General features: G+C 33.0%; 4 protein-coding genes across 6 annotated transcripts; all 4 read left to right on the top strand.

Annotated features, from left to right (window-relative positions):
* The first annotated feature begins 6,264 nt into the window (after window positions 1-6,264).
* LOC127799713 (vacuolar iron transporter homolog 4-like) lies at window positions 6,265-6,924 on the top strand. Its single transcript, XM_052333935.1, has one exon. The coding sequence runs from the start codon at window positions 6,265-6,267 to the stop codon at window positions 6,922-6,924; it is 660 nt and encodes a 219-aa protein (XP_052189895.1).
* A 6,141-nt stretch (window positions 6,925-13,065) lies between these two features.
* Window positions 13,066-14,554, top strand: LOC127798995 (histone H3.2). The gene has a single exon (XM_052332664.1). It carries the CDS (start codon window positions 13,099-13,101, stop codon window positions 13,507-13,509), a length of 411 nt encoding a protein of 136 aa, XP_052188624.1. The 5' UTR covers window positions 13,066-13,098; the 3' UTR covers window positions 13,510-14,554.
* Window positions 14,555-46,896: 32,342 nt separating this feature from the next.
* LOC127798993 (actin-97-like) lies at window positions 46,897-53,002 on the top strand. 3 transcript variants are annotated; one of them, XM_052332661.1, is made up of 7 exons: window positions 46,897-46,981; window positions 48,339-48,420; window positions 50,926-51,098; window positions 51,198-51,591; window positions 51,681-52,294; window positions 52,384-52,481; window positions 52,736-53,002. In XM_052332661.1, exons 2-6 carry the CDS (start codon window positions 48,381-48,383, stop codon window positions 52,447-52,449), a joined length of 1,287 nt encoding a protein of 428 aa, XP_052188621.1. In that variant the 5' UTR covers window positions 46,897-46,981; window positions 48,339-48,380; the 3' UTR covers window positions 52,450-52,481; window positions 52,736-53,002. The 3 variants fall into 3 exon arrangements, with proteins under 3 accessions (XP_052188621.1, XP_052188620.1, XP_052188622.1); XM_052332660.1 differs by lacking the exon at window positions 46,897-46,981 and having other exon boundaries at window positions 48,221-48,420; XM_052332662.1 differs by lacking the exon at window positions 46,897-46,981 and having other exon boundaries at window positions 48,221-48,433.
* Window positions 53,003-58,030: 5,028 nt separating this feature from the next.
* On the top strand, window positions 58,031-58,767 carry LOC127798994 (histone H3.2). Its single transcript, XM_052332663.1, has one exon. It carries the CDS (start codon window positions 58,111-58,113, stop codon window positions 58,519-58,521), a length of 411 nt encoding a protein of 136 aa, XP_052188623.1. The 5' UTR covers window positions 58,031-58,110; the 3' UTR covers window positions 58,522-58,767.
* The last annotated feature ends 13,322 nt before the right edge of the window (window positions 58,768-72,089 follow it).

The raw sequence follows: 72,089 nt of genomic DNA, 5'->3' as shown, positions 1-72,089 counted from the left end.
CACACTTTCAAGTATTTGTAGACATGCATTCTACCTTTCCACATTTCATAAGGTGTTGATCCAGTCTTCTTGTGTGAAACTCTACTTAAAATAATGTTAGTTGTAAGCACAGCTTCCCCCCTCCCCCCCCCCCACAAGTTTGCACACTTGAACTAGCCATAATTTTGATATATAATAAATAGCAAGTACACAATATAAAACTAATGTAATAATCTAAACTATTGACTCCTAGTCATCCATAGTCGACTCTCAGTGTGCCAGGGTCGACTATAGCAAAGTTATAATTGACCTAATCGAGAGCCTATTATGCAGAGTCGATTTAACTGAGAGTCTCTCTTAAACAATCGACTCCCACTTGATGATAGTCAACTCCAACTTCTTAAAAGTCAACTTTAGTGACTAGAGCGCACAACAACGTAATTTTCAATGCGGAATTATTTTATCACATTAAATGGCAGTTTACAATTTGGAGAGTCTTTCAATTTATACGTTTAAGACCCATTAATTTTAACACCAAAAAAAAAAAAAAAAGTTGTGTCCTTGCTTGTCATTGAGATTTGGAGGATCCAAAGGGGCACCCAAAATGGAAAAAAGGAGAATGTGTCCGGCAAGCACCAGCTGCCGATGGAGCTTCACCATAAAAGCATAGGGAGGTAGATAGGTGACTACAACTGTACACCGACCTAGGCCCATGCAAGCCAGCACCACTACCACTATATATGTCTATATTATTATACAAACAAATAAGTTATTTTAAAATTTTATTAATAAGGTGAGTTTTTAAAATATTTTTTATATAATTTATTTAAAAATAAAAATAAAATTTATTAATAAAATTTGAATTCATCATTTTCAAATATTATTATATTCAAATTTAACACCACACTAAATGTAATCTTCTTTTAAATTTTATCTAAAAAATTAAATTACAACTATCAATTATCATTTAATAAAATTTTATTTAATTAAAATCTCTTATTTTTTAGTTCATGGGTACATTAATGTACCACACTTCAAGTACCAATTAATCAGCCAAACTTCACCATAACAGAGGTGACTACTTCTGTGAGGGCTTCCACTATGTACAGATTTACATGTATTAATATATCTTCCAAACTACCACTTTAAATTGTTTGTAGATCGCGTTGTCTCTTTGGCCTCTGCTATGTGCTTCCATTATTTAATTTATTTCTTTCTTTTTTTATTTAATTTTAAGAAAATATCGCAATATTGTTGTCCAGCACAATACCCTCAAATTTATCCTTTTAAAGGTTACCAAATAGTTCATTTCGACCATCAAATTCTAGTTTAGTTCACTTTGTCTTAAAAATGTTAGTATTTTTTGCTCAAATTTATTCTTAAAGTAAATTATTTAAAAAGTTTAAGAACAAATTTAAGTAAAAAAAATTAATAAATTAAATTGACCAAAATAAAAAAAAATACATTACCCAAATTTGTCCTTTTTTCATAAAAAGATATCCCTTTTACAATAAATGAAAGGTGTGCATGGTGGTGGGAACCCTCAACTCGCAATATAATCTACCACGAACTTGAGAAGGGAAAGAAGATAATAAAACAAGCAACAAATCCCACACTTAGTATTTGGAATTAATAATTAATTAATATAAGAGCTAGTAAGCAAAGATGGTGGCATTCGTGTGGAATCCACACACTCCCCTGCCCTTCTCTTAATTTTCCTACTAGTGCTTTCCCCCTCAGCGATACATTCTTTTTCAGGAAAATGGGCCTACTTTTAGAAAAATTGTACAGAATTAGATTGCATAAATGGTTTAGAAAAAGTGTTTATTTCACATTTCCATGGAAGGAAGTGGGAAGCAGGCTGTAAATGAATTGCTACGTTTTATGAACATTTCGTAAATAAGTTGGGTTTGAGATTGAGATTGAGATTGTTTATATTTATTTATTAAATAAATAAATAAATTTGAACAAAAAATTTTAACTCAGTTGAATAATTGAGTTGAGCTTGAATAAAGATTTGCTCAACTTCTTTATATTTATAAATAAAGTCATTTATAATTTGTTTGAAAGATCATTTATTATTGGTTTAAAGTATTATATATTTATATTTTGTATATAATACATATAATATATACATAATTATATAACCAACCTTTTCTTGTCATGAATAATTTATTTTTCCTTTTTATTTTGTCAATGAGGATATTTATCTTTTGAATATATTAGTTTATTATTATTAAAAATGACAAAATTATTCATCCAGTTTATTTATTTTTCATGAATAACCTTGAATTGAGTTTCATTTAAATTAAATAGATCAAACACAAAAATGAGAATATATAAATGAACTGAACTCAGACATTTTAAACAAAATTTGATTTATAAAAGAATTGAAGTTGAATACATTCATAAAATAAATGAGTCGGGCCCAAACGGAATCTAACTGGACTTTACTCGACACATTTGCACCACTAGGTGGTAAGGCTGCCTTAATGGTAGGCATATCTACTTAAGATTTTATTATTTAGATATGAAATTATTAAATTTAATTTCAATGAGTTCTAACCTTAAATAGGATTATTTATTGTGTACGAAAAAAAAATTATTATGTTATTCACATTAAACAATATAAAATTTATCTGAAACGAACAAACGAACAAAATTACAAGGAGTCGCCTAACAGATCACTAATAATGTAAGTAAATAAAAAACACATTACGCTGAGTAATACACAATAAATTATCGCGCCCAAAATTATTGTCGAGTATCGCATACAATCATAGTCCCACTCGTTGAAGATTAGTGAATTTAGGGAATTAGACTCAATCCTTTCCAACAGAATCATTGAGTTTAGGAATAGAAGTTTTCTCACGCCGACACTCAACCCCATTAGTTTTGAAAAAAAATAATTTTTTATTTTAATTTTATAATTAAAAATGTCTTAAACATTTTATATTCTAAAAAGCCATAGCATTCTTCTTAAAAAATATTTTCTAATTCATAATATAAAAATAAAAAACTGAGTATTCTATTTTATAATAAAAGAGTGAATTATTAAATAAAAATTAAAATTAAAATTAAAAAAATATTTGTTTACAGCTCAAACATGTCCTGATTAATTTTCACAGTCAGCATGGTCATAAATATATATATAGCCAGCAAAAGTTTGATAAGTTTCCTTGTTTTCTTCATTCTTTTCATGCTTTAGTTTAGCCATGATGGTTCTTGTGAAATTCGATATGTAACAACCTTGTCCTTAGTTTATCGAAAGATCCACGGCGATTGGTCGACCTTTTTGCATATTGAAACGTTTTATGGCCTTTTTTTCTTCCAGCCCTTTTTCCAAATTTGTTCGTCGTTTTCCTAAGCTTTTCCCTCACTCCATACTTGCTAGATTGAAAAATCAACGTAAAGTTTTACTGCAAAACTTATCTTAGGATTTTGGATAAAAAATAAACCAAAATCAAATCATTAGATATATAAATAAACACATAAATTTAACATAGAAAACTCAAATTTAAAAAAATCATGGACAAAAAAAATATATCATTATAATGATATTTCTACAATAATAATAATATAAGTGCAATAGTTTTAAGGTATTGCATACCTATTTATAGATTAATTGCTCATCTATAGATATATATAAAAAATAATTTAAACAAATTCATATTTTAACCAAAAAATGACCCACAAAAAAGATAAATCTTGATATGTCTCGAAGAAGATATATCTTCATTTATAGATGTATCTTAAAAATAGTCAAATTTAAAGTTCAAATCACAATCAAATTTAAATTATCGGTGACAATTATAACAAGTACTCTACCTTGACAAAAATTCAAATATGAAATTATTCATGATTTTCTTTCTAGCAAAATCACGAAGAATTAATCTTCGTGATAAATACTAACCAAATTCACATAACACTCACTGTAGTCAATATCTTTAGCCACACTCAAAAGTATAAACAACAAAATTAGACTCTAACATATTTTTATTGACTTTAATAACTCTATCTTCACTGATGTATTTATACCCATTTAAATCAAGAATATGCGCATCATTTAAACCCATCTATGCCAAAATTGCTCGCATCTTCACTCGAAAAACTAATATTTCAAAGTTGTCATTGCCAAGATTAAATAACCCCAAATAGTATTAAAAGATTGATAAAGAAAGGACCTAATAGAAAAATAAACTAGAAAACAAATCTGGACCACAAGTCTCGACAAGACAAATTTGGATATGTCGAATTTAGGCTAAGCAAACTGAGAGATCGAATCTAGTCTGAATGGATCAAATATGGATTGATCTAGGTTAGGATCTATGGGATTTAGGCAAATCTAGGTAGGCAAAGTTCAAAGACCAACAACTATGAAGGACTCATCAGCGACAATAGTACGTGATTGGTAAACAAGATGAAGGCAAACGGACGAAATTGTCAGCAATCAAAAAAGAAAGATGGTGACCAAAAAGATAAACAGACAACGACAATGATGGATGGCACATGAGTTATCTTCAACAGTGGCAGAAGGCAAAGAGGTAATCGACAGCGGCAACAACAAATGGCATAAGGGGCCAACAATCGACAATAACAACGAATGACAATCAATGGCAATGGTAGAAGCTAGTCAAAGGACGAAAGTTAGCGATGATGGCAGAAGGCGAAAGAAAAGGCTGACGGTTGGTTGCAATCAATGGCCGGTGAAAATGAACACGTGGCTGGAGAAGACAAAGGCGAATCGACGATTGATTGCAATGACTAAATCAATGGCGATGGCAGGAAACGATGAGGCAATCGACGATGATAGTGAACCGATGGCTGGCGGTCAACGACGACAAAGCACAGACAATTGGCGACAATGGCAAGAAACCTTAGGTGACGAAAAAGATAAAGGGTTTCAAATCTAATAGCTAAAATCTACCAAAATGCTGATGATTTGATCTGACGACTCTAATACTAGTTTGTTAAGATTTTGAATAAAAAAAAACAAACGGCAATCAAATCATCAAGGACACAAACGAATACAAAAATTTAACATGAAAAAATTATGAGAAAAAAATAAAATATTACTATGATAATATTATTCCAATAATACTGATATAATTGCAATAATTATAAGATAATGGATACTTATTTATAGATCTACAACTCATTTATATATATATATAATGATTTAAACAAATTTATATTTTAATTAGAATATAAATTACAAAAAAAATAAATCTTAATAAGCATTGAAAAAGATATATCTTCAATTACAAGTATATCTATCTCAATCAAAAGCAAATTTAAAGTCTTAATCACAGTTAAATTTAAAATTTCAATCACAATTAAATTTAAATTTCGGATCATAATTATAACAACTTATTTTAGGAGGAATATTATTGTCTTTTAACTCAACTTAAGTTGTGCACATGTAGATTAGGTTTCTTTTGGGGCCATTTAAGCCACATAGTATGAGGTATATCTTATATCATTCACGAATATATAGTACTGATATATATATATATATACACACAGGTAGCTGGACGCTGATACCCAGAAAAGGCTAGCCAATTTAGGAGACCATATACAACTCAGTTGCATTCTTCACGCTACTTAATTTCACATTGTTTATAGCAAAGGAGCCAACCAGTCACCAAAGTGTCCCCTTCATTTCTTCACGCAAAGCACTTCCCATTTCATTATTGCCAAAACCAAATTTACCGCAATGCTAATCAGGGTCACATGACCTGTCTTATTTTCAGATAATTAATATGCATTACATTATTTTGTAAATTTAAAATAATTTCATATATTATTAGTTTTTAAAATATTATTATATATTTATTACAAACAAATAAAAATATTTAAAAATCAGAAATAAAATATAATAAATGGACTACACCAAGTGCTTATCCAACAAAATGTTTAACCTTTTCTTTTTGGCTTAATGGGCAAACCCTACCTGTGCTATATATATATATATTCCTTACTGTAACAAAAATACTATTTAGATATGAATTATAATATTTTTTGTGATACTTTAATTGTTGCCCAATAAAAAATTAATCTCTATAAAAAAATACCAAATGTAACCGCTAGTTATCCAAATAACAAAAATATCCTTCACTTGTGTCTTTCAGTGGAACAGTGGTTATGTATGTAGAAGTCATTTACCATATCTATGAATACCGTTCGCGTTCGAGGTGTGTGTCCAACACACGCTCGTCTTTATCTCTCTTTCTGTTAATTTTCGTGCTTATAAAATGTTTCCGTTTCCCTCTTCATTTCCCATCCATGGCTTTCAATCAAACCCTCGGCGTTGATGCCAAATTCGCCGTCTCCGTTCACAATGCCGAGAAGCAAACGAGCGTAGAAGAGACGGATTTCGACTACTCCAAGCGTTCCCAGTGGCTACGAGCCGCAGTTCTAGGAGCCAACGACGGCTTGCTGTCGACGGCTTCGCTCATGATGGGGGTCGGAGCCGTGAAGCAAGACGTCAGGGCCATGATCCTCACCGGCTTCGCTGGCTTGGTGGCCGGCGCTTGCAGCATGGCCATCGGCGAGTTTGTGTCCGTTTACTCGCAGCTGGACATAGATGTGGCTCAAATGAAGCGAGACAAGAGACGGGTAGGCGACGAAAGTCACGAGAAATTAGATGAGGAGAAGAAGGAGAGTTTGTCTAGCCCGGTGAGGGCGGCGGCGGCCTCAGGCCTGGCTTTTTCCTGCGGAGCAATAGTGCCGCTGCTGGCGGCGGCGTTCATAAAGGAGTATAAAGTGAGACTGGGGGTGGTGGTGGCGGTGGTGACCTTGGCACTGGTCGCGTTTGGGTGGTTGGGGGCGGCTCTAGGGAGGGCGCCGGCGGCTAGGTCGGCGGTTAGGGTTTTAGTTGGAGGGTGGCTGGCCATGGCCATAACCTTTGGGTTGATCAAGCTTATTGGTTCAAGTGGGCTCTAAAGGTTTATTTGTTCGTCTCGTCTGTTTTATTAACTGGGATTTCAGATATATTCAGTGTATACAGACAATCTTGTCTGGGATTTCAGATATTTTCAGCGGTTCTGCATCTTCATTTCTTCGAATAAACTGCTAATCTATTATATATTTTTTTATCTTTTTCTTCCTCATTGATTAATTTGCTGTGAAAATTTTCAAAATTCGCTACACAGCGATCGTGCGTTTTACTTTCTCTGTCTAAGCTACTATTCTATTTTATTTTTTAATTTTTCACCTTTTGCAAGTTCTCCATCAAACAAGTACAAAGATTGTTACTCCTAGAGGTTATCCCGAGTGGCAACCTACTCCTATGGACGCCTCCGTCACATTTGAGGCAGTGTCCTCGGATCAAAATCGAGGAGAAGCTCGGGCTCTAGCTGGGGGGGTTGTGTAAACCTAAGTATAAAGGTTGTCCAAAAATATTAGTTTTAGATATTGATTGTAGATATCGATTCAAAGATATTACACTATTAGAAAAATAATTTTTAGCAATGGAATTTTTGTCGCTAATATTTTTTAATATTTTTTTAATTTAGCAACGGAATTAGTGACGAAAATTTCGTCGCTAAAAAATTAAAAAAAATTAAATAAAAAATTAAATTTTAGCATCAGGTTAAACCCATTGATAAATTTTTTAAAAAAAATTAAATAAAAATTATAAAATTTAGCGACAGGGTCACATCCGTCGCTAAAAAATTAAATCTTAGCGACGAGATGACACCCATTTCTAAAATTTAAAAAAAGATTAAATAAAAAATATAAAATTTAGCGACGGGATGACTCCTATAGCTAAAAAATTAAAAAAAAATAAATAAAATATTAAATTTTAGCAATGGGGTGACACTCATTGCTAAAATTTTTAAAAAATTAAATATAAAATTTAGCGACGAAGTCACACTCGTTGCTAAAAAATTAAAAAAAATTAAATTTTAGCTACGAGGTGACACCTGTCGCTAAAATTTAAAAAATAAATAAATAAAAATATAAAATTTAGCGACGGGGTCACACCCATCTTTAAAAAATAATAAATAAATAAATAATTAATTAAATTTTAGTGACGGGGTGACACCAGTCGCTAAAATTAAAAAAAAAAATAAAAATATATAATTTAGCGACGAGATCACACCTGTTTCTCAAAATTAAAAAATAAATAAAATGAAATTCAAAATGAGTGATGGAATATTTTAAAAATAAGTTTGGAAAATTTTAAGGGTGAAAAAGTAATTCTGAAAAGTTTAAACAAATATAGTATAAAAATATTTTATGCAACTAATAAACTAAGAAGTGTTCTAGATCAGCTGGTAGTGCACGCAGGGGGGAGCTCGGAGGTCCAGGGTTCAATCCCTAGGAAAGGCAAGCAAAATCCTCATGCTAGAAAATAATTTCAGCGCCGCCACGTGGTTGTTGGTGGGTAGAGGCGATGACTGTTCAGCGACGAACAAAATTTCGTCGATAATTCTATCACTAAATTGCTCCGTCATTAATCTTTGTCGCTAATTTTAGCGAAGAATTTATGTCTGTCACTAAATGCTTGATTTTTTGTAGTGTTGGTTGTTGATAGATATCGATGCAAAGATATCTATTGGTTGTCCAAAGATATTTGTTGTAGATATCGATTATAATATATATCAATAATAACAAAAATTACACAAAAACATGAAATGGTTTCTATATATTACAAAGTGGATGAAACATACAAACTAGCATTATTTTTCTGTAACTTGTTCTTCAATTTTATGGGATACTCCACTTTAAGTGTTATGTATAAATCAAATATATTAACAACAATAAACATTTTCACTTGCGTAAAAGTTTGCGATTTGGACTAAAAATCTAGTAGCGGTGGAAGCTGTTTGGGTCCCGTAGTCTTTCGTGTCTCTAGGAGAAACTGAGTCCGATGACATCTTCTATCATATGTGGTGATGAATGTTGGTGGTACGAAAGGAATGAGGATTACAATGGAAGAAAATGATGAATTAATGAAGAAGAAAGAGACAAGGGAATTTTTGTCCTTTGTCTATTCCAAAAGTCCCTTTCCAAAAAAATTTGAAGTGTCATATTTTTTATTATTTTCTTGACGAACGCTCTATTTTTTCAAATTTCCCTAAATTGAAACCACATTTAATCATGTACACCTGAAACAAGATCATATAAAAGGAAAAAATCTATTCAGTTGCCAAATTAGAGAATGCTAAATGCAACTGTTTTGAAAGTGACTCATTAAAATTAGGGATGCCCAAGAAAAAGTTGAACCATTCAATTACTAAATTGCTAAATCCTAATTTTATAGAATCAGTAGTGATGGATTATGATTTGATAATTTTTAAAGTTATTTAAAGTGATTTAGTTAATAACTAATTAAGTTCTTATGATTTATTTTTTTATTTGATAACAAAACTATAAATTTTTATTGATTGTCAATTAAAGTTACAAATTTATAATAAGATAAATTAACCATATATTCTGTGAGCGTTAGATATTTAGTCCCTCTAAACCTTAAAATTAATCTAATTAGTCTTCAATTTTTTTAAAATTAGCCATAATACTCCCTTTGTTACTAACAATATTAAGGAAATTGACTATACAACCTATAAAATTTGGGTTTTTGGCCCGGATACTCACTGAACTTTGAATCTTTAGTTTAAATACCTCTTAAACTTCTTTTTTTTTTTTACCAAATCAATGGGTGTTTGGCCATAAGACCCAAATTTTATAAGGTGTATAATCAATTTAATTAGCGTCATAAATAAAGAAAGAGGGTGTTGTGGCTATTTTTTGAAAAATTTAGTGACTAATTGGGTCAGTGTTTGAATCAAATGACCAAAGTTTAGGAGGTGAATAGTCAATTCACTGTTTATAATACAAGATTGGGTAATGTTAAGGACACTTATTATAAGGTGTAATAAATGTACCTATTTTTTATATAATGTGCATTTATTACACTTTATTTTTGTTAGAATGAAATAGAAGATGGCACAATCCACTCGGGGTGAATACGGTGATTAAAAAATTTTATATTTTGAAAAGATTTTCGAAAGGGAACTAGATTTGAATGATGATATAATAAAAGTTTGCAAGTGAAAATACAATGCAATGCTTGGAAAAGAATAAATGCACAAGAGATACAAGAAATTTATAGTGGTTTGGCTCTTGCCAACCTACATCCACTACTCTAGTACCCAACTAAAGATTTTTAATTCTCGAAACAAATATTCAATTGCAAACCACAATCCAATACAACTACTTAGTTATCTAATTAGCCTATTAGCACCTCCAACTAGAAAACTCTTGAAACTTACAATGAAAGATGAAATTAAGATACAACTCTCAACACATAAGAATCTCAAAATGATATCTTATTACAACAAGGCTAAAAAGATTTTACAAAATAAGAACAAGCTTTTGACAGAATATTGGAAGATGAACAACGAAGCTCAATACAATAGTGAAATCTGGAAATGTGTAAGCCAATCTTTTTCTCTTTAATCTTCTTCTTCTTTGAACTTCAAAGAGTCTTTTATTTATAGCCTTTGACATCCCTTCAAATATTTCTACATGTTGGAGATAAAAAATAGTAAAAATCAATCTGTAGAAAAACAGCCGTTAATCTTTCCCAAAGAGAAACTATTGATAGTTTCCATAGACAGTTGATAAATTATATTAAAATTTGAAAATGCAGTTAAAAGTTTTAAGTAATTGATTGATAATTTTGCTAAAACTTACAACTGTAAACGATCTTCGTTAGTTATTCTTGAAGGCTAGATACAAAGTGTAGCACCCTCATTCTCGTCTAGCAAAGAACATTATAACACATATGGGGTGTTAGAGGAATCTCGAGATAGAGAATGCTATGATCAAACTTGAAGTGTTTGGGATTCCTATGAGATTTAATATAAATCATGTACCTGAACATGTTTCCACGACACTTACCAAACATACTCTCGGCGCCTCGATGAGTGTTATTCACATACAACTCATAATATAACCACATAATATAAGCCTTGTACATACCTTAATCTAGGTAACCTAGTTGCTACTTATAGTACAACGTTTAAACTGCAGTTCGTACAAAAATAACGAAACTAAAATACAGGGTCTAAATGTCTGTCACCTTCTTGCCTTTCCTTGAGCTCGAGCTCGGAGTACTTGGAATGTTGGATTTGCCTGGGACATCGAATATCCCAGAGGTATGAATACCCAAGTTAGATAAATTTATCTAAGTGAAATGGTTCAGTGGAAAGAAAGAGTATACGTGTGCAAATGCAAATATGTCAAATGTCATGAGTTCCTTCCCCTTTGTGGAAGCCCTAACCAAGATATTGCAATCATTCCCGGGCCAACATGTCCATGATGAAGATTTTTTGCAAGTGTACAAATAGCACAAGTAATAGAGTAGTGAGTAGAGTATCGTTCCCACGAGGATCAAGTGATAATTACCAAAATTATATTAATCCAAATGTTATGTAAACAATTGATTAAAGAGAATTAATTTAAGAAAATAAAAAAATAACACATAATGTAAATATGGAGAATTTCAAGATTTAGAGAACACTAGGGTATTTTGAAACACTAGGGCATTTCAATTTTAGCTAATTAATCTAATTTAATTTAAATAGTTGATAATCCAAATTTAATTTTTCATGCAATGATAATTAACCACACAAGTCAAATTTTTACTTCTGTTTCAATTATATTCTTGTGGTGTTTATTATCTAAATCAAATTATAGATTTTTCCTTTCAGTCTAAATTTATATCAACATATCAATCAAATATTGGCCAAGTATTTGATAGCATTAAGTACAATAATAAACACTTGTATGAATAAAGAAAATCAATCCATGAAAATCAAATTATTATATTTAAGTTACATCAAAACACCCTAGTTATAAAGTTTAGTTCATATTACAAACGATAGAATCCATAACAAAACAAATGAACATAAATATAGAATTTAAAGGAAACGAAAGAAGAGAATAAAACTCTTTTGATGTATAGGATTTCTTTCTCCAAAAATGTTGTCACTAATTCTTGAAGAAATCTTCCACCAAGAGTGCTCAAAATTTTCAATCCTTCAATCTCTCTCAACTCAGACTCTCTCAATTTTCCAACATTTCTTCTCTATTTATACTCATCTATTTCTTCGTTTCCTTAATTTCCTCCTTAAAACATGGGATACCCTACCTCCATAATTTCCTCCTTCATGTTTTCTTCTCCATGTTTTCCTCTTCATGTTTCATGCCACCCATGTTTCATTCAAAAGTTTAGATCCCATATTCAATACAAAATAATCCCTTAAAATATCAAGAATTATCATTTCGGAATTTTTGTAAGATGTGGACTTAATTTGATTAGATTTTTAGGCTAGTTTTCTTAGGTCCAATTGGGCCTTATTCTTTATGAAATAGGTAGCCCAAATAACCCTTAAAAGGCCTCTTAATCCATCTACAAATAAGCTCAACTTGAAGAAAATGAACTGAAAAATTCGTAGATAAAAATTCCTAAAGGAACTCCTACCAGCTGCCCATTTCGAAGGTAAAAATTCCTTGAGGAATAACCCTTAAAAATTCATAGGTAAAAATTCCTAAAGGGTAAAATTACTTAATTACCCTTTTGTCTATTGCTATTGGAATTTTTCATCTTACTCAGGAAATTTCTCATCTCACTCAAAGAATTTTTACCTACGAATAAGTTCAAGAAACTCTTATCAGTTGTCTATTTCGCTTTATCTCAACTCTAGCTCTCCTTTACTAAAAATTTTAATTGTTATATTTTGGTAATAAGAAGTGAATCTTTAATATATTAATATATCAAATTATATATAAAAATAGTATGCAAATTATGCATGGATTAATGTGGAGTCCTATTTTTGTGCTTATCAATGCATAAAAAATGAAACTGGCGCCAGCTTTTTGAAGACGGATCGCAATCCGTGCGCTCCCAAAAAACCTGATCGTAGCCGTTCGATTTTCTTGATATCCAACGCTCAGAATTTGCTCGCGCCACTCATTGCCTCCAAATGTTTCAAATTTTGGCACCTTCTTCCTCACCTATATATACGCCTCTGTAAATTGGTTTAGCCCATCTCAAGTCGTTCTAATCTTAATTTTCCTTTAGAACTTTCTCGCACTTTCTTTTTCATGGCACGAACGAAGCAAACTGCTCGGAAGTCCACCGGCGGGAAGGCGCCTAGGAAGCAGCTGGCGACGAAGGCTGCGCGGAAGTCCGCTCCGGCGACCGGCGGAGTGAAGAAGCCGCATAGGTTCCGGCCAGGGACGGTGGCGCTAAGGGAGATCAGGAAATACCAGAAGAGCACGGAGCTTTTGATCCGGAAGCTGCCGTTCCAGCGGCTGGTCCGCGAGATTGCTCAGGACTTTAAGACCGATCTCCGCTTCCAGAGCAGCGCCGTCGCTGCCCTCCAGGAGGCGGCAGAGGCGTACTTGGTCGGACTGTTTGAGGACACGAATCTGTGTGCGATTCACGCCAAGAGAGTCACAATTATGCCGAAGGATATTCAGCTCGCCAGGAGGATTCGAGGCGAAAGGGCTTGAGTTTTGGACGGATTCTACGGTTTCAAGAATATATATATATATATATATATGTGTGTGTGTGTGTGTGATGGGAGAAAGAGACTACCCAAAGATTTACTAGCTTTATTTATTTTATTAAATTCTTGAGTAGTGAATACAATGGCACACTAAACATCATAATATATGGAGTATAAAAATGAGTTAAGCAAGAACAAAATAATTGACATGTGAGATGCATGGTTTTTAATATAATTTTTTTTTTCAAAGTGAAATGATACAAATCACAAGATTTAATGGTTTATTTCAAAACCCTATTATGAATAATAAATAATTTCAAATGATTGTTTAATAGCAACATTTAGTACTTTATTATAAATTAGCTAATTGTGATGAATAATTTTAAAATATAATATAAAAAAGAAGATAAAGGATATTATTAAAATTAAATTATTGTTATAGAGTATAAAATTGAAATTGTAGAACTCAAATAATGATTTAATTGTTTAGATTGAAGTCCAAATGACATTTAGATTTCAACCTAAATAATTAGATAGTTTATTTAAGCTTTACAATTCTACTTTTATATTTTATAATAGTAGAATAATTTTGATAATTTTTTTTTTTGTATTATGTTTTGGAATTATTTATGACAATTAGTTGATTTGTGATTGTGTAATAAAAGTTGTTGTTGAACAATCATTTATAATTGTTTATTATTCATAGTGGAAATTTAGAGTGGATTATTGGGTTTGGTGATTTTTATTCTTTTGCATTAGAAGGGATTTTTTATGTTAAAAATTACATATCTGGTGTGTTAATTATTTTGTTCTTAATTATTCATTTTTGTGCTTCATATCATATGGTGTTTGTTGTATTATTGTGTTCATTCCTTACAAATTTAATCAAATAGAAAGAGCTAATGAATCTTTGATTTCTCTCTTTCCCCCATCAATATGTTAGATTTTCCTTGGGTTTTTTGTTTGGTACGACTGTAATGGTTCTGATTTGTTCTCTCATGGCCGCCTAAAGTGAAGTTTCAGAAATTTGCGAATTGAAATCTCATGTCAGCTAAAATACAAATTGGAAGTCATCAAATCTCTTTTTGTTACCTTTCAGCCTGGATCGACTAAGATGCAACAGCCGATGGACGGCATGTGAAAAAGTGGCTAAAGTTCAACGAGGGAGTGTCTGTTTGGCATTGAGGTGGGATGCTGATTTGAATTTGAGTTCTAATTTTAAAATTAAATATTTGATAACATTTTAAATTTTTTTTAGCTTAATCTCACTAAAATGGCGAGCTTGGATTGAGTTACAAATTTTTTATTTTAATATTTTTATTAAATTCTTTTAAAAGAATTAATGTAAATTTTAATTTTTTCTATGTTCATATAAAAACCTAATCAAATTTCTCATTTTTTTCTTTCTTTTGTTAAAATAAATATTTTTTCATATTAATTACTTATTTTTGTAATTATAAGTTATATAGAAAGTTATTAAAACATATTTATTAAACAGTATAGTTTTCATGACCAATTTTTCGCAAAAAAAATCATAGCTGGTTTTGTGTCTTTTTTAGTCTTTTAACATTTTAATTTAATTTGTACTGATTTGTAATTTTATTTTTTATTTAAAAAGTAATATAATAAATATGAGAAACAGTTTGAGAATAAAAGGTAGGTGAAAAATAATTTTATAAAGGTGGAAAAGGGACTAGTGAGGTTTTATTTTTACGAATTGAACAGTGATTTAAAAAATATTAAAAAAATAATAAATTAGATTAAATGTGCAATTAAATTAAATTTGGAATAATTGTCCTTACGTGGTCTTCGGTACTTGTGCTCTCGATTATGTTAAGAGAGATAAATTACAAGTTAGCCCTTTAGCCCTTATGTAAGGCGAAAATTGAACTCGTAATCCACTGAATTAATATTAGCATATTGTTCATCTGACTGTTCGATTTGTCTTAGAGGCGTAGTTAAATTAAACTTGCATAATGGTGTATTGGATCAAGATGATAATCAAAGATATATTTAAGTATATTTGTGGCATATATATATATGTTAATTAAATGGAAAAGAAAAAAATATAATAATGCTAAATATATATATAATAATAAAAGGAAAAAAAAAGAAGGATTTTGCACAAGGCTAGGGGTCCGCATGCCTAGCTGCCCAAGGCACGTAGTTGGCCTAGCCAATTGTGGCCGGCACCAAATGCGAACCATTTTGGTCCCACTTTTTAATATGTAATATATGAAAAAAAAAAAAAGTTGAGAATTATAAATTATTGACTCCAACGATAAGGTAATCTAAAAAGGGGTGAATTGGATTTCTAAATCTAACGACTTAGAAGTCCAATATAAAGGCTTAGCTACCAAATTGCGAGAGCCCACTTCCAAAAATCTCGCTAACAAAAGAATTTTGAAAGAAAGTTCACACAAGATGTATACAAAATGAAACTCAATCCATAACATGTGTACCATCAACAACAACTAGTCATGAACCCATTACTATTTTTCATACAAAAGAGAGTAAGCATCTTTATTTACATGTTGATACTCTGTCACAAAAGAAATACAACAAGCCCAAATAATAAAATACATCCTCTAACATGGCACAAGCTAACAATGCCCCCAAGATCTTTTATTCAGGTGAGCTCTTCACACATCTAATCCAACTGATCATGCCCCACATGGACCCCTCTCACTCTTTCCTGAACCTGGAATGATGTAAAGAGAAAAAATGAGTCGCAAGGCCTAGGAAATATAATACAACAAAATGGAGCATGAGATATATTATAAATGAGACTCGGCAAGGCATAACCAATAAGATCTGGTAGGAGTGAAATATGGAACATCACAAATAAAGACATAACAAGGATTAACATAATCCATACCAATAACAACCTCCCACCATATCATGAATAAAGCATCATTCGGAACCCTTACTACCATGTAGTCTCCAAAAGTCTTATAATGCTCTAAACACAACACTCATTATATTGCAGCAACATAATATCCTCATCACGAGGCAACTCAACTTATCCTATAAATTCAATCCATTCTGTAGTGCTAGTAAACATCAACGGTATCACACGCTAGGTATGCAGTGGTCTCACTGTAATGGTGCCCTCAGCCCGCTCTCAACCTGCGGTATTAGTACACGCCTATGATACCACATTCCAAATATGCAATAACCTCATCATAGCAGTGCCCTCAGCCCACTTTGCAACCCCTTGCCAACCAGCACCCATCTATGATACCACACGCTAAGTATGTAATGGTCTTATCATAGTGGGATCATCAACCAACTCAGTTTTGCAGCACGAGCACACATCTATGATACCACATGCCAAATATGCAGTGACCTCATCATAACAACACTCTTGATCCGCGTTCCACTCACTCTTGTCAAGCTGGCACCCGCCAACAATACCACACACCAAGTATGCAGTGACCTCATTGTCAGGGTGTTCTAGACAAGAAGGGATGACATTCCATATAATTACACCTCTTATTTTTCAGAATCATAATCAACCACATGGAGTATACTTGTACATAGTTTCATACTACACTTACTATCTTTTTTGGAACTATAACCACACTCACAAAAACATCCTCAAGGCAAATGTCCACACGTCATAGGAACCTTTGCGAGATCTACCTCCCAACTCATAACTCCAACGATTCCACTTCCTTACTCATTTACAAGCCTTTACATGTACCTTTAACCCCCAAATACTTCCTATTTAAGTCATACATGCTTAATGATCCCCAATCACGAGTCTCTATATGGCCCAATACTAGCTCATTACCATGCTCAAACATGCCTACCATGAATCCCAAACTCACACAACACCTCACAAATGAATGCATAATTATTTTCAAGAACATCTAGATATATTTTGGGACCAAGAAGAAACCATTCAAAACTTGGTCAAATAATTCAAAATCTATACCAAATATAATCTTATCGAGTTTAGTTTACAACACAACAAAAGGATCTCGATTGTAATTTTTCTACTAAAAGTTATACACAAAATAGTAGAACATGCTCAGTCTAAAATAGAAAGTCGACTTTTGAAATTGGGAAGTCGACTTTCGAGAAGTTGACTTTTGGAATTGAAAAGTCAAATTTTGGGAGAAAAAGTCGACTTCTACATCAATTTAGCCAACCCAACGAAGAGCTTGATATACAGAGTCGATTTCCACTCATAAAAGTCAATTTCTGAGACCCAAAAATGAAAACGAACGAACATAATGCTCCCAAAATCAACCAAAACCTACATAGCTCCAATCCTAACCCTAAAATACATCATTCCTTTGAAAAGATGAGGTGAATCAAGACCTCATTTAGACCATAGGCTCAATTTACCATAATTCCAAGAAAAAACACACGAAGTACAAACAACCAGGTTGAAACCCTTCTTCCAAAACAAATACTAGTTTCCACAAAACAACAACCAAAATGGAAGCAACAAAGTGCTCAACTAAAATGGGAGATTAAAGAACTTGAATATCAAAAGGAGATGCAAGAAGGACTTGCCTTGAAATAAATTGAGAGAAGAAATCGGCGGAGCTAAACAACTGAAAGGAAGAAGCTGTCTCTCACGCTTGCACCCGCACCCTAACCCGGGGTCCTCAAATAGCAAGGAAGAAAAGAAGACGTGGAAGAAGAAGAAGCCCTAGCTTTCCTCCCAAGCTCTCCCGATCATGGTTGCCCCTCCCCCATTTCTTCTTATCTCTCCAATTGCCTTATCTCTTGCAACCTTCTTATATATATACACATACACACATGGCAAGTTACTTAAATGCCTCCCCCATGGCATATCAACTTAAATGGAAATAGCTCACATTCCAAGGGCACTTTAGACATTCAATAAACTACATAAATTCCTAATAACATTTTATGGCACACCTCAACTTATCGTGGGTCCCCTTTCTAACAAAGTCAAATCATTGACTTTTCTATTGTGTTGCCTTCTTTGCCAAACCATTTAAAGATATCACACGTAATCTTTTTAAAAATTATGACTCAAATAAAATAAATATTTTATTCCCTTATATCTCCCCCAAACCCACTAACGGGTCATTACACTAAAATTGTTTGCTTTCTCTTTTAAAATAGTGTAAATTATATGTATAGGGAGTAAAATATGAGGCGAAAATATCAGGTATAAATAATCGAAATTCAAATTTAAGAAAATAGTGAAATAATCTTTACAAAATATTATAAGATTAAAATATATAATAAAGATAAATAAGAATGAAAAAAACAAATAAAGATTTGCAAATCTACTATTGGAGTGCGATAAGTACTATTCTCTATACAATCACTTTTCAATAATCTTGTGTTTTTTTTTTTCTTTTACAAGTTCAAGCATTAACCTTTTGTTTTTTCACAAACTCAAGCACTAATTTTCTGACAACGTTTTTTCAAGGGACTGAAGCAATAACCCACTTATAATATTTTTTCAAAGACTAAAACAATAACTTTACAAGATAGAATGAAATACAGATGGAGAGAAAAACACTCTCAGTACTAGGGGTCCTCAAAAAATAAGTTTAACACAAATAAAAATACACTCTAAGTTTTCTCACAGAGACCAAAAATAAATGACTTGTTCTCTATGGATGACAAGGCTCTTTTTCTTTTTCAACTTGTTTCTTGCTCTCTTCTTTTTCTTCTCGTCATCTTTTTCGTGTAACTGATGTGGATATATATAAACTTTTAGCTTTGCAAGTTACAAAGATGGATCATCTCCCTATGGATAATCATAGAGAAAACATTATATTTTGAAAATAAAACATATTAGTACTTGTAATCTCCAAAAAATCAAAGGTATGTTAAAAGAAAATGTAGTAGAGATTTGATTTGAGAGCATTAAATGTTGTTTCAAATTGCATTAAGTGCGGCCCAATGGGTAGAAAATTTGAATTTAAAGTTTTGTGGGTCATATTACTCGAGTATTGTAAGAAGGTTACTTGAGTAATGCACAAAAAAAAAAAAAAAAATGAATTACTCATTTGGAGCCAAAGTTACTCAAGTATTATATTTGGATTATTACTTGAGTAAGATTTTAAATATATTTTGAACATTTTCAAGTTATTTGAGCAATATATCTATTACTCAAGTAAGATTTTGAATATCTCCGTTTATTTATAGGTTACTCAAGTAATGTACAACATTACTCAACTAATTCTTTGAAGTTAATTCTCAATTCCTTTGCCGGTTATTCAAGTAATGCAAATCATTATTCAATTAATACTTTGAATCTCTCAATTTCTCTACATATTACTCGAGTAATGTAAAGCATTACTTGATTAAATTTTTTTGATGTTTTATAACCTTAACTTTTTAATATAATTACTCAAGTAATGAACTCTAGTACTCAAGTATTGTCCTCAAATGAAGACCAAACTAGATTTCCATAGGCAATATTCAATTAACATATGATCTATTATTTGATACTCATTAAGTTTTTAATCTTCTTGATTTCTTGGTAAAAATAAATATGCACTCAAGATGGGAGGTAAATAAGGTGTTTAAAAAATATTTTTATTTTTTAAAATATTTACAAATGTTTTAAACAATTTATGCTTTGGAATACAATTTCTGTAAGTTATAATTTGAGAACATATATATTTTTACGACTTTAAAACAATAACAAACTTGTAAGATGTAAGATGTAAATGCTTAAATGAAAATCAAAATAAACAATACAACACACAAAAATTTTATAGTGTTTTGATTCAACCTAGCCTACTCCACTCTCTTGGCTCCTCACCAAGGATTTCAACAATCTATTTAACTTTTACAAGTTCAACTATAATCTCATTTTTTCATCGATGTAGCTATAACCTTTATTTTTTCAATGGATCAATAGTAATTGAATACAAACAGCTTTTATAAGGAGCAGTCATAATTTCTTACATAGTACTTTTTATGGGCTAAAGCACTAACCGTAACAATAAAAGTGAAGGATACAAATTAACCACTTAGAGAAGCATTTACAAGATTGAATTTAAACAATGAAGGTAGCTTCTCACAAACAAATAAGAGATTAAAAAGGATGAGTAGAAAAGAACACACACACTGTCTCTCTCTCTTTTTGATATAAGATATATGATTTGAGGGTTTTTTTTGCTTGAGAATGACAGTGGAGAAATTTAACTCAGCATCAACAAGTCTTCTTTTTGAAACCCATCTGCCTTTTATAGCTTTTCTTTTCTCCTAACCCTTAGCCTTTTGTTCGTTGGGAAAAACTTGCAATATTTGTAAAATATATTCCGTTCTTTTTTATCTCAATGGTTAGATATATAAATTATACTCAAAGAATATTTAGACAACCTTTTTATAACTATTAGAACTAAAACTGTACACTTTTTAGTTATCTATAATGGGTAGTTTAATGGTTATAATTTTTTATTTTAGTACACTGTCACTGAAGTGGATCAATCCTCCAATCAATTGGTAGATTGTGATAGTTGATTAATTTTGTTTCTAGTTTCTGTCGGATAAAATCTACAAAAGTGGGCCTTTTTCTTACTAGATTGCCAAAGCATTTTCACTCGATTGCATATTTTTAATACTTGAGTATACATAGCATCACTTGATTATATAATTCTCCTACTCAATTTCTTTTCCAAATACTGAGAATAACACTTTATTCAATGCTTTTCACTCAAATTGGAACACTAAATACTCGATTACATCATAGCATCACTTGATTACATAAACTTCTCACTCGATTGATGTTCCAAATATAGAGTTTAATACTTCGTTCAAAGATTCTCACTCAAGTGGGTTACTAAATACTCAATTTTATAGCTCACACCAAAGCCAAATACAATTGTAACTTGGTTATTCAATCTAATCACTTTTGATGTTTGATTTATGTCATGTTTTTACTCAAATAAAGGTATACCATCGTTAATTAACACTTTTGACTTTAGATTAAAAAATCAATCAAGCATGTTTGGAATTTTTCTCAAACCATGCTAATATTTGAGTGGAATATATCTATCAGTCAATTACACAGAAAATACAGAGAATTCTTTGTTCAAAACAAGCTTACTTGATTGAAGAATAAGATTATTTGATTGAGAAGAACACAATACTTGATTGAGCATAGCTCCTAATTGATAATTATAAATGTAACACCCTGCCTTACACGGGCGCGTCACTATAAGAGAATTCCCGAGAATCTTTTTATTTTTTTCCAAGTTCATCACGCGTGGTGATTTCAAGAACAATCTTCATATGCAGATAAAAATCTTGAGAATCCCAGTCTTGCCCGTTTAACTAACAAGATCAATAGTCTTAACAACTAAAAGAGACAATTTATAACGCAACGGATACATTAACATCAAAATACCATGGCTTACCACTAGTTTCATACAAGGTATTTCTACACCGAAATACGAATTACAAACTACCAAATAATAACATCATTATCTTACAATAGTTCATACATATACTAAGGTAAATACTATCGCCTCAAAATGATATAACGACTATCATTCTAAACACCATTAGCCCTCGACTGGCCATGTCCTTGCCCTTGTAGCAATCCCTGGTTGGAACGTTGAATGTTTCAGGGGCATAACCCAGATTAGATGATAAAACATCTAAGTGATGGCATGAAACAGTTTACTGAATACATGAAAGACGTATGAGCATGGCATATATAGACAACAACAACATGCAACACGTCTAATTTGAGAAATCTCCCTGACATACTCAACCTCCTATGGAAAATCCATTCTACACATCGTTGGGGTTGACCTTGCCGTGACATACTTAATCCTTGAGTGCCCTATCGTGTCACTTGTTCACTTGGATTAACCTTGTCCCATTCTCAAGAAGACCCCATCTCGTCCCCCAAGGACATAACACCGACACAAAAACCAATACCCCAATGATATGAAAATCACACGCCATACACCCACTCTTTTATAAATAAAAACAGTTGATGCAATATACCACATGTCCAATATGCATACGATGCCACAAGTACATAAGTAAAATGCATATGCATAACATCCCAAGTTTTAGAGGGTATGACCGCTCGCTTGAACTGGTTCAATCACATGCAACCTAAGCCCCGGGAGGGTAAAACCGCTCACTTGAACCCACTACACACACACCAACACACTTCCAAAATAAAGGTAAAACTAGAGTTAAATCACTCACCTTGAATTTGTTCAGATAGCCTCGATTCTCGTGCATGATCTCGTTTTACATGCCAAATCACAAACACTCGTATTTATGCTCCACCTCAACCCATGATACTCCCTCACGTGCCTAGCGTGTGGGTGCTAGTTGTAACGACCCTCTCCCGGATCATCCCGCTAGCATAGGAAATCCAAAAGGAGGTCGTTACGAAATGGATACAAGAACAATAAACTCAAAATAAACAACAATTCTTTTTTTTTTTTACTTGCTCACTGATCATCAGGAACCAAAATAAAACATCTTCACATTTGCTCACTATCAATAGGAGCTCAAAATAATTATTACATTCCCTTTACATTATCATCTCGGGCTTACCGCCCATACATTTTTCAAATAAAAGGGCACTAAGGTTCTAACAACACATTAAACCCTCTATTTCCTACCCTCAACATTACACCCATAGATCTTGAGGCTGAGACATCCCTGTACACAACTAAACCCGGGCTCTAGCCTCATAGGACTCGCCCTCAGCAATAGCTTATCCCTTACTTGGAATGACAGGAATAAGCAAGGTGAGCCACAAGGCTCAGCAAGTATATATATACAACAATAAAGACAATAGAGTCAAGGCATGGATAACCCAAAATGGAATAGACCCGACTTCCCAAGTACGAGTATCATTTCCCATTAGATCCCATTATTATTATCCTTCCCATGCCATTATCATTATGCATTTCATGCATCATTTCATTTCTCAATCATTATGATCATTTCCATGCCATTGGCATTATGCAATTCATGCATCATTTCATTTCTCAATCATTATGACCATTTTCATGCCATTGCCATTATGCATTTCATGCATCATTTCATTTCTCAATCATTATGATCATTTCCATGCCATTGCCATTATGCAATTCATGCATCATTTCATTTCTCAATCATTATGACCATTTCCATGCCATTGCCATTATGCATTTCATGCATCATTTCATTTCTCAATCATTATGATCATTTCCATGCCATGGTCATTATGCATTTTATGCATAATTTCATTTCTCGTGAATATATATAATTTTCCATGCAGCACATCAGCCCTCAAGGCCTTTCATTCACATGCATGCATACATATACATAGAAAAATCATTTAGCCATTCATTTGTCTTGAGTATCGCCGACCGGGTCTATGGCCACCTTTCCCATGTCAGGCACTCTTTAGGATATCCTTTCTCACCCGCGGTACATAGCCACCGCGCAAAATAATAGGTGCGCAAATTATAATACCATGAAATGCTCATGTAGGTTTCAAATGAATATATCTAACATGCTTCATTATTAGCAATGTTCTCGTCATGATTATCATGCACACTTAAACATTTCAAGATTATATCTTCACATGAGCCAATGGTATTTTCATCACATGATTTCGCATCATTATTTGAGATTCATTTCCATACCACAAATGATAGTATTATGCAATACTCATGAAGGTTTTCAAGTAAACATATCGGCATGCTTTATTATTAGAAATGTTCTCATCATGGTCATCATGCACACTTTAAACATTTCAAGGTTTTATTTTCGCATGAGTTAATAATATTTTCATCATATGATTTGGTATCATTCATTGGGATTCATCTTCATATTATTTCTCAACGTTAAACAAGTTGATTACATGAATTCACCATTAAAACTCATGATTTTCATCTTTAATTCCCACCATTAATTAACTTCCCCATTTTTGGAACACTTACATATTGACGAGATGATTTTTTAGGCCAACTAGAACATCACAAGAGTTTTGGGGAAGAATGTCAAGCATTAGAAAAGAATTGGACCAAAAAGAAAGAATCATTGCATTCTGTTGGTTGACCGAATAAAAGAGTTAATCAACCGATGAAAAAGGCTTAGTCGACTAAATAGGGACTTGGTCGACCGAGTAAAAACACTTGGTCGACTAACAGAAGGTTAAATTATCACTTGGTCGACTAACAGAGGCTTATTTTATCACTTGGTCGACCGACTGAAACCATTTGGTCGACCGATTGAACGTTTGGTCAACTAACAGAAAGTAGAATATATGCTTGGCCAACCAACAAAAATACTTGGTCGACTAATCAGAAGGCAAAACTCTTACTTGGTCGACCGATAGAAATGCTTGGTCGACCAACTGAAGAACAAAACACATACTTGGTCGACCAACAGAGGCCTGAAACTTAAAAATAACAACGACAACCCACAAAACTCAACATCCCAAGCAAGATACACCAAATCTTGCTTCTCTAACATTCCTTATCAATCAAGTGTCATTCCTTTGAGAATTTAGGGTGAACTAAACCCTAATGAAAACTCACAAAAAGACCCATTGATGACAAACACAAGATATTAACGGAATGAGAAAATAATTCACCCATCAATATAAACTCATGATTTGATCTCCTAACAAAATAGAAGATTCGAAAACAAGGAGACCCAGAAGGAAACCAACGTGACCCAAAAGAAAAGGGCCCAAGGCTTTATTAACAAGGAAGATCAACATGATCTTGCAACAAAACAAACAAAGAAGAAATAATAACTTGCATAACCAAAAAGAAATGCAAGAAGAACTTGCCTTAGATGAAGAAAAACCCACGAAGAAGAATGCACCCAGCTGCAACTTCACTTCAAGCTTCCATGGACATCAAAATAGAGAAGAAGAAGAAGAAGATGATGAAGATGGCCGATCGAGAGAAGAAAGAGGAAGAAAAGAAAGAAGAAACATTGAAAAGAAAGAAGTATGGGAAAGGAATGGCCGCACATCAGCCCTCCAACTCCATATGCCAAATTACAATTTTGTCCAACTCCTTTACACACACACACCACAAGCCATTAAACCCATTTTTGGAATTTCTCATTTTTCTTATTTCTTTCTCCTTTTCTTTATTCAACCTCATTATGAAATTCTCTAATTGCCCTCACATTTTTCAATAAAGTAAGGACCATTTGGTCACTTTGCATTTTACAATTCTTTTCTTCTTTTCTTTTAATCCACAAAATACAAATATATATATATAATTTCATTTATTAAATTCCATCTCTCATATTTTACACATGGGCCTAGGCCCAATTCAAAGATCCATTCATACACTTACATGGGCCCAAGCCCAACTCATTGGCTCAATTAATTATAATGGTCCATTTTCATTAGCCCATCAAAAAGGGCATCAACATAACATTAAGCCCAATGGGCTTCACAACCACTCAACACTTGCCATATAAAAAGTCTCCCTTTGGGCTCAACCCATGTTTCCAAAAATCAATCCATAAATTTAATACATCATTTATTTCATACATCAAGATATACACACACATATATAATTCCCAGACCCACTTTACTAATTGCCCAATTCATTTTAGGCTCATAGGATTTCTCTAAAGCCATCACATTCATGGACTTTAAACACTTGGCCCAAATGGGCAACCCAATTCATGAATTTAGATACATAAATTTTTTACACTTAAGAATATTTTCCAACATTCAATTTAATAGGGCAAATCCCCAAATTTTCACAATTAAAATATTAATAAACTTCTAGACCCACTAACGGGTCGTTACACTAGTGGTGTGTGGTGCATGCAGCCACGCGCCACCTTCTTCCTAACTTTCTGGCCGCCGCCGACTACTCCGATGGAAGATCTGAGGGTACCCCTTTCAAGCCCTCGTCTAGTCGATCACTTCGACATTGGTTTCTGGCTGAAAGGCCATCGGAAAAACCTTCAAATCGGTAGTTGCAGGTCCAGCCTTGGCTCCCGCCTCACGTCTCTGGCGAAGCTCAAAACAGTTTCAAATATTCACTGAATGCTCTCAAAATCTCTAGAAATGCTCCCCTCAACTCAAAGAACAAAAACCCTTTAACCCCATTGCTCGATTCAAGCTAAAACTCGCCCAATTTCCTTCAATTTTTGTTTGAAACCCTCGGCCTTCAACCCCCTTTTATACCCGTTTTCTCGGCCGAAAATCACCAAATCTTGGTTGATCTTATCCCTTAGGCACTAGATCTAGCCTTTAACACACTCGAATAGCCCTAAATCATAAGGAAAAACCTTCGAAAATCTCGACCAAATTTTCAGTCATTTTCACCATAAATTCCGGTCACATATTGATCAATTTCGGCCAATGGCCACCACCTAGCACCTCCCCACGCCTTATACCACCTTCCCTAACTATCCCTTGGGCGTCCCATCGCTGGAAACGACGGCCATGTGCTATGGAAGGCAATGGCCGAATTCCTTGGCTTGTGTTCACACCACAAGTTTGGTTTATTACACTTTGACTCCCTATAGTTTCTTCCAATTTCATTTTAGCCTTTTCAAAGCACCCTTGAACTATCCAACTATACCACTAAGGCCCACAAGTTTAGTACACCTCATTTGATCCTCGAAATTCCTGAAAAATTACCGTTTTGACCTCATTTGGGCAAATTTAAAAACTTACACTTTGGCCCAGTTGCTCGATTTGACCTTAAATCCATTAGTTTCAACCCGAAATTGATCAAGGGTTGTTTCATATACAAAATTAAGTCCTCAAGACACTCCATTGACTTTTCGATTGTTCCTTACGTTAATTCAATTTTCTCAGCCCGATCGACAGTTGTACCAAAAACTATTCCCAATCCAATTTCTTTTATCACCTAAAATCACGCCTCGAACCACTCGTCAATACTATTCCATTTTCCTTAAGCATCTAAGGTCCAGGGTACTTCCTCTGATTAATTCGGTCGCTTAAAACTACGATAGTGTACCCTACAGCCTTATTCTTTCGATAATTCCATTTATACTCTTTACCAAATACCATTTATACCCTTAAGGATTTCCCGAGTATTACATTATAAAGGTCTAGAGTTTTGATCTATTTCATCCAATATATCACTAGATTACTAATAGATCAATTTTAATACACTGTCAGTCATTCGATTAAAGATTGACAAGGATATATTTGAGATAAGGAAATATACTCGATTAATTCTTTTAATATCTATTGAGATACTTGATTACATTAAGCTTAAATACTTATCCACTTTATTATTAACACATGGACACTCGAGTGCTATTGTGAAAATTGGTTAAAACTAACTTTCCAATTACATTTTCTCAGATACTAGAAGACTTTATTAGAGTAGGATAATGAGATACTCTAACACGTACATAGAGCTTACTACAATGCAAAGAATAATAGGTTGAGTACAGAACTTGATACTCAACTAAAAGACATTGCTTTCTTGATTAAAGAAATATCATTCCATTTAGCTTATATATCAAAACACAACATATATCACAAGAATGTAATTATTTGAGTAAAATAATTTTTCTATTCATATTTACCCAATCAAAGACACATATAAGCTGAATGGCTTTCTTGTTACTCGACTGAGATAGATTTTACTTCAAAGCATCTATTTGATTACTAATATTAACTACTCAAGTAGTTCTTGAAAGATAGATATAACTATCATTCCAAAACATTTCTACTCGATATCATTTTAGCTCTACTCAAGTGATTGATTAACGATTATCATCACCCAATTGCAAACCTAAAGATTTGAAATCTTAGCAGTTTAATCAAATACTATTTGAATCAACAAACTCGAGAACCTTAAGTTCTTCAAGTGTTCTTCCATTAAATTTTAGAACATCGAGAACTTTAAGAATTTGATACCAAATATCGAATAGGCAATCTAAACTCTATGGATCAATAGTCAAATGTCACCTCCTCAGTATATGATCATTTACTTAAAGATTTGATGTTTATCACTCAAACACCAAGAATTAATATATAAGAACGATTGCTCTATTACTTGAGTAATGCTGCCACATATTTTGAGCACTTAGGATATCATCTTAATCCTTATGCTTACTTTAAGAATCATGAGCTCCACATGATACTTATGCATGATGCTCATGCATTATTAAAATATGAAACATATTAATAGATAAAACAATCTCAACACATGAGAAAAACAATTTCCACACATTAATAGATAAACCTATTAAGATTCCTTGGGCAAATAATTATTTAGGCAACCTTAACACATTCTCAAGAGATATGAGAACATGAAAGATTACATCAAAATTTTGCATAAAACATTCATCATCAAAACATACTTAAAGATAAACTCAACAATCAACAATATTCAAGTAATACATCTCAATGTTTGAGTAAGACTTGTTTGCATAATATTGATCTCAAATTTTGCCTAAGTTACTCGTGTGACATATTTTGGCTTCAAAAAATACACAAGTAATACTTCCTAAAGCCTTGACACTCGATTAACTCATTTGTTTAGATTTTGATAAATGATTTGTTTCTTTTAACACTTTGAGTATCACTCAAATTCCTATTAGGCTATGAGAATAAAAAAAGGTTAAATCTTGAGAGTTCATTTCACAGCCTTTATATTTGTTTTGTTAACTACCAAAACATTGACTTGCAAATCATACAACAAATGCAACAAGGGACAAGTCTTCCCTCCCCCATTTTTGGTTGACATGTAGAGAATAAGCTTAGAGAGGAGAGTTTGAAGAATTTTAGAGTTTGGGCATTTGAGTTGGATTCTCCCTCACTAAGATAATGAACTTTAATCTACTATTTTCTTAGGGTTACTCTCAGGAATTGTGAAGAAGATAGACTAAATATCTTTTCTTTGGTTGGATTGATTTTTAAAGGTGACATCTTACTAATTTGGAGACTTGGGGAGCTTATAATTTCATATTTCAGTAAGTTTTCCTTAACCCCCTTTGTGTGCAAAGAGCACAATGGCATGACATCCGTGGTATATGATTCTTGTGTGTAACGTAGTTAAATTTATGCTATATAATTGTCAATGGCATCTCAGGTGCATAGGTTATGAAATGACAAAGTTGTCTATAAAAAACTTTTGCCCATAGCAATGGAGGTTGCTTAGGAAATGGTGACCACAGAGGTTACTTCCTCGTAAGAAGGGGCACTATCTTGGCCAAGGGACTTTAAAAATGGGAGATTAAAAAATTAGGGGTTGCATTTATCGTATGCATGAAAATTTGAGCTACGGAGGCTCATGACTTGCATTATCTACATTTTTAGATGATTCGAGGGTGGTTACCACTAGTAGAAGCCATTAGAGTTATCTCTAGTTCGAGGTGACTATAAAAGCATGTTATCTTATGTGATGTAACATGTTTTGACAAGACAAACAGTTATTTGTTGGGTTATATTTGATATTACATGAACGAAGTTTTCATTGACTTTAATAGTTATAATTAACTCTAATGGAACTTTTATTGTGGTTAAAAAACTGCCTATGTTGAGCATTCTTATTTTGTGAGTAAAACAAGTTTTATTTGAAATGTTAAGCTCAATGCAAAGGGTTGCTTCAAATTGATGTAGATGTCTAATTTGATAATTGCAGTGGCTATCAAGCTTCTTGAAAGGAAAGGTTTTAAAGAAAATGAGAATTTTGGAAGGTGGAAGTTAGAGAAAGGTTTTTCGTAATCAAGAAAGATAATGGATTAAATGAGGTTGGTTTCATATGCAAGACATGCATGTCAAAGAGAGGCCACTAAAAGGGCTACCATACATCAAAGTTTTGTGAAAACTTGACAATATTTGGATATCAAATAAGTACACTCATCAACTTTGGTTGACCACAAACTGTTTGATCAACCAAAGCATGGTAGTGAGGGCATAAAGTACGCTGGTCAACTTTAGTCAATCAAAGCATGTAAAGTTGGAAAAAATGAGAGTAATGAGATATTAAGAAATAAGACAAAATGCAAATTAGAATAACCACCACGCTAGTAAGAGTTGCCCAGAATCAAGGCACCAGACTTGTCTCAAATGCGAGTTGGGGAACCGGACAGCCATTTGAGAATCCTCCCATTGAGTAAAATAAGAATTCACTGTGAAAACCCAATTGATAAAAGAAAAACTTGAAAAATAAATGATAATATCATTACAAGCTCAACTTTGATTTTTTATTAAATATTTTTTACAATCAAATTTATCTCATTTCACCTCAACATATTTACCTCACCTCACTTACTTGGCCAAATAGAGCCTAGGGTTGGTTTGGTTTTAATTTTAAGTTTGTATTAAATTGTGTTTTATTGTTAAATGTAACAAGAAAGGTATTTGATAAATTTTAATTTAATTTAGTTTAGGTGTATTATAAGATTTAAATTCAATTTGAATATTTTGAGAGTTTAAATATTTTATTAAACAATTTAATGAAAATTTAATTAATTAATTTTTAAACTCTTTTATATAATTAAATTTATGTTACTTATGGGAGCACTTCAACTTTTTATGGATTATATTATTTACATGGAAACTTTTTATACTTTAAAAATAGTTTTGAAGGTCCTTTTAGTTTGATTTAATTGTATTTAATTAAATGATCACTAAATTAAATTAAAACTAAATTTACTCAAACAAAACTAAAATAACAAAAAATTAAAAGAAGTGAATGTCAAAGTGGAGGTTTTATCCTTCAATGTTGGCGTTAACCTTTGCTGTTGTTGGTGACAACTTTTGTCATTGTTGTCGATTGCTAGCCACCAACTATCGCCATCTCTCTCTCTGTCTCTCTCGTACACACACATGCACCACTGTAAACACCACTACCTCACGCTAGACATATCCTCTTCATCCGATAGACTCTTTTGTGCATTATCACAAGTCGTTTTCATTGTCTCACGTCGAACACATCCTCTGTAATGGGCAATCGCCTATCGCCTTTGTTTTTTAGATCTCTTCATCTTTTCTCTTTCATCGCTTGCCTTTATCTCTACTTTACCCTTCTTTGTTTATCTCCTAGCTAAACCAACCGTCACTTCCCTATCCTGCTAATACCACATTTGCTTCTGTCATTGCCTTCTCCTATTATTATTATTATTATTATTATTATTATTATTATTATTATTCTCCATCTTTGATCTTTGATCTTTTATCTCTCTCTCTCTCTCAGACTATTAGTGTCAGCTCTCCTCCTTACTACTATTGTTGACACCAAAATCCATATCACCTTTATCTCTTTCTTTGTAATTTAATTCCTTGGACGGGTTGCCTAATTTGGAACCAATCGAAACTGGTGGGACACTAGTGGGTTACATGTCTTCTTCTTCTTCTTCTTCTTCTTCTTCTTCTTCTTCTTCTTCTTCTCTCTCTCTCTCTCTCTCTCTCTCTCTCTATTTGTTGATGGTTCCCCAACAATGGTCTTTGTGGACTAGACTAACTGATAAAGACATCTTCGATGAACCATTGACAACTAGATCTATTGTTGATGGGTTCTAGCCCATTGGTGATGGGCTTCTTAATTATTTTTTTTTACCTTTCTATTGTTCTTGTTAAATTATATTAATTTGATTTAATTATATTTTTAATTAACATCATTATTAACCGATGGGGTTTATGAGTTAAAAGTATAAACCATAATAACTAAGAGAGTCATGTTTAAACTAAAAAGAATCTCCATACGTTTTAGGAAAATTTACCCTCTTTACCTCACATTCCCTCAATTTAAAATGGGCTTCAGTTAATGTTAAAGTGTGTCTCAAAATTGTTTTGAGATTATCCACAGATGATATGTTGACTGTCGGCAATCATCTAGAATCGATCGACAGATAGGATATACCCATTAATCGTTAATCATAGGTGTGGTCGTTAGAGTCTACAGATCTAATTAATGGCCATACCCTATCTTGTTATCTATCCTAACGGTTTTATCTCTTTTTGAAAGTCATCGAAGACTCTATATATACAGGTACAAAGTAAGTGAAAAGTATACAAGAAGAAGCTACTAAATCTCTGTTGTCTCTCTAAGTGTATACCATTGTAACTGAGGGAAAGATTCAGAGGTTGTGTGAGTTCTTGTATGCATGGGAAGGGCTTGTGATTTACTATAAGTTCATGGGATAGTTTTATGTATATAATTCTGTAAAGCTTGTGTTCTTGTTCTTATAGTGGATTGACTAGGGGTTACCCTATCGTGAGTAGGATTCACTTTGAATCTGAACATGTAATCTATGGTGTTCATTGTGTGTGTGTGTTTGTGGGCATTGGTTCTTTGATTTGTTTCTTTTTCTTCTTGTTTATATTCCTGTTCTTGAGCTTGTGGTCGATGGCCTAGTGTTCATCAATCAATAGACAGACAAGGAAAAACAACAACTGGTATCAAAGCTCGTCCAAGATTTCAAGAATAATAAGTTTCCACAATATCAAATATCAAGAACAAGAGGAAGATGCAATCCACAAAACTAGAAATCGAAAAGTTCAATGGAATGAGTGACTTCAACATGTGATGCAAGAAGATGGGGGTCATCCTAGTCCAATAGAGATGTGCTAATGCACTTATAGGGAAAAAGAACTTACTTGTTACCATGACTCCCAGAAGAAAAACAAGACACCTTGGAGATTGCCTATAGCCTAATTATACTTAACCTTGCGGACAACGTGATATTTTACACTTGTATTTGGTTTTGATGATGAAAAACAAAATCAATTTATTCCCTAAGTCATTTGTCAAGAATATGATTTGTTGGAGATTATGATTTGTCAAGAATATGAAAATCAAAATTATCTATGATTTTCTATATTAGTTGGAGATTAGCAAAAACAAATCTTAAGATTTAAAAGAATCTCCTAAATGATTTTTACAAATTGGTTTTAAATCATTCGATAAACATATGTGTATTATAGTATTTTTTGTATCATATTAGTTGAAAAACATATTTTAAGTATTATAATATTTTATGTATCAAAATGAACCAAGAAATGTTATTTCTCTAAGTTTAGAATATTAGCACGTTATAAGGGAATATATAGGAAAATATTTTCATTTTGAAAAACTATTTTTCGGAATTATGATAGCTAATATTTATTGTTGTTAAAATGATTTTTAATGAATTTTTCAATAAATAGAAGGTATGTATTTTAAGAGTAGTAAATTTGTTAAATCTCGAGTTTGTATTAAATCCAAAATTCTATTTTCTTATAGTTATGGATTTTAATTTTTTAGATATTTTTATTTAATCCAAATGGGTATACTTTCTTATTTACATTTATATATTAAAATAAATAGAAAGTAAAATATAAATTAAAAAAAATATAAACATTTACTTAAACTAAAGAAATGTGAATATGTTGTAATGAGGACATTTATGTATCAAATACATCTATCGACTAAATACTCTTCATCTGTCGACTAATTTCTTACATCTATAGGCTAAGTTCTTTATTCTGTCAACTAAACTATATGTTCTACCTTGCATCTAGCGATTACGTTTTGATCTGTCGATTATCCTCATGGTTCTGTCGATAGCATAATTTAATCTGTCGACTACCAGTGTGTATTTTAGAAGGAGTTTTTTTTTTCATTTTTTTGATTTGTCGACTATGGTTCTGGTTCTATCGACTATGTTTAATTTTTGTTCATATAATTAGTCAACTAACCTCTTTAGTCTGTTGACAGTTTGTAGCTCTGATAGTTTCTAACAGCTAGTTTCTCAGTCTCTAACGGCTCAAAAATAGTTAGTTTCGGGTAAAACTTTTAGGAAGCCTATAAATACAACTCAAGGATAATCAAGAAGAGACTTATGGATGGAAATGAAATGATTTGAGCTTATATCTTATACTCATTTATATTTACATTGATTGTGCTTCATTTTTCTCTCTTCAAGACTTTGATCTTCATTTGTAATTATTTACTCCAAGTCTTGTATCATTTTGAGAGACATTGTAACTAAGAGATTCATTTCTTAGATTCTCTCATATTGTATATTTCTTGTATTTCCTAGATTTGGTAGCTAGAAGGCCTACTTGGCTAAGTAGGAGGTTTGTATTTTTCTTATCTTGTTGCTAGAGGGCCTATCTGGGGTGATAGGAGGATTTTTAGTGGATTATTTGCAAAATCCTTAGTGATGAGCTAAGGTAGTGGATTAGGCTTGGGTTAAGCCGAACCACTATAAATTCTTGTGTTCATATCTTGCTTGTGTTTTTTTTTTTTCATTTATTATTTCAAGCATTTCTATAATCCTCACTTGCATTATATTCTTATATGTTTTGAAAAAGATTTCAAGTTCAAACTATATTTTTAAATTACCCAATTCACCTTCCTCTTGGGCGTGTGTCATAGAATTTCAAACCTATCACAACGTTTTCCAACAAGTAAATGATAAGGATATTGCCACCAAGGTATGGCTCAAACTTGAGTCTTTATATATGACTAAGACCCTATCAAATAAGATCTACTTGAAAGAACAGCTTTTTGGTTTTAAGATGAACCTCTCAAAATCTCTAGAAGAAAACCTAGATGATTTTAAAGTAATCACAATAGGTTTAGCCAACATTGATGAGAAAATATCTTATGAAAATCAGGCTATTATTCTCCTAATTCCTAGAAGACATGAAAACTGCCATCAAATATGGAAGAGAATCTCTCCCCAGAAGATGTTTTAGTTGCCTTAAGATCTAGAGATCTTGAATTCAAGAAAGACAAGAAACTTAGTATTGCAAAAGATTTACATGTCAGAGGGAAAACTAATAAAAGATCTCAAGTTTGGGGTATGAGTTTAACAAGATCTCAGTCAAGAGGTAGGGTTAGTTCTAAAATACTAACATCCTGGTTCTATAAGAAAGAAGGCCATCTTAGAAAGAATTGTCCTGCTAGAAAGAAAAATTATGACATCCAAGTAGCTAAATTAGACATAGCCAATATTTATGATGGCTATGAGAGTGGAGAAGGGTTTACCATCTCAGAAAAAAGTTCTAGAGATGAATGGATCCTAGACTCGGGGTGTACCTTTCATATGACACCTAAGAAAGATTGGTTGCTAAATTTTAAACCAAATGAGAGAGGAAAAGTCCTAATGGGAAATGACCAGTCCTATAGCATAGCTAGTACATGATCAGTAATATTTAAAATATGGGATAGAACCTTAAGAACCTTAGAAAATGATAGGCTAATACCTGAATTAAAGAGAAACCTTATCTCCTTAGGAATGATAGACTTAAATAGGGGATCTTATAAATCTGAAAAAGGGATTCTAAAAGTAATGAAGGGATCTATAGTAGTTTTAAAGGGATTTCTAAAACATGGCCTACATGTCTTGCAAAGAGAAGCCATTTCAAGGCATGTTGTAGTCTCCTCTTCTGAAACAAATGAGACAAAATTTGGCATAGGAGATTATGTAATACCCCATGTTCGCATAAGCTTGCTACATAATTTCGATGAGTTAGGATACCGAAAAATTGAATTGATAGCAGTTATAAGTACCGAATCGATTGCAGGGAATGTCTCGGAATGAAATTATCTAAAGAAAATGATACAGCATTGATGAGCATTTTGAGTTAGGATTTATGGTATCGAAAGAAATCGGATCGGGAACAATTTCGGTACAGCTAAAATACAGTTGCCATTTAGGCTGTAAAACCAAATCGTTGTAAGAGACTCCCGAAAAATCAATGGAAGCCTAGAGGGGCTCCGGTTTTGCGTAACGAGCAACCCTTCAGTAGTTTCGGGATGAAACGATAGCTCGGTGAGGACACTGGGACAAAATCGTCCAAATCGAGTAACCTTAAAGTTATTAATAATGGATTTTTAGTATTGAAATGCAATTTAATTTAGCGTTTGAGGGCGTATTTGCTATTAGGGAATTACTCAAGTGATATTATGAGAAAATTGGAATTTAATGCATAATTTTATATATATTAATATAATATATGATATATAAATATATATTTATAAATGTGTACACACATGGCAGAGGCCATGCCCTGTAAAATGCAACCCATGTCTCTGTAAAATCAATCCATAAATGCAACCCATGCCCTGCAACTCCAGATCAGCCGCACCCCTGCAAGATTCAAGCCATGCCTCTGCAAAATCGGCCGAGATTTGCGCAAAGAAGGTATGGGCAAAAGCGTGAGGTGAGGCAATGGAAATCGACTATAAAAATGGGGAGGTTGTGAACAATAGGGAAAAGCAACAACGAGTTGCAGAGAAGGAAAGAGAGTAGCCGCAAGCTCAACGGCTGGTCAGCGAGCACGGAGCAGCTCCCACGGCGGTTCTGAGGCAGCACGGGAGAGCTCGGTGGAGGGCCGGGAAGCAGTCGACTGAAGTCAGCACGGCCATGGCCGCAACTGGGTGCGCCGAAGAAGCAACCAGCCGCGACCGCAACAGCTACGAGTTACTTCCAGCAAGGGCGGAGGTCGATGCTCGGCCAGCGGGAGGCGTCGGCAGCTGGCGAAGGCGGCAAGGCAGGCGTTGACGGTGGCGAGGGGCTACAGGAGGTGACTGGGCTGGTGCGCGAAAGCCATGCGCAGGAGATAGGGGAGAGAAGAAGAAGAAGAAAAAGAAATAAAGAAGAAAAGAAAAAAAAAAAAGAAAGGAAGGAAGGAAGCTCGGCATGGAGGGTTCACGCAGGAAGAAGCAAGGGAGAAAAAGGAAGAGAAAGGAGAAGAATGAAGAAAAAAAAAAGGAAAAAGGAAAAATAAAAGAAAAGAAATGGAGAAAAATACAAATAATTGGAGAAAATTTTTAGAAAAATTTCAAAAATTGGGAAATAGAGTTTTATTGTTATTCCAGAGATTTTGACCGAAAAATGGTTCGGGCACGCGTTTCGAGATCAAGGCACACATATCGAGGAAGCTAGAGATGCTAAGTTAAGGTAAGTAAAATTTCTTAAAAAATTTTAGAAATTCAGGAATATTATTTTATGAATTTTCGTAGTGAAATATTTGAGAAAATATTTTAGTAATATTTAGTTTGGATTTATTGAGGAAAAATAGGAAGAAATGGAGAAAAAATTATAGAAAATGCCAGAAATTATGAAAAAATAGGTTTTAATGTTTATTTAAATAATTATGGTGATTAGGATGCTTTGAGGAATAAGTTGAAGTGACTTGTCAAATTTTGAGGTTGGCATGCAAATCGAGGCGATACACAAGGCAAGACACGGATATCGAGGTAGCCCGATAAGCTTGAGAATGTAAGTGTTACTTCTCAATTAAAGTTAGTTTTACGAAAAATATTTGGTTGTAAGTGATTTATGTTTAAGAAACCCGATCCTCGGGAATGTTTTCATCATATTAACATGCCCTGATATGTATCCATCACATAGACTGCATACATAACATGACTATAAAATGCATAAATACACGTCGATATCATTGATCACACGCATTTGAGGCCGTAGGAAGTACGAACTGGCACAGCCGTTTTACCAAGGGTGCACCCAAACACCCCGGGTTCGAAAGAGGTGGCCGCAAAAATGGTAGGTAGCATAAGGGGTGCAATTGACACCTACGAGGTAAGACATTGCATACACATATGACATAGCATTATGTACCTTTACTTAGATGGTTCATCATCCAATCTGGGTTTTTGCCCCTAGAATATTCAAACGTTCCAGATGGAGATTATAGCAAATTCGAGGATAAATGAGGCATGAAATGACACTTAGCAAAGTGCATGAAGAATGAAATATATGTTATGTAGCCCATGTATTTAAGTTCAGCTACTTTGAATTCTGAACATTTTGAGGAATGTTGAAGATGTAAGAATTTATTTATGATTAATGTTAAGATATCAGGTTTCGATCTTTGCTTCTACATTTGATGTGTATAGTGATTCTCTTTCGAGATTAATGTATGGGAATTCTGGGACGGTTTCGAGGAATGATGTGGTTTAGCTTTAGTGTTTGAAAAAAAAAATTTATTGTCCCAGAATTATCCCAATTTATAACGTTCCCGGGAAAAGTGGGGCGTTACAGATTAGGCCACATAGGAATAAAAGGCATGCAAGAACTTTGTAAATAGGGCATCTTAGACCCTAAAAGAATTGGGGATTTAAAATTTTGTGAGAGTTTTGTAATAGGAAAATCTCACATATTGTAGTTCACTTTCTTAGGACATAAAACAAATGACATTTTAGAATATGTTCACTTAGATATATGATGTTCTCCTTATGTTCCTTATTGCCTCTCTAATGCACAATATTTTATTTCCTTTGTAGATGATTTCTCTAGAAAGACCTAGGTGTATTTCGTTAAACATAAAAATGAAGCTTTTGAAAGATTTAAGGAGTGGAAAAGCCTAGTATAATATCAAACAGGAAAGAAGATTAAAAATCTAAGAACTGATAATGGCTTATTTTGCATCGATGAGTTCACAAATTTTTGTAAACAAATTGTTATTACAAGGCATAGGACATATAGTGAAACTCCTCAGCAAAATGGAATTGCCAAGAGAATGAACAAAACCATTTTATACAAGGTAAGGTTTATGTTAAGTGAACACGGTTTACCTAAAAGGTTTTGCGTAGAGGTTATCTCATAAATAGGTCACCATCCATATCTATTCATTTTAAAACTCTTGAAAATATATGGACAGGTAAGCCACCCAAGTTAAATCACTTGAGACCTTTTGGGTGCATAGGGTATGTTCATAAGAAAGAAGGGAAGTTAGATCCCCAAAGCCAAAAAGGCTATATTCCTGGGGTATCTAAAGGGAGTCAAGGGCTATAAGCTATGGTTGATTGAGGATAGGAAAGTAGTCATTAGTAGGGATGTAGTATTTAATGAAGAAGAAATTGGTAAGTCAAATCTGAAACAAACAGATGAAGAAAATCAAACTAATAATTTTTAGTTTGAGGTGGAAATAAGTAAGTCTTGAGGTGGAGACTTAGGAGGTTCAAACTTGAAAAATTATCAAAATGATTCTCCTGGCTTGCCATCTGAAATCTTTAACCTTAATGGCATAACTGATACTTCTAATAACATCAACACTTCTAAAGATCTACCCAGCTCTAGTATACCTAATGAGGAGCAAGACTTGAAGGACTATTTGTTATCTAGAGATAGGGTGAGAAGAAAGATAAGACCTCCAGCAAGGTATGCCCATGCTAATACTATAGCTTTTGCCTTGAACATAGGGGACTCAATAGAGCTAAATGAACCTATGAGCTACAATGAAGCTTGTGCAAGCCCGAATAAGGCCTTTTGGCTTAGGGTAATAAAGGAAGAGATGAACTCTCTACATAAGAATGAAACCTAAACCCTGGTTAAGAGGCCTAATAATAAAAGAATTATTGGTTGTAAATGGATCTTTAAAAGAAAGCCAAGTATATCAGGGGTAGAACCAGCTAGGTATAAGGTAAGGGTAGTTGTAAAAGGTTATTCCCAGATTGAGGAAAATAACTACCATGAAGTGTTTTCCCCCGTTGTAAAACATACATCAATTAGGTTGGTCTTGGCTTTTATAACTCTTCATGATTTAAAAATGGAGCAATTAGATGTCAAGACTGCATTTCTTCATGGAAACCTAGATAAGAAGTATATATGGAGCAGCCTCTAGGCTTCATAGAAAAGGGAAATGAACATAAAGTATGCCTGCTAAAAAGGTTATTATATGGCCTGAAACAATCTCCAAGGCAATGGTACAAAATGTTTGATGAGTTTATGCTTAAGAAAAGTTACAAAAGAAGTAACTTTGACCATTGTGTGTACTATAAACAGCTTAAGGGAAAGCAGTACATATACCTCCTAATCTATGTAGATGATATGCTAATAGCAAGTAAGGATAAAGAAGAAATCAATAAGCTCGTTGTGTACCTAAAATTAGAATTTGAGATGAAAGACCTAGGAGCAGCAAAAAGAATTCTAAGAATTGACATAATTAGGGACATAAATAAAGGAACTTTAACCTTGTCTCATTCCAGATACCTTAAAAAGGTTGTGAAAGTGTTTGGAATGGTAAATAGTAAACCTGATAGGAACTAGACCTGATATTGCATATGGAGTTAGCCTAATTGATTAGCAGGTTTATGACCAAACCATCTAAGGAACACTAGAATGTTGTTAAGTGGCTCCTTAGGTATCTAAAAAAATCTCTAAATAAAGGACTAGTGTTTAGTTCAAACACTGAAAATAAGTGCTGTATAGAGGGCTTTTGTGACTCCGATTTTGTAGTTGATCTTGATAAAAGTAGGTCTTTAATGGGTTATGTTTTTAAAGTATGGGGAAACCTAGTAAGCTAAAAATCAAATCTCTAGCACTTAATAGCCTTGTCTACAATAAAGGCTGAATATGTGCCTTTTACTAAAGCTATAAAAGAGGTCATTTGGCTGCAAGGGATCATTCAGGAGCTGGGATCAAAAGAGCTAGTATCTAAGGTGTATTTTGATTCTCAAAGTGCAATCCATTTGTCTAAGAACAATGCATTCCACGAGATGACCACACATATAGATGTCAAATTACATTTTGTTAGGGACATTATAGCTAAGGATTAAGTCAAAGTTGAGAAAATCTCAACTAATATTAATCCAGAAGATATGCTAACCAAATCTATTCTCATAGCCAAGTTTGAGCAAGCATTATCCTTGCTCAATGTTCTCCCTACCTAGCTAGGAGAGCAATGCAGGGTCCCCTAGTCAGAATCCATTTGTCTAAGAACAGTGCATTCCATGAGAGGACCACACATATAGATGTCAAATTACATTTTGTTAGCGACATTATAGCTAAGGATCAAGTCAGAGTTGAGAAAATCTCAACTAATATTAATCCAGCAGATATGCTAACCAAATCTATTCCCATAGCCAAATTTGAGCAAGCATTATCCACTACAAAAAAACTGTCATTTAAGGGCGATTTTTTTTACATTTAGCGGCAGTTTTGAAAACCGCCGCTAAATCAACCGTCACGGAGCATTTAGTGGCGGTTTTGACCAATTGCTGGAATAACCGCCGCAAATCATATTTTTTGCAACGATTTTAAAACCACCGCAAAATTACGCAAAATTAGTTGAAAAATCGCCGCAAAAATTAAAAAATTAAAAAAAATTAAAATTTTTAATTTTAGCGACAGTTTTAGAAATTGCCGCTAAAATAGAAACAAAATTAAAAATTTTAATTTTAGCGGCAGTAGCGGCGGTTTCTAAAACCGCCACTAAAATTAAAACAAAATTAAAAATTATAATTTCTCCCACCCGTTCGCGCCCACTACCTTTGATTTAATGCAAATTTTTGAGGAAAAAAATTCACCATTGATTGACACTTGGCAAAATACTTTATTTAACTATCATATTTTAATATTATATAAATATACATAGAATAAAGATATAAAAATAATATTTTAAATAAATAGATAATTTTCTATGACTTAATTAATAGTTTAAATTGTCTATTAATATTTCTCATAAAACTCATGCAAATTTAATACAAAACAATTAGTATTGAAAAACTTGTATATTTAAAATTTATTATTAATTTTACAATAATTAGTACATATTATTTCAAAACAATTGAAAGATTTAAATTATTAATGCAAATTACAAAATGTAAATTATTAATGCAATAAGTACTAAACGCAAATCATTAATGCAAGTTTTTGGGGAAAATTTTATTACTACTTATTATTTCAAAGCAATTGAAAGATTTAAATTATTAATGCAAATTATTAATACAATCAGTATTAATTGTAAATCATTAATGCAAGTTTTGGAGAGAAATTTCTTTTTTCAAGACTATCATACTTTTATATATAAAAAGATACAAATTACAAAATGTAAATTATTAATGCAATAAGTACTAAACACAAATCATTAATGCAAGTTTTGGGAAAAAATTTTATTATTACTTATTATTTCAAAGTAATTGAAAATTTTAAATTATTAATGCAAATTACAAAATGCAAATTATTAATACAATCAATATTAATTGTAAATCATTAATGCAAGTTTTGGAGGAAAATTTCTTTTTTCAATACTATCCTACTTTTATATATATAAAGATGCAAATTACAAAATGTAAATTATTAATGCAATAAGTACTAAATGCAAATCATTAATGCAAGTTTTGGAGGAAAATTTTATTACTACTTATTATTTTAAAGCAATTGAAAATTTTAAATTATTAATGCAAATTACAAAATGTAAATTATTAATATAGTAAGTATTAATTACAAATCATTAATGCAAGTTTTGGAGGGAAATTTCTTTTTTCAAGACTATCATACTTTTATATATATAAAGATGCAAATTACAAAATATAAATTATTAATGCAATAAATACTAAATGCAAATCATTAATGCAAGTTTTGGGAGAAAATTTTATTACTACTTATTATTTCAAAGCAATTGAAAATTTTAAATTATTAATGCAAATTACAAAATGCAAATTATTAATGCAATAAGTATCAATTGTAAATCATTAATGCAAGTTTTGGAGAGAAATTTCTTTTTTCAAGATTATCTTACTTTTAGATATATAAAGATGCAAATTACAAAATATAAATTATTAATGCAAATCATTAATGCAAGTTTCGGGGGGAAATTTTATTACTACTTATTATTTCAAAACAATTGAAAATTTTAAATTATTAATAAAGATGCAAATTACAAAATGTAAATTATTAATGCAAATCATTAATGCAAGTTTCAGAGGGAAATTTTATTACTACTTATTAATTCAAAGCAATTGAAAATTTTAAATTATTAATGCAAATTACAAAATGTAGATTATTAATACAATAAGTATTAATTACAAATCATTAATGCAAGTTTTGGGGGGAAATTTCTTTTTTCAAGACTATCCTACTTTTATATATATAAAGATGAAAATTACAAAATGTAAATTATTAATGCAATAAGTACTAAATGCAAATCATTAATGTAAGTTTTGGGAAAAAAAATTATTACTACTTATTATTTCAAAGTAATTGAAAATTTTAAATTATTAATACAAATTACAAAATGTAAATTATTAATACAATAAGTATTAATTGCAAATCAGTAATGCAAGTTTTGAGGGGAAATTTCTTTTTTCAAGACTATCTTACTTTTATATATATAAAGAAATGCAAGTTTTGGGAGAAAATTTTATTACTACTTATTATTTCAAAGCAATTGAAAATTTTAAATTATTAATGCAAATTACAAAATGTAAATTATTAATGCAATAAGTACTAAATGCAAATCATTAATGCAAGTTTTGGAGGAAAATTTTATTACTACTTATTATTTTAAAGCAATTGAAAATTTTAAATTATTAATGCAAATTACAAAATGTAAATTATTAATATAGTAAGTATTAATTACAAATCATTAATGCAAGTTTTGGAGGGAAATTTCTTTTTTCAAGACTATCATACTTTTATATATATAAAGATGCAAATTACAAAATATAAATTATTAATGCAATAAATACTAAATGCAAATCATTAATGCAAGTTTTGGGAGAAAATTTTATTACTACTTATTATTTCAAAGCAATTGAAAATTTTAAATTATTAATGCAAATTACAAAATGCAAATTATTAATGCAATAAGTATCAATTGTAAATCATTAATGCAAGTTTTGGAGAGAAATTTCTTTTTTCAAGATTATTTTACTTTTAGATATATAAAGATGCAAATTACAAAATATAAATTATTAATGCAAATCATTAATGCAAGTTTCGGGGGGAAATTTTATTACTACTTATTATTTCAAAACAATTGAAAATTTTAAATTATTAATAAAGATGCAAATTACAAAATGTAAATTATTAATGCAAATCATTAATGCAAGTTTCAGAGGGAAATTTTATTACTACTTATTAATTCAAAGCAATTGAAAATTTTAAATTATTAATGCAAATTACAAAATGTAGATTATTAATACAATAAGTATTAATTACAAATCATTAATGCAAGTTTTGGGGGGAAATTTCTTTTTTCAAGACTATCCTACTTTTATATATATAAAGATGAAAATTACAAAATGTAAATTATTAATGCAATAAGTACTAAATGCAAATCATTAATGTAAGTTTTGGGAAAAAAAATTATTACTACTTATTATTTCAAAGTAATTGAAAATTTTAAATTATTAATACAAATTACAAAATGTAAATTATTAATACAATAAGTATTAATTGCAAATCAGTAATGCAAGTTTTGAGGGGAAATTTCTTTTTTCAAGACTATCTTACTTTTATATATATAAAGATTTTGTAATTAATTTAAATTAAATTTTAAATTTCTTTTAAGATTTTATATTTCTTTTTGTTAATTTAATTCAATTTAATTTTAATTATAAATTATTTAATTATTATTGAATTTAGAGACAGTTTTTCAAAAACTGCTGCTAAATTAAATTTTTTAATGAATTTTACGGCAGTTTTTAAAAATCGCTGCAAATATTAATTTAATTTTAATTATAAATTATTTAATTATTTTTTTAATTTAGCGACGATTTTGAAAAACTGCCGCTAAATTAAATTTTTTGATGAATTTTACTAAAATTTTTTAATGAATTTTGTGGCGGTTTTCAAAATCGCCGCAAATGTTAATTTAATTTTAATTTTAATTTATTTAATTATTTTTTAATTTAGCGGCGGTTTTGAAAAACCGTCGCTAAATTAAATTTTTTGATGAATTTTGTGGCGGTTTTGAAAACCGCCGCAAATGTTAATTTAATTTTAATTTTAAATTATTTAATTATTTTTTAATTTAGTGGCGGTTTCTCAAAAACCACTGCTAAATTCAATTTTATTTTTTAATTATTTAATTATTTTTTAAATTTAGTGGCGGTTTTTTGAAAATCGCCGCAAAATTGAATGTTTTAATGAATTTTGCAACGCTTTTTCAAAATCGTCGCAAAATGTTAAAAAAATCGCTGCTAAAATAGTATTTTGTGACGGTTTTAGAAACCGCTGCAAAAAAATCGCAGCTAAAAATCAATTTTTTTTGTAGTGATCCTTGCTCAATGTTCTCCCTACCTAGATAGGAGAGCAATGAAGGTGGTCCCCTAGTCAAAATCCAACCTAACAATTTTAATTCAAGGTGAAATTTGTTAGAGTATGTCTCAAAATTGTATTTAAATTGTCGACAGATGATATGTTGACTATCGACAATCGGGTAGAATTAATCGATAGATTAGATATACCCGTTGACCGTTAATCATAAGTGTGATCGTTAAAGTCTACAGATCTAACGGCCATACTCTATCTCGTTATCTATCTAACGGTTTTATCTCCTTCTTGAAGTCATCAAAGACTATATATACAGGTACAGAGTATGCGAAGAGTATATAAGAAAAAGCTACTCAATCTCTGATGTCTCTCTAAATGTGCACCGTTTTAAGTGAGGGAAAGATTGAGAGGTTGTGTGAGTTCTTATACGCACAAGAAGGGTTTGTGATTTACTGTAAGTTTGTGGGGGTAGTTTCTTGTATGTAATTCTATTAAGCTCGTGTTCTTATTCTTATAGTGGATTGACTAAGGATAACTCTGTCGTGAGTAGGATTCACTTTGAATCCAAACACGCAATCTTTGGTATTCATTGTGTGTGTGTGTTCATGGGCATTGATTCTTTAATTTATTTCTTTTCTTTCTTTTTTTATTTCTATTCCTGTTCTTGAACTTGTGGTCGACGGCCTAGTGTTCATCAGTACAAGGAAAAACAACAGTTTAACACATAAAATGGAGCGGTTGCGCCTTGGCCAGCTTTAAGAATAAGAATGTGCTAACTTTACGTTTTCAAGCCCCTTGATCAAAAAGATCGAAAATTTTCTATCCAATCATGCAGACGTGTTACATATAACATTTATTATTTACGTGCGTTGCTTTCCCAAGTATTAAGAAAGCAATGTGAGGAGGACTTTTATGCATTTAGGATTATTTTACGTGCGTATGACTTGGGATGTTTATGATAATTAACTATTATCATATGGGCAAAGACTTTTGAATCATTTATTTATAATTCTAAAACAAGGTATTTCCGTTTATTTATTGAACTTTTTTTTTTTTATCATGAATTTTAGATAAATAATTGTCATTGAGAAGACTCAACTTTGGTGTGTACGTACTGACGATAATTTTAGCCAACAATTTCAACTTGTGATTGATGATTATATATATTTTAGCCGACGACTCTGATGCATTTTATAATTATTTCAGGCGATGACTGATTATTTTAACCTTTCTACTACTCTAACGTATTTATATTTATAATACATTATTTTAGCAGACCTTGATGTACGTGTTTGTTGTTATTTTATGTGCACTGGTCCTCATTGTCTTATATATTAGAGTTTAAATGTCAATATATTTTATATATTAGAGTTTTAATTTATGGAAAATTAATTTCAAATTATTCATTTTGCACATTATGATGTAAATTAAAAAAATGTAGTCATCTTAATTTAATTTGGAAGTCAACAATTCCTTGGCCTTAAATATTTCCCTCGCGGCCTCTCTCTCTCCCTCACATTCCACTTTGCGATCTCTTTATTTCCAACTTTTTCTCTGCTTCAGTCTCTAAAATCGAGGTAAGTTCCTGCAGGCTTCAAATTCTGCATCGACAAATATTGATATTTGTTCAATCATTCCGTTTGATTTGCTTTGCTTTGCTCCATCAGCTTCAAACCTTTGCTTTGATTTGGATCGTACGTCTTGCCGCCTTATTCTTTTTTTGTTAATTTTGGAGTTACGAGCTGCACATGGATTAATTTTCCTGTTTAAATCATAGAGCCGTGATTTGGATTCTTAATTTGTTGTATCTTTTGATGGAGAATTTGACCTTTTTCTAATCTTGACTTTCATAAATTATAGGGTAAATGATCAAGAAGGACGGAATTTTAGCTTGGTTTTCAAGTTGGATCCAAACCTTAATTTCTATTAACATTAAAATCTGTTCATATTGACTTTTAATTGATGGAACATAGAGTCGTCGGTTTATACATATATTATGTGAGTGCGTGCGTGTGTGTGTAAAATTGGAGGGAAATCAGGATGTTTGATGCGCCACTATACCAAACCGACCTCGACCTTTGTTATGTCCTTCAATAATCTTCTAGTATTTGATCAGAAAAATTAGGGGTGTGCAAAAATATCGATGCACTGCAAAAATCGGCCAAATCAAATCAAATTAGATCGAATCGATCGATTTTTTTTTTTTTTATAGTCCAAAACAGTTTGAAGACTGTACAAATCATGCGGTTTGCGATTTATACAATTGGCGGTTCGATTTTAAACCGAACGGCTGAAAAAAAAATATATTATTTAACACCCCAAAAAACCCAACAGCCCAATAGCCCAACAGATTATAAAAATAGAAAAAAACCAACAGCCCAACAGCAAATCTTATTATATATTATCTTTTTCTATTAGGGTAGTTTTTTTTAATAAAAAATAAATATTATTATAAAAATCACCTCAACAACACTTATTATTATAAAAATTACCGTATATTTTTATAATAACATATAACATATTTATAATAATATATAACTATTATAATCTGTTGACAATTATAATAGTTTATAATAATATATAACTATTCTATCTAATATTTTTATAATTGGTTATAAATTATAAAAGTTATAATAATATATTATATGTTGTTAAATTATTTTCAAATCGCGGTAAATCGCACCAAATCAGACTACAAATGCGACCGCACCCAAACCAGACGGTTTGGTTTGATAGGAAAATCGCACTAATGATTTGGCGTGCTAAAAATGGTTCAGACCTATCAAACTGCACCGTGCACACCTCTAAAAAAAAACCACCACTCCGCTTTTCTCTCTCTCTATATATATATATCTATGCATATGTATATATGCGCATGAAATTTTGTATGGGGACCCACATTTTTGTTCACCAAATTGGTTGATTATGTTGCAGGAAAAGATCTCAAATCCTAACCCGAACTTCTTGATCAATCAGATGGATCAGCCTAAGTTTGGCCTGCGAAGTGGAGGAGTCGGTAAGCTTCCAAGGTCTCACTAACAGATATTAGGTCGCTTTCTTCTTTTTCTTTCTTCTTTACGAAATCAAGGTATGATGCAACATATGCATGATTGTGCTTGTGTCTACATTTGATTTAGTTCATCTCTCACCAATTATAATTCTTAATTATTATGGATAGTCTAATTTTTCAACTTATAAAATCTTTTTTCATCATTAGAGGCAAAAGTTTTGGTAAGAGAGAGAGAAAACGGGTATAGGTGTCAAAAGGGTTGGGCCAAAGAAATTGAGCCACGGCTCGACCCAGCCCGTTGGGCCCCTATGAGCTAGGCCCATGAGGCCCCTATAGGCCAGTCAGTTAGGCCTTTACTCATATTTTTTTAATTATGTTACTCTTTATTAATTATTGATATTACATGTTAAAAAATTTACATTTCACAATATATATAAATAATAATCACCAAATTATTTAAAATTTTCAAGCTAAATTTTTTATATATTTAAATTATAAATAAACATTCTTCTTTTAATATATGCATTATTTTCATATCAATTCACAAGAAAATTAATAAGGTATATAGAATTTTGAAATATAAAATGATGAAATAATATTTAAAACTTAAGATAAAAAATATTTTAAAAAGGAAAAAAAATTGATTTTTATATATATATTATTTTAATATTTATATATGTATATATTATATATATTATTCTTAAAAAATTATTTAAAAAAAAAAAGAAAAAAGGGCCGGGCCCACCGAGCCCGGCCCGTTAGGCCCTGTGGGCTAAGGGCCCAGCCCGGCCCTCTAGCCCACGGGCTGGCCCGACCCACCCCTTGTAAGGGGGCCATGGGCCAGGTCAAGCCCTATCCACGACAAAAGGGGTTGGGCCGAGTAAAAAGGCCGACCCAACCCGTTTAAAAAGCTTGTGGACCGACTCGGGCAGGCCGGCCTTTTTGACATTTCTAGAAAGAGGACAGAGAGAATTCCTCTTTTTAGAAGACTTTTAGCTGAGCAAATTTGGGTTTCTTTTTCTGCTTTTATCACTTAAAATCAACCTATATATTGATTGAGATTAAAGAGAAAAGAAGATTAAAAAATTAAGAATAAGAACGCTTGAACAAGAGGATATGCTAATACTCAATGATCGATAAAGATGACGGTTAATGTGATATGGAGGATAACTTTCACCTTTATGATCAGTTAGAATTTAGAAGATAATGACATTAATACTTGATATGTTTTTATTTATATATTTAATACTTAAAGTTATACTTTTAGGATATTAGATATTCTATATGAATGTTTATTAATTTTTGTCGAGTAATAAGAGATTTATACTTAAATTTTATATATTTATTAGTTTAAAGTATTAATCGCTTCAATTCTTAATTCTTGATTAATAAAATAATAAATAAATCGATCTATAGTTTGAATATCAATTTAACAATTATGTGTTGAGTCTTCTCAAGATCAAACCATATGTCTTTACATCTTATGTTTAATAGAGTCACACCAATCTTATATAAATAATTTAATTTTTAATTGGGTAAATTGATGTACACCCCTAAACTTTATTTTCTACACAATCCATCATTGGTTTTTCCTGAAATGGCTAGGACATGCTCTTTATACAAGAAATGATGTTACTTAAATTAAATTAAACATATATTAGAAATAATTTTAAGTTAAATTAGTTTAATTAACATTGTTTTTTATAATAAAAAAGGTGTCTTAATCATTTTAAGAATGTTGAAGGACCAATTTGACAAAAAATAAAATTCAGAATATGTACAAATAATTTATTTAATGTCATGAATATTAGAAGGGTGTTGTGTCCAATTCAAGAATGTTTGAGGATTCATTTGACAAAATATAAAATTCAAGGGTATATAAGCCAATTATGATGCACGAAAACTTTTTGGGGTGATATTTTGACTTTTTCAAAATGCTTTTGTTTCTGAAAGGTCAAAAAACGTTTTTGAGCTACTTTTACAATTTTAGAAATTTTTTGTGGCCGTTTTATAATATTAAGAAAATATTAAAAACACATTTTCGATTTAGAAACACATTTTCATCCAAGAATGGAGATGAATTTTTTTCATCTCTAACTCAAAATTTTTAATTTCTTCTATAATTTATTTTTAAAATTTATTTGAATGCATTAGGGAATTTATTTTATTTTTAAATTAAATAACTATATTTTATATTAAAATTATATTTACTAAAAATCTCCTATATTTTTTTTATTTACATGTTTTCTTTCTATTTTTGTTTATTATTTTTTAAAAAAAATAATATTTTTTCGTTTCCGTTTTCTATTATATCTATTTTTCATTTTTATTTTCGTGTAAATTAGTAAGTTAAAAATCTAATATAAAGAAAATACACGGTCAATTAACTTTTTCTAATTTTATGGAGTTTCAGATTGGACAGAAAAGAGAGGATCATAGTACTGATCGGTTGGCTTTGCACTGAATTCTACGCATTACTAATATCATTGTTTAATTTTTACTGTTATGCAGGGAGGCGTAAGAGGGATAAGGGGGGCGCTCCACCAACTGCCAGCGACCCTGCTACTGGAAAAGCCGAGATTAATGAGGACATTGCACTAGCTGCCAGCGGCACTGGACCAATCAATACTAGCGAGGAGAACATTCAAGCAATTGTTTGCGACAATGGTACTGGCATGATCAAGGTTAGTCGGCAATTTTCATTGCAAGATTGGCACCTTTATATGTGGTTGTTTCTGCGATTTGTCCTAAAGTGGTTTTGCCCTGATGTTGTTGGTGTACAGGCTGGGATTGCAGGTGAAAATGGTCCAAGATCAGTCTTCCATAGCATAGTTGGCCTGCCTCGACGCAAAGGTATCATCATTGGGGCGGGCCAAAAAGATTTCTTTGTTGGAGAAGAAGCCCAATCTAAACGAGGTGTCCTTACCTTGAAGTACCCTATTAAGCATGGTATTGTCACCAATTGGGACGACATGGAAAAGATTTGGGATTACACCTTTAAAAATGAGCTTCGGGTTGCCCCAGAAGAATACCCTGTACTTCTCACGGAAGCACCCCTTAACCCCAAGGCAAATAGGGAAAAAATGACAGAAATCATGTTTGAGACTTTTAATGTGCCAGCCATGTATGTTGCAATCCAGGCTATTCTCTCCCTATATGCCAGTGGCCGGACAACTGGTTTGTCATATGCTAACCTTGAAACTAATTTCAATTCTGTTATTGCTATCATGCCTTCATCACAAAGTTAGTTGTCAATCATTAAACAGGCATTGTGCTTGATTCCGGGGATGGAGTGAGCCACACAGTTCCAATTTATGAAGGATACGCTGTTCCTGATGCTATTCGACGTCTAGACCTTGCTGGTCATGATCTTACGGATCATCTTAAGGAAATTCTTACTGAGAGAGGGTATTCATTTAAGACATCTGCTGAATGGGAAATTGTTCGTGACATAAAGGAGAAGCTGGCTTATGTTGCTCTGGATTTCGAGAAGGAGTTGGAGGCTGCTAAGACCAGCTCTGAAATTCAGAAGAGCTACGTATTGCCTGATGAGCAGGTAGTCACAATTGGAGCCGAGAGATTCCGCTGCCCTGAGGCCCTCTTCGATCCATCACTGATGGGAATAGAATCTCTTGGAATCCATCAAACAACCTACAACTCCATCATGAAGTGCGACATCGATCTCAGGAAGGATCTGTTCGGCAATATTGTTCTTAGTGGTGGCTCAACAATGTTTCTCGGTATGGCAGATCGTATGAGTAAAGAAATCTCAGCTCTCGCTCCTGGGACTTTGAAGATCAAAGTGGTAGCACCACCTGAGAGAAAGTATAGTGTCTGGATGGGAGGATCGATATTGGCATCCCTTTCTTCGTTCCAACAGGTAATTTTTTCCTCCATAATTGCCTTTAAATTGTCGTTCATTCCCACAATTGACTCTCTGTACTAATTAAATTGCGCCCAATGGTGCAGATGTGGATCACCAAGGCAGAGTACGATGAATCTGGTGCTTCTATTGTTCACCGAAAATGCTTTTGAGTTAATTTTGTTGTTACTTTGGATCTCGATCGGTGAGTATTTCTCTTTTAGGTGTTATATATATATATATATATATCACTTAATTAGGGGAGGGACAATTCTGCTTCCGCTTTTTTTTTTTTTCATTTTTATTATCATCTGCTGCTTTGAGTAGCCTATATTTTTATCATCGGCTGTGAACGTTGTTTGTTAATTTAATATCTATCTTCTACAACTCAACCATGCATGTGGGGACAGACATCATTTATAGAAAGGATTAATATTGTCTTCATCCAACTTGTTTCAGGACTCGGGAGTATGCTGGGTCTGTGTGATATATATGTTATTACACTGAGAAGTTTGGTGATGCAGTGGTTTTCGATATCATTTCAGTTGAAACTAAGGACATAAAACTATGATGTTTGCTTTTATAGGCCAGACATGCTCCATGAGTCATGACCATTCTTGATATCAATTTGGCATGGTTTTGCTTTGTTGGTAAATGTGGCCTTTTTGTAACTCTGGATGAAATAAAAGCACTTGGTTCGTGTTTTGCAGGCCTGTTTAAGGTTAATCTTGAGTCTCCCATGAATCTATTCTCACAAATGCAGACTCTGTTTCTTGTGCAAAAGAAACATAAGTAGCTCAAAAAGGCTTTTATGGTTTAATGAGCAATCTCTCAAAAATTGGACCGAGGAGAGAAAGTATGATTAACTGATTATTTTAATCCACACCTATGATGCATTATTAGTTAATAATTATTTTAGCTAACCGTTGTATGCCCATATGATTGATTGTTTTGGCGAATAAATTTCACAACCCACCTTTAAATATTTACTTAAATTGTATCGATCATCCTTATATTGAAAAAAGAATTAATTTCCCTTTAATTTTATAAACGTAGATCATTTACCCTCTACAGTTAACAAGTATCTGTTAAACTTTTCAAAATTTCTGAAATGCTTCTCTCCAAGTCTTAATATAAAAATTTAAAAAAAAAAAAAAAACAATTCAAGTGACTGATAAACATAGCGGCGATTTAAGTTTGAGCAAATGAGATCTGGATTTATCTGATTATCTAGTTTAAGTATGAATTATTTAAAATATCTAAATAGTAAGTCACCTTAAGAAGAGTGTTCTCTTATTCCGATTTCTCCAAAACCTTCTGTAGCATAGTCAAAATAGCAATAACTTTTCTATCTCTACGAAAATGGAGCGACATAAATTTTAAAATTTAAGAGAGAGTGACAGTGTGTCTCTGAATATAGTGCCTTATCCGTAGTTGGATTGACAAATTGCACTTTTCTTATCAGTGTAGTGCCATGAATCCATGATTGATTCCATCGCGGATGGAACCTATGATAGTTACCAAAAAAAAATAAAAATACTTAAAAGAGAAACAGTGATGAATTCTAATTTTCTTTTCAATATATAAATTCTATTTTTCCATACAATTGGCTTGTCTGAGCGTTTAAAAGCAAATAGAACAAGTCAACTACTCCTAAATACACTAATAAAAGCAAATAGAACAAGTCAAACTACTCCTTGCTTAAAATATTTCCCTCGCAACTCGCAAGGCCTCGTCACTCCCTCTTTCATCAGTCTTCTCTTTCAGAGTTGAAGCCTGGAACCTACAAACCTTTGCCCTCTGCTTCACTCTCTTTGATCCTCCAGGTATGTTCTTCCGACCTTCAAATCCTGCATCGCTCCCTCAGATTTCTTCAATTGTCCGTTTGATTTGCTTCATCAGCTTGAGAATCTTTGATTTGAATCCCCTAACCGTGCTGCTTGTTTATTTTACCCTTTTTAGTTTTTTGGTTAATTTTGAAGTTATGAGCCACATATTCATTTTCCTGCTTAAATCATAGTTCTATCTATGATGCACGGAAATTTTTTCGCTTTTGAAACATCAAAAATTATTTTTAAGCTATTTTTATAATTTTAAAAACTTTTCATGAAAAACACATTTTCGATTTAAAAACGCATTTTCATTCATGAATAAAAATGATTTTTTTTTCATCTTTAACTCAAAATTCTTAATTTTTTTTAGAATTTGTTTAAATACATTATGGAATGTATATTTGTTTTAAAATTAAATAACTTTTTTTTTATAATTTTTTATATTAAAAATTATATTTACAAAAAAGTTCCAAAATTTTTTTATTTACATATTTTCCTGCATTTTCGTTTCTTACCTTTTTCAAAAAATGATGTTGCTTTGTTTTTATTTTGTATCGTATCTGTTTTCCATTTTCGTGTAACCTAAGATAGAAGCATGACTTCGATTCATTATTGTATGTTTCAATTATGAATTGGAACTCTCAGTTATGAAAGGGTTGTTTAAAAATTATTTTATTCAGATGAAAGGAAAGGAAAATTATGTAATCCGAGTTTGTGTCAAATTTTTTTGTTTTGCATTTACTGGGAGGTGTTTCAAAATTAGATGAAAAATCATTTCCATTGCATTGAAAAAAAAACTCATTTAGTCATATGCTTGAGAAAAGAAAAACAAAGAAAAGAAAGAAAACTATTTCAATTTCCCATCTTCTCGATTGAAAAGAATAGAGATTTGAAATTTGTCTTGTCAACGGTTCAAGAAAATGGTCGATTATTTTTGCTAAAAGACCAAAAATGATGGACAATTTTGCTTAAAATATAATTGAATGTGTATGGTATAAAAGAATTTTGTCAACAAATAAATTTGATTTCAAAATAAATATTTTTTAATTTCAAAATATTCTTTGATACATATTAATTTCTAACTTGAAAATTCATGCCAGAGAGCATTTTTCAAGGATGTAAGATTCTTTGGCATTAATTGAATTTTTCATTTTCAATTTTCAAATATAAAATATATTTCATTTCCAAATAATAAATATATAAAATTTTTCATCATCAAAACATTGGCCCCTTTTGTTAGAGCTTAATTAGAAAAATTATAATTTACAGCTTCTCAGATTATAGTTTTTAAAACTTAGAATAAGTTGTGAATCTGTTTGCTGTAACTTCTCAAAAGTTGTAGTTAAGCAGTTATGCTGTTTGATACCATAAGTTGTAAAATAGCTTATTTTTGTATAATTGTCTATAATACCCTTAGTAGTTATAGAATGATAATTTAAAAATTAATTAGTGTATATGAATAAGTTTCAAGTGTTATAATTAATGAATTATGAGAAGAGAGATATTTGATTGTGAGAGAGAATGAGATGGCAAGAGAGAGGAAGAGATTTGAAAATAGAGATGGCAGTGGAGAAGAGAAACGTTTGATTGCGTGGACATGAGAGTAATTGTTTGTTAAAAATTTTGGCAAAATTGTCACAAAAATATAATTAAAATGTTGCCATTTAATCAAAAATTGTAGAAGATGGGGTACCCCAACTTTGAAAAAGTCAGCTTTTATTTCTTCTAAAAACTAGTAGAAAGTATAAGATAGAATTTTACATGTTAGAACAAACATTACATTCTTACTTTTTTGAATCTAAAAACTAAAAGTTGTAGCTTTTAAACTACAACAAATAGGCTAATTATCAAAGGCAAAACAACAATTTTTTATGACAACAAAACTATTATAAGAAATTCAAAATCTCCCCTTTTTATTATAATCTAAAAAGGACATGTTTTGCAAAAATTTAAAAAGAATTTTCCATTTGCAAACAAGGGAATTAGGGGCAAAACAATAATTTGAGAATAATTTGGGGTAAGATAAAAATTTAATACTTCCCCTTAATGATATATATAAAAAATTTAATATCCTCCCTTAATCGATACATATATTAAAGATTTAAAAACATAATTTTCCCTTAATTTGAGAAACCAATATGATTGAAATTTTTAAAAATAGATTTACAAGTAAAATCATGAAAGTAAGTGTATAATTTCAAATCATCAAATTTATCATATGAAAAGCGGAGAGATAGAGATATAGTATCTAATGTTGAATTTTAAAACCTTGTCACTCTTAGTTGGCAATTAGGGGAGAGGTGTTTTCCTTTCACACTTCCCTTTTTTCTTCGTGCGTGATTCATTTTTTAACATTTTGATTTTGTAGGTTCATTTGGATATCAATCATATCCACAAAAAATAAACTATCCACAAAATTTTGGTACCCAAACCATTTTGCATCCACAATTGTTAGCATGAAAGGTTCCCTTTTGCACCCATATTTGTTTAAACTTTGTATGATAGTTTCTTATAAAATAATTATTATAAAATGCCCGCATCTCCCACAATAATGACAAATAATATTTGAATGCGAGCCAAAAAAATTATATTTTCTTTTTACAACACTATTTTGCCCTTTTCTTCTTTTATAAAAATCTTTTCTTTATTTGTCAATGGCATTTTTTAATTCACAATAAAATAATTTTTATTTAGAATTACCATATAAATTCATCAGGTAAAAGATGTATAATGCGTTTTTCTTTCTTTTATTTTGCATTATTCTAAAATTTTTGTAGCCATTCAAATATGTGACATTATTATTTTGGTGGAAAAAACATAGTCCAACAGCCAATATCATTTTCAATAATAATTTTTTTTAAAATTTTTACATCAGTTTTGTTGACAGTGAAAATATAAATAGAATTTTCTTTTATCTTTATTCCCTCGACATAGCAACAAAATTAGGAAAAATTAGTTCGATCATTTCATGGGATAGTAATATTGATGTTTCAAACAGATCACAAGTGCCAACGTGTTATTAGTTTGATAAATTTTTATATCTGGAACTCATTCCAACTAAGATAATCTTTTTTAAAATAAATAAAATAAGTTTGTATTAAGATAATATTAAAATATTTTTTAATAAAAAATATAAAATAATGAGAAATATATAAATTATTTTTCTTATTTATAAAATTTTAGATAAATCTATTCCTGTCTTTTCTAGATAAATTTATTTCTAAAATTTTAGATAAGAAGTTAAATAATTTCTTTTCAGTAATTGTTAAATAAATTTAATAAATATAATAAAAAATACTTTTGTATATATTATTTTTCAAAATTAACTTTTTTTAATTTATATCTGAATTAACAAACACTATGAAAGAAAAATTTTATTTCTTGTGACTGTGCTTCTAGAAAAGTTCTTTATATAAACCTTTTTTTGTAAATAAAAAAATTCTTATATAAACTTTAAAAAGAAAGTATTTTAGTGAAAAATGTATTCCATAACACTAAATTAAAATAAACACTCTCTTTAATTACATTAAAATTTTCTTATTATTTAACGCTAAATTAATTTTAAAATACCCTAATTACCCTTATTTACTAAATAAAATTGAGTTGACGGGAGTTGATACAAGAATTTGTGATGCGTCAACAATTAATCTCTATCAGAACAAAGCTGTTAATATTATTATTATTCTGTCCCAGAATTGTGTTATTACATTTTTATCCGCCTCCAACCAGAACAAAAAAATGGCCCCGCAGCGAAGGATAAAATTCACCGGATCGCGATCCGTGCGCTACCAAGAAATCTAATCGGATCCGTTCGTTCCTTCACATGATCTAACAGTCCAAACTCACTCGCGCCATTCCTTCGTCCAAAAGTTTGAAGTTTCACCGCTCTCTTCGCCGCTATAAAGTTTTTGGTCTCTGGACGCCCTTTCTTCATCCCCAAACAGCACAAACCCTACCCATCCTCCTCCTCCCTCCTTTGCTCTCTGTTCGTCTCTCTCTGTAATGGCACGTACAAAGCAAACAGCAAGGAAATCAACCGGCGGCAAGGCGCCGAGGAAGCAGCTGGCGACGAAGGCCGCACGGAAGTCCGCTCCGGCGACAGGTGGAGTGAAGAAGCCGCACAGGTTCAGGCCCGGGACGGTGGCGTTGAGGGAGATCAGGAAGTACCAGAAGAGCACGGAGCTGTTGATCCGGAAGCTGCCGTTCCAGCGGCTGGTCCGAGAGATCGCTCAGGACTTCAAGACCGATCTCCGCTTCCAGAGCAGCGCCGTCGCCGCCCTCCAGGAGGCGGCGGAGGCGTACTTGGTCGGGCTTTTTGAGGACACGAACTTGTGCGCGATTCATGCCAAGAGAGTCACGATTATGCCCAAGGATATTCAGCTTGCCAGGAGGATTCGAGGCGAGAGGGCTTGATTTCTGGATTCTTTTAGCATCTTGGAGATTTGGACTCTTTTTTTTTTTTTTCTAGGGCTTTCGTTGTAAGATCTAGAAAATATCAGAACTGAAAAATGTTGCATAATTTTCTATCTACTATATGTCTATAGATATTATGGAGTATCTATCTTTGGCTGTTGCATCCCATTCGGTTCTCCCTTCCATTTAGTTTTTGTAAGATTGGGTGAATGTTTCAGCCACACAGCTTAATTGAGATGATATTAATTTGAATGGTTTTGTTATTTGGATATAAAAATTGTTACATTTTGTGACATTTAATTTTGATAAGGATAATTTTGTATAAGGTTATTTATTGTATAAGGGAATGTGTAATAGTCATACGTAAGGTTATGATTGTGTCACATACAATGTAACAGTTTTATCTTAAAATATTATTTCCATGATTTAATTTTAATTTATAACTTGTCAAGAAAAAAAAATATATGCTTAACAACATTAGAAATGTCACTTGATCAGAGGCTAAATTCCTAGTATATGGTCTCCAAGCTCTCTAGTCTCTCCTCGGTTCCACTTTTGCTTGATGGTGCTGCTGTGGTTTATCTTCTTCTTGCAACTAAAGCCATAACTTCGCGTCTTCTTTTTCCATTTACTGTTTTTCTCTTTCAGTCCCATTCCCAACGTCCCCAACAAAACAAGGACGCTCAGTCTTGCCATGACCGTGTAACCACAATCGGCCAAGGGCCAACATCCCCACATGCCACCACCACACACACACACACACACACACACACTCTACACTCTACACACTGAGCGGCAGCATGAGCATCCGAACCCTAAAATCAATTTAGGGTTTTGGTTATGCCCAAATCCAGTTTATGCCATCCCTATTCCCAAACTACTATTCTAGTTGTAATTAATTCGATTAACTAATAAATTTGTGTTAGGCCCAAGCCCATACAAATTAAGCCAAACCCAAGTCTTTTTGTTAAACCAAGTCAACTATATTTTTTTATAAAAAGGCTCAACCCAACCTCTTGCTTTAACTAATTAGGCTAACACACACACATATCCATATAAATGGAGCCCAATAACATCAATTAAGTTGGACCCAGATCCATTAACCAGAGGTCCCTGACTTTGATGTCACTACAAATGCCAGCATCGCCGACGTCAGCAATGACGCCATCACTGTGTTAACGTCAGCGACCGACTATATATACTTATCCTACTCCATTTTTTTCCATCCCATCCGTGAGGTCCGTTCATCAATTAAAGTAGTCATTTTAGGTCATTGAGGGTATTTTAATAATTTCACTGTATTATTTTACCACTTGTGTTGCATCATGTATATGTTTAGGTGATTGTAGCACTCCCCACGCAATTGGCAATTGACTGAGTGTATTCTACTGAATCACCAGGAGTGGGTATTATGATGCATTTTGAAATGCTTGTATTTAATATTTATTGTCTCTTACTCCATGTTATTTTAATATCAAATTCATTTGATTTATTTTAAATGCATAAAAAGGGAAAATAGAAGTTCATATTCATTAATTATCTTGATTTGGCATCAAAGTTGCGTGATATGTGATATCAGGACATGACATTAGCAAGGCATGTTTGGTTTATATGAGTTTGAACATAAAAATAACTAACATTAGCTAGTATCCATTCATGGCAAATGGAGTAACTAGGTAGGACAGGACACTGTTTGCTAACTAGAGAACTTAGCTAGCTAACTAGAGAACTTAGTTAGTCATGGTGCACCATGTAATTAATCAGGCAAGAGTTGTTTTTCCATTAAACTTCTTGATATTATCGATCTTGTGTGATTTTTCGTCGATCATGTCCTTAATTTCAGCAAAGAAAGTAAAATACATGTTTCCCCATTAAATCTCAATTAGGCAATAGTTATTCCACCAATATATTATTTATTTAATGTTTACGAATGAATAGTTGTTAGTTCTACATGTTTATTCCCATCCATCTTTGTGTTCCTATCGTCACGTTTAATATTATGATTATATTATACCCGTTATTTTTTGTTTCTTTTAATTGTTATGGCATGCTTAGCAATAGCATTTACTACCTTAATTATTATGTCTCCGATCATAATACTTTTTTCACACTTGCTAAATTCATTGAATTTTGACTCACCCAACTACAGTTTGTAGTTAAAGATCCAAGTATCAATGCCACTGTTAGGATCATGGTATGGGGTCCTCTTAATCATTACAATAGTCGTGCTCCAAGGTATAAGCACACTCATGCAATTGAATAAAGAATGTTCACTAAACTATGATTTGAAATGATTACTGTGTCATTTAATTTTTTTTTCTCAATTGTAAGAAGACATTGAATATTGAGAAATTTTTTATTTAGAGATGATGTTATTGGACATTAATGTTGTTGTACTTTTTGTACATCAGTTTTAATGATAAAAAACATCCATTAATTTAATCCCTAAGTCATAAGTCAAGTGTGATTTTCAACATATATCAATTTTAATATTAAGTATCACTTTATGAAAATGAAAATTCTGTTTTGATTAAGTCCGGAAGATTAGCACCTTATAAGGAGACATATAAGAAAATATTTTTTTTTTAGAAAACTATCTTCCGGTATTTTAATATCTAACATTCATTAGTGATAAAACAATTTTTAATAAATTTTTCATTAAATAGAAAGTATATATTTTGGAGGTGGTGTTATTGCAAAATCTTGAGTTTGTACTAAAAACCAAATTCTACTTTCTTATTGTTATGGATTTTGATTTTTTGGATATTTTTATTGAATCCAAATAGGGAGTACTTCATTATTTATATTTATGTATTAAAGTAAATAGAAGGTAAAATATAAATAAAGGAAAATGTGGACATTTACTTAAACTAAATAAATGTAAATATGTTGTGATGTATACATGCTGTGGATTGTGCTTTCAAGCAAATGTTTCTAAAAATTTGTCATGTTTCTATACATGTTTCGAAATCCCTTTGAAAATGTTTTCAATGTTTTCAAGTGCATATGTTATTTCGAAACATCTATGTATTATCATTTGTTCTAGGTTTTAGACTATGTTTCGAAACCTGTATATTATGTTTTGAAACCTCATTTCCAGAGAGGTATATTTCGAAACCTATGATAGTATGTTTCGAAACCTCTGACATTCTGTCAGCAGATCATTTAAAAATTGAGATGCAATTGTTTTGCAATTTTGTTTTTATCAAAATTATTTGTTTAATACTTTATCCATACTCTAAGGATTCAAATTCAAATTTGAATTGGAGATCATTTTTAATCATAGTGGGCATAAGACCTTGTCTCCCACTCAATGCTGTCTCTAAGTGCAAGTACAGCTGGAAAGACTGTATGTTTCGAAACATGAGTATGTTTCAAAACCTATGTGTAAAATTGTGATGTTTCGAAACACATATGCTATGTTTCGAAACCTACTTTTCTGTCTTGTCTTTAACGGCTATAAAATGACGAGATTTCTATCTCTTGATATAAATAGCAGGTATCTGAAGACAAGATGAGATTGATAGAGAGACAACAAGCAAGAACAAGAGAGCACACACTAGAGACACACTCAAGCACAAGTGGTGATCAAAATGTTTGTTTGAGCATTTAAAAGAAGATCCACACACATCTTTTCTCTTGTGCATTGAAAGTGAGAAGGAGAAGCAAACTAAAGCAAGAAGTTACATCCTTTCTAGCTCTCCTCATCTTAAGCCGGTACAAAAGGTTTGTATATCCACTGGTAAGACATTTGTTGCTCTTTGGGCTGTAAAAGATAAAACGTTTATCTTATTAATGTTGTAAGGTTTGAGTTTAGCCTAAAACTCATTGTGATGTAAAGGTTTGAGTTGAGCCTAAAACTCATTGTGTCAAAGGTTCAAGTTTAGCCTTAAAACTCATTTGGTGTAAGGTTTGAGTTGAGCCTAAAACTCACTTTGTGCTAGGTTTGAGTTGAGCCCGTAAAAACTCACTTTGTAAGGTTTTTGGGTGAACCGTGATAAAACCCTTGTTGTGGTGATCACTAGTGAAAAGTGATTGGGATTGAAAAATCCTTCAAGTGGATAATCTTGAAGGTAGTGGACTAGGCGGGGTGCTGAACCACTATATATCTTGTGTGCAAGTGTTCTTTAGCTTTTGCTTATCATTATTGCCTATTGCACATGCTTTCATAAGTTTTGTTATCGAAGTCTAAAACAAAGTTTTTCTTGAGCTTAATCGCATATAAACATAACTTTGATATACTTCTGATTATAGAAATCATCTTTTCCAAAGATCGTTATTTTGAAATATAAGATAAAAGATTTCGAATCAACCAAAACAGTGAAGTAGATTTCGAAACATACATTTCATATTTTGAAACTAGCAAAACAGTGAGGTATATTTTGAAACATATATAGTAGGTTTCGAAACCTATTTAACAGAAAGGTTTATTTCTAAACATGTATCCTGTATTTCGAAACATAGTGTTTTGCCTTCAATCAAAGTTTTAAATTTGCGAAAATTTATACAAATCCCAATTTACCCCCTCTTGGGATATATTTGCCATCATTAGGAATCAACAATTAATGATAGAATTTAGTATGTATTATGAATGTAAGACTTACTATCAAGGTGGATCCAGAAATTTATATAGGGGAGGTTGAATTTTTTTTTTTTTTTTTTTTTGAGATGTAGAATTGTACATCACAAATTTTGGGGTGAGTTGTAATTTTTTTAATTGATTTATTATTAAAAATTATTTTTTACATTAAAAATTAATTTTAATTGTAGGCTGCTTTGAGCTTTAGCCTATGACCCAAGACAGCTCACGTGTAGATACGCCCCTGCTTACTACTCTCAACGAGACCCATAGTCTATTAGGGAGTAGTGTTAGTCATGATGCCTAAAATTTGAGTCAAGGCAAGTTCAATGTGTAAAGCATTTGAAAAGTATTGGGAGAATTATTGTCTAGATTTGGCTATTATTGTGGTACTTGATCTAAAATGGACATGTGTCACTATGAGATGGTCTATGGAGATGAGACTACAAGATTTGTTGGAAGGGTTCAAATAAGCAATTTAAGTTCATTAGATGAAAACTGAACAGCTATCGCATGAATATATAATCATTTACTACAAGACCTTATTGTTTCTTAATAGACATCAAGAATACATATATGAACTAGATTGCTCTTCAGTTTAGAGTAATACTACTTCATACTTTATATATGTGGAATATTATGAACCTTACATAGCATTCATGCACAATCTTTAGAATGATTCTAAAGAGAAACATAATAATAGATAAATCATATTGCTAGACACAGCGTGCATTTAACATATTCTGAATATCAAAACAACTTTAACACAAATAAAAACATGTTAACACATATTAATATAGATAAACATATCAAGATTCCTTAAATTTATTCTCAAAGCATCCTTAACATATTTTATTAGGACATCCTTAACATAGAACATGGCTTACATTAAATTTTTGCATAAAACTCATCATTAAAACATTTAAAAACAAACTCAACAAACAGGGTATGACATGATATTAACTAATCATTCTTGTTTGTTGATGTTGCTTGTGTTGGGAATCATGTATATGGTGGTATGGGCAAAAATAAATTTCTTACCATGTATCAGATATATGCAACAGAATAAAATATACACACCATACACTAGGTTTGATATTTAAGCAGCACGCATATTCATCACATGAATATAAATAAATGCGTACCTGTTGTCCAATATAAGAATGGAGTACATAAATTGTTTATGTACTGAGATTGAATCCACCTCAAGCTGTGGTAGTCCTAGTCGACCCATACCTAGTATGTAGTCCGGTATCATTCTGGTCACCTTTTTTCATCTTAGACACAGAGGTTTCCCGTATCACCAACACTTGCATCTCAAAATTTTACACGCGACCTTCACATGTATAATTTATGGCAACAATAGAATATTACAAAGGAAATAGAGGACGAATAAGAAGAATGCACACACAAGAGAAGCAAAAGCAATTTGCTTCTTTTACAAAATTTCTTACTCCTCCCCAATTCCAATTTCTCCTCACGTTTTCCAACCACCCCCAACTGCCCCCCTCCAATTTTACACCATGTGGTGCTCAATTATTGTGGCGGTTAGAGAGCCAAAAGTTGACTTTCCTTGCAGGAAGAGTCAATTCTTCATGCCTCCAAGAGTCAACTTTCACCAAGGCAAAATTAGACTTTTGGTGCTGCTAAGAGCCGACTCTTCTGAAGGCAAGAGTTGATTTTCATGGCCTATTGGTCAACTTTTGACCATCCAATCCCTGAGACACTTTGGGCTCACAATGTTGATACCAAACACAATACTATATAGTGTGTGACTATCTAAGTTCACAATTCGCTAGCAATCAGATAATATCGAAACCCCTTTTGGTACCTTCTAACTCCTTGACCCATCACCGGAATATCTCCAAATCCTGACGACGATCCGAGAATTCTTAAATAGTGCTTAGTAGCGATTTAGGATAGTATAAGTGACAGTAAAATCTCACTTCAAGTGAACCTATTATAGTTGACGATTATCGTGTTCTATAATCCTTCTATCACCTAACATTCCGATTGAACGAGAGTTATAGAGTGACAAAATCACAAACTCAGTAACTATGTGTTAGATCTCATTAATGTAACTAGATGACACATCAGGAAACACCTTTCTTGATTTTCAATATGCCCTGACCAGGGATTGTCTTATCACATCAATAATAGATTACATAGGACGTTCACCCCATCAAATACCGATGAGAGCGACGAATCCAATTCCCAACACCTGTCTTCATATACTAGTAATACAGAACTACATAGATGAATGTTCACATCTCCCAATTAGATGGTTTGGCTAATTAGCAAATCCCGTACATTAATACACAAAACAACCGTGTCGATTCAAGTCTAAGGATCAACACACCATCGCAACCTGATGACTCGATCATTATCCATAATACCATGTGGTAAATCATCGGCGTCACATTCAACTAATCATTCCTCAACGACCACCCATAGGTCTACTAGCGATATCTCATGTCATATGGCGCATGACACACCATCCTCCCATCGGTATCCCTATACCGAACAAGGTAGTAACCCCTGTGCTACCCCGAATTTCCTTAATTTCTGTATACAACCATCTAATAACTGAAATACATGGGCTAAGATTTTGCCCCAAAGATCTTTTCAGTTGGGATTGCTCTATACACATAGCCACCTAAGACGGACACGCTAATCGATCCATTCTCGACATCAGCTCCCACATCTGGAATGATGTTAAAAACAAGATGAGCCACAAGGCCTGAAACATAACAGAAGAATAAAGATAAGGATAGGGATAAATCCCACACCCATAATATGCTCTATAAAATGTAATGCTGCAAATGATAATGTCACATCGTGCCATGCACCAAAATATCCAAGCTCAACAAAAATATATACTAATGCACATATTGGTCTTTAGGGCCCACATAAGAAATCTATAACTTGACATCCAAATACCGGCATACAAATCTACCACAACCATGACTAGCTGGCATAAGATACATGAGCCCAAGGCCCTCACAACATAATCCACATGAGCCCGAGTCTCTCACAACATAATCCACAAGTCGGAGTTCCCAAGTCATAGCTACCTGGAGCCCAGCTCCACTCATAGCTATCAAGGGACAACTTCATACCACAATCCACATCATATTGTAACTACGCAATGCAACAAATAATAGAAGTAATGGCATAGTAAGCATCAATGTGATACATTAGCCCCCATAAGCCAGGCATTAGGCCATGCTTCGCCCACATAGAAATACACACCCAATGCAGTGCTTGTACACCTAATAATTCTAAAATGTTCGTGTCCAAGTAATCGCAACTTATGTACCTTCAATAATGCAAACAAAATCCCATGCATTATTATGCCATGCAGTATGTCACATCATAACAGAGTCGATCGACAGTGATCAAGCATCGGTCGACAATCTGTGACCAAGAGTAATCGCATGACAACCATCCTTGGTCTGGTTAACGGTTCGCTCCAGTGTCACCAAATGGTCAACACATCACCTCATCGATTGACAGCTCCTACACCCCGCTAACACATCTCACACCTGCCGAAAATCATAACCACAACCATATCTCGCCAATTCTCTAGGAACTTAGTCCCAAACCGGTTCGACATCATTCCCAAGGAAGTAGAGAAGATACAATACCCTGTAAACACTTATTGAATAAAACTTCGAAAGTCTCCTATTTAATTGAATTTAATTTAATTTACACAATAAATATCCATAACGCATATAAATAATTTCTGGAATCAAATTGTGTTAAGGAAGGAAATGGAATTCATAAAACGAATGAGACTCATAAAAGAAATAAAGAGCTTGCCTTTAGTGTTTTTATACTCACACACTATTATTTTAATACACACTACAAAATAATACAATTCAGCCAAAATTAGCAAAATCACGCCCTAAATTAAATTCCAATCGCTAGGAATCTCCATCATATTTTTCCCCACTTACCTGATTAGTTAAACTTCAATTAAACTGAATTTTTTCACAATTTCTCTTGAATTTTCCTCCCTCATTTACAACCTCAATGCACATATTTTTTCTTTGTAATTTCCCTCAGACTTGTTGTTCAAAAGCCCTCCCCCCTAAAACTTGCTAAAATCAGGCGTTTAAGTGGCAAAAAGAGGGCAGCTTAGGGCTGGTCGCATGGTAGCCAGCTGCTGCCCACTGCCTTGCCCAAAATGACGCTATTTTGGGCAAGGAATGGCTAGAAATTCCAGCCAATTTCCTTCCTCGCTGGCGCACACCCACGGGTTCAATCTCGCATCTCATCGGCCTAGCCACCCTTGCACGTGACTGCACGCACTACACTCACCTTCACTCATATAATGCTTCAATTTAATTTTAAGGTAATCCCCAGCCTACTTCTGAAATTTACACTTAGACCTCATAATTTCTAGAAATTAACGCACACACCCCGCTTAATAGGTGTTAAAAAATATACAAAAATCGGTGAACCGGACCGAACTGTGCCTTTTGGATTGGTTCTATGGTTCAAAGGTTAACTTCTGATTCTAAAAAATTAAGAATCGATATATTTGGTTTGGTTAATGATTTTTTTTTTTCCAAACCGTGGTTCAAGCTGAACCGGAACCGATATTATACTTATATATATTATAATTTTTTGGGTATATATATATATACATATACATAAATAGTATCACTTCCTAGGAAACTAGCGAGATTCATGAACTATTTTATTTCTAGAATTTTATATGCTATTGCTATACTAAATGGTCGATCCAATCTCATTTAATGAAGTAGTCTATGAATTATTTTGTTATACTTTTACTTCAAGACTTGAAGCATTAATGAAGTTATGGGTTTATTTTAATTAACAAATTTGTTTGTAATTTCATATTTGCGAAAATATTTAGAAGCTAAATGTTAATTGGATATAACCAAAACCGATCCGGTGTGACGGATTGGTCATGATTTAGTTTTATATATGTAATGGTTTGGTTACGGTTCTTATTTTTTCAGAATCATTAAAAATGGTTTGGTTACTGGATTCTTATAGAACCGAACCAATCCAAATCATTGACACCCTTAATAATAACTCTTATACCCCAAATTTTACAATAATTACTTGCCTATTTCGTTAATAAAAAATAAATTAATACCTCCCTTTAAATACACAGATATTCAATAATCACCTCAAATACAATAATTAATAATTATTATTTATTCTCGAATTATCGAGATGTTACAATGTTAGTCCATACTTGATTAATCGAAGTCCCCATTCAAAGAATCTAAAGACCATGAATAGTTTAAGAAGTCCTGTTATCAGATAATCATGTCGCACAGTCTCAACACTTTGAGAATAAGATTCTTAAATAAAAAATTTAGGAACTCATTCATATAATTAATTGAAAAAAATATGAATAAAGAAAACCTTACTTTTTATTTATTTATACAAAGAAACAATAAATGCATAAAACAAGCCCGCTAGATGTCATCCAAACCTAGTATTAGAGCACAAAACACTAACAGTTTGGTTGCTAATTGTCATGTGCAACAACTTATTTTGTCCAATTGAATTTTTTGTGTCTTATCTATAGTCTTTCCAACTAAATTGAGTGTCAATTTTTGGTGTGTAATTGGATAAACATTTTTCCCGTCCTATGAAAGAATTTGTTTCTCTATGTTTAAAGAAGACTCCTACTGAGGCAGTGGGTATTTGTGCCCTCTTATTTTGCTCTTCCTATAAGGTAATTATGTGTCTTGGATTGTGTAGACACATAGGTAATTCTTAATGCTATATGTTCTTGTAGGAAATAACATTGCTATTCAATAAAACCCCTAACCTAAAGAAAAGTGAAAAATGTAAAATAGCAATGATAATTATAAAACAATAAACCTATTTGCATATAAACTTTAAGGCCTTTAAAGGTTTTCTCTTTCAATTTTTTGAGAATTATATAAAGAAAATACTTTGAAAGGGAAGATTTTTTCAATCGATTTTATTCCAAGTAATAAAGTTTTTTTGAGAGTTTAGAATAGTGGCAAGTCCATGTGGAGGTCATCCAAGTCTAAAAACTGCAGTTCCTTGGACTAGATACTAGTTTAGGGAATGGCTAGTTAGGATCAATTCTTAAGGAGTTGTGATGATAGATTGAGTTTTCTGATGCATCTGATTAAGGATTGTTTCCCCCATTTCTTGTTGGAAGTATGTGTGTAGTGGGATGCTTGTCCCACATCGGTAGGACACAAGGCTTTCCATAGCCTTTTATACTTCTTTTTGTCCATATTAGGTTAGGCCCCAAGGGGTGCGCAGATTTTTTGAGCCGGCAAACTCCTATTCCCTCGCGCGCGCTGCCGTCGCCGTCCGTCCAGTTGGTCGAATGGGCAGGTCTGTGCGATGCACCCGTTATCTTTTTAGGCCCAGTCTAGTTTATTTAATTAATTTTAATTATTTTTTTATTTATATGCTTGCAAATATTTTTGGTTGAGTCGGTGGGATGCCTATAAAAGGGATGGCTCCCCTCTCTCTGTCGATAGGGTCTTTCTTTCTTCCCTAAGTTTTTTGGCTTTTCTTTCCCCCTAAGCTTCTCTGTCTTCTGGAGTTCTCGAGCTTTCCATCACTAAGAGCGAGCTTGTTCCTGAGTTCTGCTAGTTCCTGTTGTTCATGGCTATCGTTCATCAGAGAGGTCATTTCATCCTGCTAAGATAGTCGTTGAAGTTTGTTCATCGTCGATGCAGGGCACAAACTGTCTTCAGGACAGTGCAAAGTGCGACTCAACCTACTTCTGCTCCTCCGTCTCCTTGACGTTCCAGTTGTAGTGGTTGTTGTTCACCCGTCATCTCCTCTTTGTTGTTTTAATCTGGTAACATCTATTATTGTTAGTTTTTGTTTCTATTTTGAAGTTCCTGTTGTTAAATATATCCGTGTTCAAGATGATGTGTTTGGAAGATTGTTTTATGTTATAACCGTGTTAATTTGTAGTATTTTATACTTCATGGACCGTCCGGCCCAATCTCAACCCTCTCATTAGGCCTAATCTCGGCCTAACCTTGATCTCCCTTTTGGGCCCAGCTTTGGCTCAGCGCCAGCCTACCATGACATCATTGCAAATTCACTGGATATCAGAGTAGCTGTCTCAGATCTCATCCTCATTAATGGCGAATCCCATCCACATTAATGAGGGTCCTATCGCTACCATGCTACAACTTGGGAATCACCACCGATGCCAAATAACCAGTCCCATCACCTGCAAGCGCTCGTCTTATGCATGCAAGAGGACATCTCCTTCTATATCAACTAGCTCTCTTCAGAACCAAGGTATGTTCTCACCTCTGACCTACTGATATACTGCCTCATCTTACCTTCTTACTCCCTCTATTGTTCATTGCAAGTGCCAGTCGCCCCCCGGACAGACCCGTCGTCGGAGCCCGCGCCCCGACTCCGATCATCTCCCTATTTGGTCAAGAAGGAACATTTATCGCCCACCGTGGGGCCCGGTAAAACTTACCTACCCTATAAGCTCACCAAAGCCTTTCGAACTGATCTCCCTGTGACCGCACCATGGTACGAAACCAGAAGCGCCCCTGCCTAGGAGTCAAACAACCCTAGTCACCCTCTGCAGAATCCAGCTATCATAGAGGTCCTACTCCAGATAGTCGAGCGACTCCACAATTGAATGGACGAATTAACACAAAACCAGCAGCGTGACCAGCTCAATGGATGGGCTGACTGCGATGCCGAGGGCAGTCATCACCAACACCATCAAGCTACTCACACTCCAGCTCCCTCACTTCCACGTCCCTGTACTCTCATAGCCATCCCTTCTCTGAGTTCGTCATGATCGTTCCCTTACCCTACGGTTTCCACCCTCCTTACGCCTTAGAACCTTACGACGGCACCACGGACCCCTAGGATCACCTTACCACCTTCAGTGTTGCCATGTTGATAAGCGGAAGTTCAGACCCGATCACGTGCCGAACCTTCCCCAGCACACTAAGAAAGTCGGTCATGTTATAGTTCTCGTCCTTGGAGCCAAATTCTATCCACGACTTCTCCGAATTAGCCACCCACTTTCTCACTCACTTCTCCACTAGCCAAGCCCATCGTCGAACCTCGAGCAGTCTTATCAACCTGAAACAGGGTGAGCGCGAGCTGTTACGGGCATTCATGAATAGGTTCTTTCAGGAAGCCCTTCAGATCAAAGATCTCAACCTGCAATATCCCTACACGCCATTACGACTGGGTTGAGAGCGGGTCCCTTCGCCGATTCGTTGGCTCAAAAGCCCCCAGCTACCGTGGCCGACCTTAGGACACAGTCAACAGGATACATCAACATGGAGGAAGCCCCGGTCTCCCAACGCGTGGAGACCGAACCACGAGTACAACTGTAGCCGGCCCCCTAATCGAGGCCCTCTCACTAGCATCAACGCGGCCACAGGAGGGACCCCCACCGAAACCAGGAAGGTCAAGATCATAACAAAGGGAGAAAGGAACCACCTCGAGCCTTCAAACAACCCCAGTTGCACTACAACGCGTACACTTCCTTCACGAATTTTTCGAGAAGTTTACAATACCAGGGTCATTCTTCTCCCGGATATCAGCGAGCAATGACCCCCTCATGGCAACATCGACACCAGCAAACGATGCAATTACCACCGCATGTTCGGACACACAACCGACGAGTGCGCTGCCCTGAAGGGCCAGATAGAGCGATTGGTTAGGGAGGGTTATCTTTACCAATACGTTTACCGACTTGACTAGAGGCAATCCCCCCAGGGTAACTCGAAAAGGCAAAAGAGTCGCAGCCCTTAGAGGCGGCACCAAGCAAGCGACAGACAAAACGCCGGACCACCTTTGGGAAACCAGGTAGCAGGGGTTATCGACACCATTTCTGGAGGCTTCGCGGGCGGAGGAGAGTTCATCTCGGCAAGAAAGTGACATCTTCGAGCGGTAATGACAATAGGCAATGCTAAAAAAAAGACCAAAGAAAATCCCCCGCCACCCCACAATCTTC

The sequence above is a fragment of the Diospyros lotus genome, chromosome 4 (genome assembly GCF_014633365.1).
Source record: "Diospyros lotus cultivar Yz01 chromosome 4, ASM1463336v1, whole genome shotgun sequence".
Classification (NCBI taxonomy): Eukaryota; Viridiplantae; Streptophyta; class Magnoliopsida; order Ericales; family Ebenaceae; genus Diospyros; species Diospyros lotus.
This window is presented reverse-complemented; position numbering and strand designations above follow the sequence as displayed.

Excerpts from the sequence above, each read along its gene's own strand:
- LOC127799713 (XM_052333935.1), top strand. The coding sequence starts at position 6,265 with ATGGCTTTCAATCAAACCCTCGGCGTTGATGCCAAATTCGCCGTCTCC.
- LOC127798995 (XM_052332664.1), top strand. The coding sequence starts at position 13,099 with ATGGCACGAACGAAGCAAACTGCTCGGAAGTCCACCGGCGGGAAGGCG.
- LOC127798993 (XM_052332660.1), top strand. The coding sequence starts at position 48,330 with ATGTTGCAGGAAAAGATCTCAAATCCTAACCCGAACTTCTTGATCAAT. Across the intron at positions 48,421-50,925 it reads CCTGCGAAGTGGAGGAGTCG|GGAGGCGTAAGAGGGATAAG; the intron begins GTAAGCTTCCAA and ends ACTGTTATGCAG. Across the intron at positions 51,099-51,197 it reads ATGGTACTGGCATGATCAAG|GCTGGGATTGCAGGTGAAAA; the intron begins GTTAGTCGGCAA and ends GTTGGTGTACAG.
- LOC127798994 (XM_052332663.1), top strand. The coding sequence starts at position 58,111 with ATGGCACGTACAAAGCAAACAGCAAGGAAATCAACCGGCGGCAAGGCG.